At 34.8% G+C, this 72089-nt stretch overlaps 2 protein-coding genes across 2 annotated transcripts; both read left to right on the top strand.

Annotated features, from left to right (window-relative positions):
- The first annotated feature begins 23313 nt into the window (after positions 1–23313).
- LOC133338339 (mucin-2) lies at positions 23314–36586 on the top strand. The gene is made up of 3 exons (XM_061546515.1): positions 23314–23350; positions 33688–33756; positions 33884–36586. The coding sequence occupies exons 1-3, from the start codon at positions 23348–23350 to the stop codon at positions 36584–36586; spliced, it is 2775 nt and encodes a 924-aa protein (XP_061402499.1). The 5' UTR covers positions 23314–23347.
- Positions 36587–50776: 14190 nt separating this feature from the next.
- LOC133338337 (dual specificity protein kinase splA) lies at positions 50777–53404 on the top strand. Its single transcript, XM_061546513.1, has 2 exons — positions 50777–52582; positions 52697–53404. The coding sequence occupies exons 1-2, from the start codon at positions 50777–50779 to the stop codon at positions 53402–53404; spliced, it is 2514 nt and encodes an 837-aa protein (XP_061402497.1).
- The last annotated feature ends 18685 nt before the right edge of the window (positions 53405–72089 follow it).

Raw genomic sequence — 72089 nt, 5'->3', positions numbered from 1 at the left:
AACAAAGCAAAACTAAACAATATCTGAAATATTAAAAAAAATAAATTTTGAAAAAAAGATAACAACAATACCAGTTGATGATATCCACTAAACTTGTAGTCAGTCGTCGACGAAAAACAACTAATATAACTTCAACAGAACCAGTCGTCACTTACCATTACAGACCTATTCAAAGCATCTGCATCTGCTGCCCTGAGAGATGTTAATAACATCATCAACAGAAGAACAAGCAATTCAAGTCTGCAGTTTCTGGCATAGCATAGGAACATACGATTTTATCTGAAACCAAAGACTTGCCCATGTTAGAAACGTTAATAGCAAAGTAACGTTTTTAGGCGTTAAGGGCAGATGAATTTGAATTTGGTTAGCTTTACAAATCTCGTGGGATTACTTGTGCCACACTAATTTCTAGTGTAAATAATCAATACCGGCAAGGTGAACATCTATCTATCATGTTCGATATATTCTGTGTTATTAACAACTTGGCCGTTTTTATTGTTATTATTTTTGATTTTGGAGATTAAATCGTATCAGTAACTTCATTGGTGGGATGACAAAATAAGTTTTCAACTTACAAAAGATGGTAAAAATTCGTATATTTTTGTAGACGTTCGGAAAAGTTATGGACCAATCTTCACGATTTTTTTCATGTAAGATGGGTTCAAGCCAATGAAAATCCCTATTGTTCGGTATCGGTTAATATTTAGGGGATGAAATGCTCCAAATACTTCATTTTTGTCGACTTTTGTAGTCGCTCCAAAGGCCGCAATTATGACCCGAACATCGCAAAATTTTATATGGAGAAGTGGATCGGGCACGAGAATAATCATGCCTGTTTTGATAAAGATCGGTCTTTATTTAGCGGGTCAAATGGACCCTGACTTTTGTGTGAAAAATTACAAAATTTGTATTCTATGGCGTATATATCCTGAAAGATGTAGATCCGAGAAGTTGATAGTATATCCAATCGTAGTGGTAGACCTTTAAATTGATACCAATTATATTGCCGTACACTTAAATATTTGAAGGTGCTTACATATTCATATATTATTTATTATTACCTAATATATTATTACTATTACCACACTAGAGGGCGGAAATATAGCGCTGATTGCTTTGACATTTTCCATGAAGTTCCAGTTCCAGTCAAGGACAACGCCTATCATTTTTGTTGATGATCAGATAAAAATGTTGGGATGAAGTGGACCGAAAACTTAATTTTTTGTGTGTGTGTTTTTTTTGAGTCGATCTACAGATCACAAGCCGAAAATCACAACACAACCCACGGTGAAGGGAATCTGGAAAAGCAATTAGAACGGCTGTACTGAATATTGGGAATATTCGGAAAATATGTCAGTGTAAGGAGGATGTGCTGTTGATCTCTAATCGGTCAAATATAACGAATTATTGCACAGTCTCGAAATGAACATCCGCAGAATGTTAAAGTCCCGTGGTAGTTGTGTAAGGTATCGGCCCAGTCCGACTGTACTGCTCCGCTCGGGGGATATAGAAAAATTAGTCCGGTCGAACTTAATGTCACTTTTACTTATTTTCTAAATATTCCAATTTTTATCAGTGTCGTTCTAAGTCCTTCAACATACGGAAATTACACTTTGTTCGCATGGACAAAAGTTTAAAAGACTCATCAAAGTACCTAAAATTTGGCGGCACCTGAATATGTGGACATGGACCAATATTGAAACTTTTCTGCGTTTTTACTCTCCAATAACACGGAATTCAAGCCTATAAAGTACAAAAATCAGGCTGTACCCTTATATGGGGGCAATACCAAAACGTGGACCCACATCGAAAATTTTCTGCGAAGACTTTCTAGTGGGCATAAAAACTTACTTCACATTCACAGAAATATCGTATTCAATTTTTTTAACCCTACGGTCAATAACCGGGTACATTTGTACCCTTTTTTTAAATAAAAATGCTGTAAAATTTTTAATAATGGAGATATTTGGATCAAATTTTGAGAAATCATTGCTGAGGTATTTTCACCCATAATTGAAAAAACAAAAATTATAAATATTTTCCATATATATAATTTTTAAATTTTTTTAAAGTTATTACCTACGTAGATCAATAACCGTGGTACATTTGTACCCATCCAAAGATAGCTCTGTAACTCATTAAAAAATTGGACTATCGTGAGGTTTTTTGTTTTAAAATTATATATATACATTTAAATCCATGCTTAAATGATAATCTATCTAAAACAATCATAGTAAATTCGTTATGGCTTTCGATTGGGTTAAGCTTTTTTAGTTATTTTTTATTGGGATCTTATTTAGGTGTTCCTCAACCCCTCTGCAAATTTTTGTGGCCATTTAAATGTATATTATTTTAATGTATATACAATTTTTAGTTCCTACATCTAGATCAGAACCGCATTGAGTAATTTAAAACAAAAAACCTCACGATAGTCCAATTTTTTAATGAGTTACAGAGCTATTTTTGGATGGGTACAAATGTACCACGGTTATTGTTCTACGTATACTTTTTTGGTTATTGACCGTAGGGTTAATATAAATAAAATTAACATATTTCTATCTTACATGACTGAAAACCTGAAAATGAAAAAAAGTCGGTATTGGTAATTTCGAAAATATTTGTCAATTTTGAACAAGGAATTCGGCTAATTCTATGCATAGAATCCACACACTCAAAGAAAAAAACAAGTGATTTTTGTAGCCAAGCAAACCGGTTGACCTTTTGCCCACCAATTATTGGTTTATTCTATGTTCAATCAATGGACCTGTCTAGTTATTTTTATGTTTATAGTTATTTAAATTGTTTGTATCAATATTATATCAATAAGTGTCAAAATTTCGACTAGACATAAAATAATTAATCGTTTTAGATGTTAGAGGGTGGTTTGCTAATGAGAAGCTAATTTAAAAATTGGTAATATCGATTTTTTAAAATACACATACACAACTATGTTGTCAGGGTATTACAGCTTTGTGCAGCTCCAAGATCGTCATACATCGACTAGCTGAGTCGATCTAGACATGTGTGTCCGTCCGTCTGTCCATTATAATTTGTAAACACGATACAGGCCACAGTTATGAACCAATATTCATGAAATGTTACATGTAGGTTCTGGCCAATGAAGACCCCTATAGTTTTTGGTAAAGACCGGTTTATATTTAGGGGATGAAATGGATAGGGGATACTTAATTTTTGTCCGTTATTCTAGACACTCCATAGGCCGCAATTATGGCCCGAACTTCGCGATTTTTACATGGAGAACGGGATCGGGCTAAAGAATAAGATTGGTCAAAATTTAGCAGGTCAAATGGACCCTGACTTTTGTGTGAAAAATTACAATATCTGTATTCTATGGCGTATATATTTGCCCCTGAAGGACATAGACCCCAGAAGTTGATAGTATATCCAAGAGGAATGGTTGGCCTTTAAATTGATACAAATTATATGGTCGTATGTTCTCAGATGTGGGGGTTACACTTAAATATTTACAGGTGCTTACGTACTGAGATATTACTTAGTAACCCATTACAATACAAGAGGGCGGAAATATAGCGCTGATCACTTTGAAATTTTCCATGATATTGTAGTTGTGGTCAAGGACAACGCCTATAATTTTCGGTGATGATCAGATAATAATTTTAAGTGAAAGCCGAACATCACAACACAACTCACGGTGAAGGGAATCTGGGTAAGTAATTAGAAGGGCTGTACTGTTACTATTAGTAATATTCGGAATATATGTCAGTGTAAGGAAGAGGTGCGGTTGACCTCTAATCGGGCACGAGGGTGCAAATATCACGAAATATTGCAGAATGTTAGAGTTCCGTGGTAGTTGTGTAGGATATCGTACGGTCGGCCCCGTCCGACTATACTGCTCCGCTCACTGGTTTTAAATTACACATTGCAACAAAATCGCCCATGGTAATTTTTGAGATGACAAGTCTTCTGAAAAATCGAATGAGGAATATTTTTGGTAAAGCATATTCTCCGAATATGACGAAACTTGGCACACCATATTTATATAGATTTAGATTATAGTTTCTTCCGCTTTTTAGTAAATTGTGTACCAAAGCTCCAAAATATGGCTGATTGGCACAAAATTTTGCACAACGTACTGACGTTAGTTTAACCTACTGTGAGAACAGTTTCGCTAAAATATATATAGCTCCCCGGATAGTTTCGTCCGATTTTCTGTAAATAGTGCACCAAAGATCCAAAGTAAAGCCAATTAAGACAGAATTTTACACAACGTACTGAAGATTGTATAACCTTACGTGTGGAAAGTTTCGTTAAAATCGGTTCTGATTTCGATATAGCTCCCATATATATTTTTGTCCGATTTGAAGTAAATAATGCACAAATGACCCAAAATATGACCGATATACTTTATTTTTGTCAGATTAGCACGAAATTTTGTAACCGTAACCGCATTTTGTATCCGATATATATTTTCGACCGACTTCATGTTAATTGAGCTTTAAATAATCAAGACATGTCCGATTGAGATTTTTTAATTCGATTTATATAATTTGCCCCATTGTAAACAAAAGACTCTATATAGGTCCAAATGAAAAATTTACTATGGGCTAGAATGACATGTTTATGAAGTGATCTAAGTTGGTTCACATTTAGATACTCGTAAATATCACATATTTTAGCTCATCCAATTTCATTTTAATGGACCTTCAAAAATGCGACGTCTGTTAGGATGCATATATTGAATATAACCAAAGTGGTGAAGGGAATCTTAAAATCCGCCCGTCCGACTGGTTACTGGTTTTTAGAATGTATACTGGTTTTTAGAATGTATATAGGGTCCACAAAGACCAAAAATCGATATTCGAATTTTTCATGGTCCTTTTCAACTTTTACTCGATATGTGTTCGAAAAACGTATATCTACTTATAATTATAAATTTGGTAAATATTGCACATTTCGAATTTGTCATAAATATTTACCATAAATATAACTCGTGTGTTTAAATATAACTAAAGTTTTTAGTATAACACTTTAATAAAATCTATTCCCGGCTACCTACATTTGTAAACCAGATTTTTAGAGAAAAACACGATTTTTGTACCGATTATAATCAACTGATTAACCGTATAAACATGTCTGTTGAAAGTCAAAATATTCCCAGTCACTTGAATACATTTTCTGTTCAAGAGTGCTACTCTGGTAAAGAAGTAAATGATTTGTTACAATTTTTACGTCTTCAAACGTTAAATGGTTCTAGCACCGAATTCAGTTACCTTTTAATCAAATGGGTTGATGAAAACTGGTTCACAGATTTATGTATCCGAACCTGTCTCTCCGAAAAACTTGATCTATGTCGAATATGTCCTTCGTCCTCATACCTCGATTTTGTTGCATAGTGTTATTTATTAATTTTGACGCATTATTCTACACCTTTCAAACTAATTAATTTTGAATCCACAACACCACCCACATAACTAATCAATCACTTTTATTTGTGTGAGTGTAAACATTTGTCAGGGCATCTCATTCATCCATCTCACACATGATCGACCGCCACCGCCAGTCAGCATCTGAGCATCTTGATTTGATGCGAAAGCCATTGTAAAGGTCACTTGTTTGTGTTAATTTGCCAAAGCCACGTTAATATCTTTTGCGCGCGAGACTACTTAGGTAGTACCCACTTGCTGGTTTTCAAATTGAATTGAATTGAATTTTAATCCATTACTTGCGGATTTGCGTACAATGTTTATACAATTGTTCATTCTTTTTTTGTGTTTGCTGGTTTGTGGTCAATTGTTGTCCCGTTGGTGATTATCAGACACACGTTCAGGCGACCGTCCTTCTTCTTACGTACCTACATAGTAGTAGACCAGCTGGCAACAAACAAACATTCGTTCGATATGCAAAATACTTTTAGAATGCAGAGAAACGAATTGAAACAACTAATCGACGGAGATAATTTCGTTAAGAATTGCACACAAACAGTGTGAATTATTCTGCCAAACAAGAATAACAATAGAACAGTAGTCAGATTATTTCTAAATTATTAAAAAAAGCAAAACTAGTTAGCTAGTTTAATAGACTGAAAGTTGTTTATGGTGTTAATAAAAATTGCAGGGTTGGGCCTATGCATATTGTATGTTAAATGCTAATTATTGTGTTTATGAAGAAAATTATAATTATAATCACAAATATGTATAATTGCATTTTTATTGTCCATATCGGTACATAGTTTATAGATTAGATGTTCTCGTATTATGATATCATATTATATCTTCGTACAATATATTCAAAATATAGTTGAATATTTTGACATACGGAAGTTTTATATTTGAAAGCTACATATATTCTGGCGTAATAGTGAAAATTCGAGTATTTTTTACAACATGCTACAAAATCGAGCTCATGTCTGGGGGATAGAAAGTAAAGCCTAATCACAACTTCGAACAAAATAGCGTACCTAGCAGTGAATTTTTCTGGATGTGTTAATTGGTTTAACAATTGTTTAATTGGTTTACTTGAAGATTGGTTTAACAACTTTGTTGGTTTCAAACCACGAAATGGATAACCCTATATATTAAAAACCCATAACGACATATTTGATCTTTCCATGAACGATTTACGGTTCTGGAAGGATGGAAGGATTATATGTCTTACAATATACTCCTTATTCGATTCAACTGAGTACGTGTTATCTGAAAAATCACCGCAAAGATATGAGGAGTTGAAACACACCTCCACCTTAAGGTTATTTTTTATTTAGTTTCCAATCACTCGGAATATTTACGGTAGACCCCATAAATTTTATATAAAATTCTGTCGATTTATGCATTTCCGTGTGTTTAAATCACAATAGAGATTGCAAAATTTAGGATAGAGCTTATGATGTTTGATCGGTCAATTTTTTGGTATAGCCTCCATATAACGGATTCTCCAAATATTGAATACTTTGCGGTTAGTTAGTAAATCGCCTTTGGATATATCGGTACACTTTTTAGGATGGCCACATCTGAGCGGGTAAGGTTTTGAAACAAATTAGTTGGTTTGGTTATAATTGGTTGTCAAATCATCCTATCAAAAAATTTTCATGGCATACCCGCAATTTATGGCGGGTCCAAACGATTACAGACATTTTAAATGGAATGTATAAAGAGTTCGGACCGCCCGAACTTAATTACATTTTTACTGGTTCATAACTAAAACACATTTTTGTAAAAAAGATGTCAGTTCTAAGTTCTGGTAGGACAGAAAGTCATTGGTTTGAGCCGATGACCAGGCCAGGAAGAAATAGACTACCTCTTGCTTCGAAGATATATTTCCATATCCATGGTTTGGTTTTTTTAAATTTCTTGACACCTTTGTCGATCAATTGTCAAATTTTGTTCCAACGATGAAAAATATGAAATATAGAATGTTTGCTGATAGAAGAAGTATCCACGCATTTCCCTATCTCAATTTTCTGTGGAACAACGACTGCTTTTGGGCAGAGCTTCACCACCTTAGACTTTGAACGAGTATTGACCATGACTGAATTCATTAAACCAAAAAACACTCCCACACCAAGATTTCCGTCTTCGAAGATCAGCATGGTTGGTTAAAATTTCTAGACACAATTTTTGATCAATTGTCAAATTTTTTTCCAAAGATGAAAAATATGAAATATAGAATGTGTGCTGATAGAAGAAGTATCCACGCATATCCCTATCCCAATTTTCTGTGGTACATCGGCCGCTTTTCGGCGACCTTCACCACTTTAGACTTTGAACGAGTATGGGCAATGACTGAATTCATTAAACCAAAAAACATTCACAAACCAATCGATCACACATATTTGACGTGATGAGTGGAACTCATTTAAAAATCCTACCTTTCAAACGATCAGAAACCATATTGCAATGATCCCAAAGTCCATAACAGAACCAGTAAGTAAAGCAGTAAAGTCGGACTAGCCCGACTATATAATACCCTTCACCACTTTAGGTATATTCTAGATATGTCTCCTAACAGACTCCGCCTTTTCGAAAGAACATCTTTATGCCTTTCTGGAACCTATGATAAATTTCATTTAATTGAACCGATTTGAGCGTGAGCACGAAATATATATGGGAGCTATATCTAAATCTGGAATAATTTTTATGAAGGTTATCGCACAACATTCTAGAATCAATGCAAAATTTCGTGCGAATCGAAAGATATATAGGGACTTTGGTGTAGCATTTATATAAAATCGGATGAAAATATATATGGGAGCTATATCTAAATCTGAACCGATTTCCACGGAACATAGCACACATAATTTTAGAACTAACTCAGTACGCTGTGCCAAATTTCGTGAAAATTGTGGAAATTGGATGAAAATATATATGGGAGCTATATCCAAATCTGAACCGATTTTCACTAAACTTTGCACACATCATTCTAGACTCAATTCAGAACGCTATGCCAAATTGCGTGCAAATCGAATGATATATAGGGACATTGGTGCACCATTTACATTAGATCGGACGAAAATATACATCGGAGCTATATCTAAATCTGAACCGATTTTCACGAAATTTTTTCAGTACGTTATGCCAAATTTCGTGCAAATCGAATGGTATATGGGGTCATTGGTTCACCATTTACATAAAATCGGGCGAAAATATATATCACGAAACTTAGCACACATCATTCTGGACATAATTCAGTAAAAATTTCTTGCAAATCGAAAGTAGTATTGGAACTTAGGTGCACCATTTACATTAAATCGGACGAAAATCTATATGGGAGCTATATTTAAATCTGAACTGATTTTTCCCAATTTCAATAGGGTTCGTCCTAGGGCCAAGTAAGTGACCTATGCCAACTTTCATCCAATTCGGGTCATAAATGCGACCTGTACCTTGGTTACAATTTAACATGGACAGACGGACGGACGAACATGCATAAATCGACTTAGAAAGTGATTCTAAGCATATTCTCAAAAGGAACCATGTGTCTATCTCGTTGTATTTTTGCCTGTTACAAACATATGCACAAAGACATAATACCCTGTACCACAGTGTGGTGAAGGTTATACAAATGTTAGATCCGTGGACTTAGGGGTCCCTGACTATTCCCAAAATAACTCCACACAATTAAAATTGAGCGTGATACTCATATGAGGGTTATGTCAAAATATGAACGAATATAAACAATTTTCTTTGAAGATTTGTGTTTGCCCAAAATAACCCGGAAAATAAATGTCCGAATGCGCCTAGTATTATGAAAAAATCAAATAGGGGCCTCTATATAGAATTATATCAGAAGTATTAGTCGAATGAAATTCGGCATAGAATTTTACTTCGATCATTTATTTTATGTAGTCTCGAATGAATATTTCGAGGTGTTGCAAACGGAATGACGAGGTTCCTTCAGTATGGTGTCAGTTGAATTTTACGTTTGAACGGGCTATATACAGTAAAGTACGGTTATAGTGATCTAGTAGGGACCAAGCAAATAATTTTGTTATTGAAGAAGAAGAATATGTAGTTTTTATGTCCTTTTAGGCAAAGCTGAAGCTTGAAAATTAAAACAACAATATTTTTATTTTTAACGTGGGCTATGATCACATTGATTACTTTCGGGAAAGGCAGAGAAGACTATAGTTTCGGATTACTCCACAAATCCTCATCAGTTCTCTTAGTTTTTTGCTTGGGATATTGTCCTAGGTAGTCTTGTATCACTCCACTAAACAAAAAACCCATCTTCCCCAGTTTTGTTACGTCCACAACGTCAAGCCTAAGTACTTCTAGAGAACGCTCTGTTTGAGAATTCTCTAAAAGTCTCAGAAAATGTTGTGGCCGAACATTAATTTATTTGTATGTAGCAAGTCCCTTATAACCAAATCGGGACCAGGAAATGTCATCGCTATAAATAAAGTTCGTTATGAGCGTACTCGACTGTATTCGAATTTAGAGTATTTTGTTCTATTGGACTTTTCAGCTATTCCGGAATTGTAAACATTTGAGGAGATACTCAACGTTAATTTTTGGTACCAAATTTGAATTCGATTAATTTCAAATAAATATTTTTTTTAAATATTTCTATTAAAAATCAAACAAAACTTTTTACATCTTCGTAGAAATTTATTTCAATTGGATTTGGATTTAAAAAAAAAGTAATAGAATTTTATACAATTCACATTATTGAATATCCATTACGAAATATAATATTGGGGTTTTACGTTTTTAACATATAGAGATTTAAAATATATCTCAATGTTATTGCTCGTTTAATGTGATTAACTATGTTTTTCATGCCATTTAAAGAGACCCCAATCGAAGATGATTTTCAGAATGAAAATCCGTCGATTACAACAACGACAGCGACAACAACAACATCTACTTGCAGTTATTAATATTTTAAAATGATATTAAAAAACATAAAAAATAATAAAAACAAACTCTGTAAGCGTTGGCTAGTCACAATAATACGGCGCATTAATGTGCCATGCGGGGACAATTAACATTCAGCATCGGCTTCGACATCAACATCGATCAACTTCGATGAGCCCCCACACGTTCAAAGCCTACTGCGAATGAGAATCGTGTTGAAATTAACTAAAATTTGCAATGCAGACGAAAAACAACGAAAATTCTTAAAAAAAAACATATTCAGCATTTAATCGCATGAAACGTGTAACGCCTGAGGTAATTTATTTTCGGGTGGATTGGTTGACCAAAAAACAAAAATGTAAAAATAAAAACGCTAAAAAAACTCTTCAGAAGAAGATGCGACTGGTAGCACCGGTTGTCGACCACGATAACAACGATGACGACAAAAGTTTACAATCTACCAGTGTGTATTTTCTTTTGGAGGAGAAGATGAAATCTGACCATATATGTATGGTGGTCTTAAATAATGTTGTTGCCGGTCTTAAATTTTGTAGTTTAATGTTAAGGTAGGCTCAAATTTTAATAACGCAACATTTTTTCTTAACTTTAAAGATTTGCAGTGAGTTTGTTTTTTTCATTTTCTTGAATTCCATATGATGTTTATTCTCCATCTGGGGTTATTGCTGATCCACAACACAACGTTTTACATGGTGAATAAACTGGCCGGATGACCTTTGATTAGTATTATCTGTCGTGTATGCATTGACGATACTTATGTACGTATATTTATGTTTCCCGGCGCGATGTCGCAGACGATGTGGTTGTAGACTAAGATGTCTGCAATAGTAGTAGCTGGCTGACTATTTATGACAAATTGTCTGAAGTTGCCAAAGAACTCAATATTTTGGATACAAATTAAAAATATAATGATCATTTGTGAACTTCATGCAATATCAATTGACATGAAGGTATTGGGGAGATTTTATTTAGAAGAAATGCATGGAAAAGTCAGTTCTATGTTTGTACACAGCCCATTTACACCCATTTATGAACTATCATCGATATTTATTTTATTCCCATTTTTCCAATCCCCAAAGAACTTGAAAACTCAGTATAGGGAACAGAAATATGGATTTGGCTTTGTGGTGACAATTCAATTCGCTTGAGCAATGTATTGATATGGAGCATTATTATGATGTAAAACCAAATTTTTCATTCATAGATTTTGGCACTAATGGAATATAGATTTTCGTAGTAGTATTTAATGGCAAGAACTGACGATGGTCGATGCCTATGGAATCGAAGAAAACTGACAGAAAATTGTGCACATCCAACCGATCTTGGATATTTTTGTCATAGCTCATAAGGAAGCCGCGCGTATGTTAGGAAGACATTTTTAGATGCAGATCTCTCTTGGATATACTATCAACTTCTTGGGTCTATGTCCTTCAGGGGTAAATATATACGCTATAGAATACAAATTTTGTAATTTTTCACGCAAAAGTTAGGGTCCATTTGACCCGCTAAATATTGACCGATCTTTATCAAAACAGGCATGCTTATTCTTTGGCCCGATCCCCTTCTCCAAGCAAAAATTCGAGATGTTTGGGCCATAATTGCTGCCTCTGGAGCTACCAGAAAAACCGACAAAAATTAAGTATTTGGTCCATTTCATCCCCTAAATATTAACCGATCTTTACCAAAAACAATAGGGGTCTTCATTGGGCAGAACCCATCCTACATGCAAAATATCGTGAAGAATGGTCCATAACTGTGGCATGTATTGTGTTTACAAATTATAATGGACAGACGGACGGACGGACACACATGTCTAGATCGATTCAGGTAGTCGAGATATGACGATCGGTATAGTTAAAGGTGGGTCTAGGACCAATATTTCGCGTTGTTACAAACTCTTGAGGCTGGGCAAAGCTATAATACCCTTACAACATAGTTGTGTAGGGTATAAAAAACTATATTTATTTAATTTGAACTCCCTCTATTTAATATACAAATCGAGGATCTAACTATGTATTTTCCTTCGTCCATTATACGTTGCAAGTCCATGTTCTGCACTTTTTATACCCTTCACCATGAAGTGTATATTCAAATTGATTAAAAAGATGGGCAATTGCCCCCTAGTAGTTCGTTTAAATTAAATATCAAATAAAAACACCTAGGTTGAAAAACAGGACGCACACTTTCAGAAAGAAGTTTTTTATTCAACCAAAATGCTTAATTACAGTCACTTCGGTGGGAAAATGAAGCTGAAACGTCCAAAGTTCCGAAAAATGGCGGGATTTTCTTTATATAGAGGCTATGAAAAAACATGAACTTACATGGGAAATCTTCTCAAATACTCTATGTTAGAGAAATTCAACTACTTACTTAGCTTATAACAGAACGATTGTTCCATAAGCCGAGCTTAAAAAATATTTCCAGACCCGTCGGTCTTGTGCGCATCTCATCCAATTTGAAATACCATTTTCCGAGATGTTGTCTCCTACTTGATATTAGAATCGGATTTGTGGCCTTCCCCTTCTGCGTGAACCATCACTTGGCTTGCTTTTATATGCCTTTTAAGCTGGGGCATCTTCATCCATTCTCACAAGATGGCGTACCTAAAGTAATCGCTGTAGCTAGATCCGTCTGACTATATCGATGTCAGAGAATACATGGTATATCTCATGGTTCATTCGACGGCGATATTCATCATCGCCGCTAATCGGCCCATAGATATTCCCGAGAATTTTTCTCTCAAACACTCCAAGAGCTGCCTCACCAGCTTGCGCAAGTACTTACGCTTCCATACAACGGCACGAGTAATATCAACGTCGTGTGGTGTTGTTTCTAAGCTGCTTACTTAGACCATAGTAGCATCTGTTGCCCATCACAATCCTTCTCCGAATTTCAAAACTGATGTCATTCCTTTTATTTATGGCGGTACCAAGGTATATAAAATCTCTAACTACTTCGAAGCTGTAGTTCTTAAGTTCCACAGTTGGTCCGAGTCTACTGGACGTCTTGCGCGTTGATACCATCAGCTTGGTCTTTTCGCCATTTACTGCCAGTCCCACTTTGGCAGACTCCTTCTTAATTCGTTCAAAGGTGGCTGTTACCGCTCGCAATGTTCGACCAATTAAGTCGATGTCGTCGGCGTAGGTGAGTAACATATGCGGTTTGGTATACAGATTACCATTTCTGTTCACATTTGCATCTCGTATGACCTTTTCAAGCAGGATGTTGAACAGGTCACACAACAAACTATCACCTTGTCTGAATCCTCGTTCGGTATTAAAGGGCTCCGAGAGGTCCTTTCCTAATTTAACTGCTGACATTGTACCAGTTAAAGTTATCCTGCATCGCCGTATTATTTTTGCTGGAATGCCAAACGCAGACATGGCTTTAAACACCTCTGAAGGGATGGAAATGTCGAATGCGGCTTTATAGTCGACGAATAGGTGGAATGTGTCGATGTGTTTTTCGTGGGGGTTTTCTAGGATTTGGCGCAGAGTGAAAATCTGGTCAATGTTGGATTTGCCAGGTTTGAAGCCACATTTGTATGGTCCAAAAATGTCATTGACCATAGCACACTGATAGCACTTTATATGGGATGGGAAGAAGGCTAATTCCTCTATAGTTGACACATATCATCTTGTCTCCTTTTTTGTGCACTGGACACAGAATGCAGAGGTTCCAATCTTTGGGCATGCATTCCTCTAGGCAAATTGCACACATGAGCTGGTGCATGCTCCTGATAATCCCTCCAGAGAAATTCAACTAAATCTTTCAAAATACCTAAAATTGAGACTCTGTAAAAATTAAACTGTATCGATGTTGTTCTGCAACAATGTTTTCCACACTTCAATAAACCGGAATGTCAAGTTACAGTGTCTTCGTGTCAAGTCAATTTACAGTGTCAATTGTTGTTTGAAAAGTTACAGAAACTTTGGTTGGAGAAATGTGGCTAAACCCTTATAAATATTGAAAATATGGCGAATCCTTTATATTATGGCTATGCCAGCACATGGACCTATATCACATTTGTTCTGCATAGATGTTTTTTTATGCTACGCGAATACGGAATGAGAAATTACCCTTTTTCTAATTTCTAATTTTCATTTTTTAAATATTTTGTAAATCAATGTCGTGAATTAATTAATTCATTCATTAATATGCCATTTAATACAAATAATATTATGACCATCTATGGTAAACAAACCAATTAAATGCTGTCACTCATTGGCAGTTTGTCATTGGAATTATGATGATGATGATGGTGACGATTTTGATGTCAGTCAAGTCAATCCACCAACCTACTCTATGTATCGTCATTTTAAAGTCAATTGTTTGTTGTTGTTCTTTACTAAACAAAACCTTAGTCAAAGCAACTAAATACGAATTTAGTTGTTTTGACTAATGTCTTATTACAGCAACCAAAAAATGAGTAAAACACTTAAAATATTAATGGTGGTTAGTTGGAGGTGAGCTTAAGAACATGACAAAATTATACGCAGTAACAAACTAAAAAGAAAAAATGGAGACCCAATCAGTAGAATATATCGAAACTTAGTGGTTAGTAAGTCACAAATGTACTAAATGGAGACTTCGAATCCAAAAAAATCCCCTTTTCCGCCATTGGCATATAAAATGACTATTTTTTTTAAAATTCGTTCCATTCTATCTCCTTTACCTCCTTACTCCCACCTCCCTTTAAAATTGTCAAATTGTATATAATACGATTGTCTGGCAGACTCGTGTACTCATAAGCGAATATTAACCTATAAATTGCCTATTTGTTGTCACAAAAACATCATACGAGTTTGTCTTCTTTCAAAGATTGCATACAGGAATTCTATAAATTTGTGTCTATCCAGAGAAAAACAATCTGTAATATTTACCTACCGATAATACAAATTCAAATTAAAAAAATAAATGAAACTGGTTGTATAGACCATTAACATTTATTAAATTGATTATAACGGTTAATTTTAAATTATTACTTATTTCAAATTATTTTCGATTGTTGAACAATATTGTTAACATTTTATTATTTGTGACTTCGGTTTTTTGCGTAGTTTGGCTGAAAATAATGCAAATGTAATTTAAATGACAGCTGAGTACCGGATTATAATGGTAAAATTATGAATGATATCCGTGTCAAATATTGTATATTTGTCCAGGTTTATATTTAAATTTGAGGTATATATTTAGAGAAATGCAATAAGAGATTATTAAAGATAGAAGGTGATTTAAAATACTGTTTCGAGCGTTCAAAAATTAAGATACTTTCAAACTGGGAATGGGGAACCTCTTTAAATATGTTGCCGGACAGAAGTTTGTATGTCCTCCGTCATATTTTATGCTTTCAAAATATTAAAGCATGAAACTACACTGCAAATTGTCTAATGATATTTATTTTATAATCATATTTTGTGAACATACAAAGCCCCTATATACTTACATAGAATATAATTTAAAATTAGCCGGAACCTTCAACATACGTAGAATGGTTTGTGAATTGTGTACTAGAGGTTATATCAGAACATTTAGGAACATGGAATACTTCCTGCTTACATTTATTTTGAACCAGCAAGGAAAGTAGTAAAGTCGTACTGGGCCGACTATATGATACCCTTCACCAATTTGGATATATTCTACATATGTATCCTAACAGAGGTCGCCTCTTTGAAAGAACGAACTTACATATGTGATCTTTATCTATATTTAAACCGACTAACACCAATCCCTACACATGCTATTCTGCAACCAATACTAATACTTTTGTTAACATGAATAGGTCTAAATTATATATGGAAGCTATGCTATATCTGAACCGATTTCTAGGAAACATGGCAGAAATTAATTTATATTAACTTCAGTATGTTGTGTCAATCGGCCTAGCAATGGGCACCATTGCACCATTTACTTAAAATCGGACAAAAATATATATATAGGAGGTGTATGTAAATCTGAAGCGATTTTCGCGAAATTTAACACACATCATTCTAAACTTAATTCAGTACGCTATGCCAAAATTCGTACAAATTGAATGATTTTCAATAAATTTGGTGCACCATTTACCTAAAATCGGCCGAAAATATATATGGGAGCTATATCTAAATCTGATACCGATTTTCACGAAACTTAACATACATCATTCTATGCTTAAGTCAGTACGCTATACCAAAAATCGTGCAAATCGAATAATTTTCAGGGACTTTGCTGCACCATTTACCTAAAATCGGGCGAAACTGTATATGGGATCTATATCTAAATCAGAACCGATTTTCACAAAACTTAACACACATCATTCTTGACTTAATTCAGTACGCTGTACCAAAATTCGTACAAATCGAATGATTTTCAGGGACTTTGGTGCACCATTTACCTAAAATCGGACGAAAATATATATGGGAGCTACATCTAAATTTGAACCGATTTGATTTTTCCCAATTTCAATAGGATTCGTCCTTGGGCCAAATGAATGAGGTGTACCAAGTTTCATCCAAATCGGATTATAAATGCGACCTGTGCTTTGTTTACAATTTAACACCAACAGACGGATGGACGGACATGCATAAATCGACTCAGAAAGTGATTCTATGCATATTCTCAAAAGGAACCATGGGTCTGTACCACAGTGTGGTGAAGGGAATAAAAATATAGTTTCGACCCTGAATCATTTTTTTTATTTTCATTTTTGAACAGCATTTTATTCTTTAAAAGATCATGGGTGAATATTTTATGGATATTCACCACTATTTGACATATATTCAACTCTTTTGGCAAATGACATAGATATCCATTACTAACTCTATATGAACTCATCTGTATCATACCATCATTCAATCAAAGCGAATTCCATTCTACATCCCTCGTTCTTTAAACAATTTAATACAATACCACAAACATACAAACTATACCAATTCACCAAAAATTACATAATATTTATTATTATTAGCCCTATAAAGAAAACCATCGAAAAGAAAGAATAGAAGAAAAACAAGATATTCAGAATTTAGCTTTTAATTTACATATATTAATTTGTGAATAATTAAATGTTAACATCTAACTCGTTTTTTTCTTGCTTTTCTTGGTCTTTTTGGAAGGTTTTGCCATAGGCATCATCATCGTCATTCATTGCCTTTGCGTTGATGGTTGTGATAAAAACAAAAGACTTAAGACACAAACACGTTTTTCACACACAACACAAAAAATCCCCCCATCCAACAAATGTTTTTAATTCGCTAAACAAAAACAATACAAAACGATGTCTTATATGTAAATTGGCTATGTTTTTAATTCTTTGGATGAGCGAGATCAAGAGTAAATATTTGTAGATATTTAATTAAGAATTATAACACTTTGAAATGTTCACATGCGAAGTTCACATCAGATGAGGCGGCAGCAACAGCTTCAGACACGAGTCCATTGTTTAATATATGCTGCAACATTTTAATGTGAATTTATTCTCATTTTTTATTTATTTTCATGCGGAAGGTGTTAACATCCTGCAGCAAACAATTTTCTGTTCCACCTTTTGTCTTGATGGCAGTTCGTTAAATGATTTTGTTCAACTAAGACATTTTCACTTTTTTGTTTTGCTTTGGTTTTCCTCTCAATTCACAAAAGTGCTAATTTTCACACAACTAATAACAAATAGCCCATTTGCTTCTGGCATTTCCTAACATGAACAGACAAATTGTGGATTCAAATATATAATAAAATATTTTACTTTAATTATTAATATTATTTTTTAAACCTAGAATGAAATACTCTGAATAACTATAACACTGTCCGACAAGTTTCTGGGGGATGGCAAATTCCTATTGGGGATGAAAGACCTTGTGAGTATATGAAAATCCCAAAAGGAAAAATTGGCCATAGGAGACATGGTGTCATATTTTTTTTGCTGGTGACCCCATTAATTATGCCAAACCCGTAAAAAAATTTTGAAAAAGAAATAACCGGTTTGCTAAATTTTTGAACCGGATCTCAGGGACTATCACTAACATTGCCGTGGATTTTGAGAGAATTATTTCTCAAGGATTATCACTAACATAGGCCTGGTTTTTCAAATAATTACTTTTTAAGGGCTATCACTAACATAGGCGTGGGTTTTTAAGGAGTTATTTCTCAAGGACTTATTTCTCAAAGACTTTCAAAGCCATAGGCGTAGATTTTTAAAGAATTATTTTTCAAAGACTACCAAAGCCATAGGCGTAGATTTTTAAAGAATTATTTTTCAAAGACTATCAAAGCCATAGGCGTAGATTTTTAAAGAATTATTTTTCAAAGACTATCAAAGCCATAGGCGTAGATTTTTAAAGAATTATTTTTCAAAGACTATCAAAGCCATAGGCGTAGATTTTTAAAGAATTATTTTTCAAAGACTATCAAAGCCATAGGCGTAGATTTTTAAAGAATTATTTTTCAAAGACTATCAAAGCCATAGGCGTAGATTTTTAAAGAATCTTCAACTATAATATGGACTCATCAAAAAAATTATAACGTTTATATACTCACCAGGATCCTTTATCACCAATAGAAATTTTGCACCCCAGACCATAACCTCGACTTTGTCGATATTAAATTTGTCATTCCGGCCTCAATATAATCATCGCGCATCCCATAAAGTGTATATATATTGGAATAGAAATCTGCCATGTATCAAAATCATAATATTTAAGATAGAGCTCTGAAATTTTGTCTGAAATACGACAATTTTAATTTACTAACATACATGTACCTGAACAATTATATAAACTCCTCCTAACACCTCCGATGTGGCAGAATTATTTATTTTGAAATAGATTTTGATCATTTTTATGCGTTGTGAGGCAGTTAACGATCCATTTCCGTCAATGTTAGAATTTCAACTGAAAATAAAAGAAATGGTTTAACAAATTAGTTTGACAGTCCAATACTTTTGAAAACAACCAAATAGATCTATATATGGAACTATGGCATTGTAAAATGTCTGCTAGTATGTTACATCAAGTAGAAGGAGAAAAACATATAATAAAATCCAACAATGATTGTAAAGCGGATACGTTTCATAAAAAAATGTTAATTTCACTTTCAGTTCAAATTTTAACCACCGAACAAAAAATGATTCTTTAGCTCGTGTTAATTACAGTACCACCTTTAATCGTTAAAATTTGCAAGGAGAAAGAAATTTAACGCAGAACAAATAATGAAAAAAACATATATTTTCAAAGAACCAGAAATTCAACAATTCATTCATATAAACAGATTTGATTACTTATAAACGATCGAAGGCAATTTCATTAACATTTTTAATGAAGGTTTTTTTATTTAGAATTTTTTTGTGGACGATACTCAGCTAACGACTTCTCAAATAACTTGTCTAACTGCTGTGTTTGTCTTCAGAAAATAATTCCATATTTTTACAAAATACAAAATTCATATAGGTTCTAAAGGCGAACAAAATTATTTTTCTTTCACAATATTAGAAGAAATGCTGGCTGACCTCTATAAAGTAAGTGTTCATGTTTAAAGTAGTATGACAACATTTACAATCCAAATCGTTTATGACGTTTTCGTTTATAGCCATAACATGCTATATCAAATAAAAGGGCAGCAATGTTTGTAGGACTTTTAGATACCGTATTTATATCCGGTGTCACCAAAAATGATGTCGTTTTGAATAATTACGATTACCAAAGAACATCTATAGCAATTAAGAATATCGAAACATTATTGTTGACAACTAAATAACCAATTTGAAACTAAAACTTAAATTTAAAAAGAAATAGTAAAAAAAAACTAAAATATGCTGATTTGATAAATAAAACAATTTAGCATAATTTTATGTGTCGGTTTGTTGTTGTTGGTGGAGTCGGTGTAAAACAGCATACCTACATACATTAGCAATTAACTGCGGAGAGGCTTTGTTGATTTCGATCTGCCGGGGTGTTGCGATAATCGCTGATCTTAACATTAAAACAAACGAAAAGAAGAGAATAGAAATGTTGATAGATGATTTAAGACGAATTTCGGATACTCTACCATAACTATACTATATGGTTTAAATTCGAACAAATAACAATATATGATATGTAGCGGACCTTAACTGATTTTTTATGAAAGGCTTTTGGTCTTATCGAGAATAAACAAAACAACCCCGACATATATATACCCTTAGTCGATAGTTTCCGGAGTTCTGCGGAAATATACACACATTTAATGATTCGTTTTTGTATGAATATATGGTATATATATATATAGGTTGCCTTGTAGATCCCATCTTAGGATTTAATGTAGGTTTGAAAAATATTGCCATTTGCAGAGCAGACATTCCATTATCTTGGTATTTTGATAACAAATTTTCAAAATGTTGGCACATTGTGGGGAAGTTACAAGAAGGAGTGAACCAACGGGACCCATATGTAAGGTAAATATATTAACAAATAAAAAGTTTGGATGAAATTGGATATTCCGTTACAAGTTTTCAAAATGTTGACCCGTTGTGGGGGAGTTACTAGATGTAGTGGACCGATAAGTCCAATCGTCCAACATTGGACATACATGGTTAAAACATTAGGTTGGGCAAAGTTTAATTCAAATCAGATAGACCGTTCGCATGCTATTATAATGTTATTTCCAGAAACATTTTGTGTGGATCGATGAGTCCCACCATCTAGTTTGAATTAAGTTTGAAAGAAGTACTACAATGTGCATTTTTAGAATTAAATCCGACATTACATACCATTGTTATTAGATTAAGAAAGCTTCAAAATCTTAACCAGAAGGAATGAACCGATGAGTCCCATGTTTGAATTCGATCTAAGCCAGGTAACAGTTTTATGATGTGTGAAGTTTGGACGAAATTATGATATTCCGTTTGTTTTATATATATGTTGACCTATTGCGGTCAACAGAGAGGACCGATAAATCCCATCTCCTAATAATATACAGGCATGATTGAAATGTTTGGTTGCGCAAAGTTTAGTTTGAAACTTCAGAGTGGACCAATATTCCCCAACTTAGAAGTTAAATTATGTTTGGAAGAAATATTACGATGTGTAAAGTTTGGATGAAATCGCTTACTCCCTTGGAGATTTGTCGAGTGCACTAGCCAGCTAGATAGACATAAGGATATTTGTAAATCGACTCAAAATTGTCTGAAGTGGATTGAACCTAAAGAAACATGTGGTCTAAAACCAAGTACTGGGGCAATATGAAAACATGGACCTATATTGACTAGTTTATTTGCTAATTTTCAAGTGCTATAAGAAGAGTTTAAAAAACATAGAATTCCGAAAAGTTTATAAAATCATTATCTGGACTGATAAGTACGGTCTATATAATGTAAAGTTTTGAAGATTATTTCATGCAAATGTTGGTCTCGACAGATCCTCAAATGTTCCATCCGCTTAGTCTAATTTTGGCATACACTTTCCAATAATTTGTTCTGTATCGCAGGAGTAAATATTTCTTTGTCGTCTTCCAGTGCGTCAATTGAAGCGGGCTTATCGGTAAAGACAGGATCTTGAACATAGTCCCAAAAAATAGTCTAAAGATCTTAGCGAACGGGCCGAACGTGAAATAAACTTTTTACGAACGCGTGCTGTGGGTTGTGTGGCATGCGACACCTATTGTTGAAACAATACGTTGGAAATCATTTTACGGTACGTTACGATTCGCAGCATATTTGCAGAAGTGTGGTTCAATGTTGCCAACGACGAATGACAAATTTAATAAAAACTCCACCACATAGTGGGGTGATACCCTGATTACAGCGGATCGCTATCATTCCAATATCATTTTGGAAGAATGAACTGTCCTATGTTTAAAAATGTAATCAATTTTGGGCCATGAATTTTGGGCCCTTCATACAAGAGAGCCGATTGAATTTTGATTCATATTCGAATAATTGTGAATTGTTGTGATCAACACGTTTATTTAGAATTGATTCACGAACATTCAAATGAAATTTACAGATTTTTAATGCTTCCGTTGTCAAACAATACTTTCAGGTGCTCACTGCGTTCACGGATTTCGGTGCTCATTTCACATACCGATCCTGCAAAGTTCCTTTATGTTATAGCTTTAATATTTTATATGGATTTAATTTTGGTAGTGTAACTTGATTGACATGTTTCATATTAATGATGGAATATTTTACATTTGGCAAATTGTGTAGATGATCTTAAAAACCCAACGTTTTGATATCGTAAATATGCCCAAATGTCTAGGGAGAAGGGTAATTTATAAAACCAAAACCCACACACACACATCAACTGGTGTGTCCAGACAAGATAATCGAGTTGTCTCGCTATTTAGCTGCTTGGCAAAGACACTCTGCCAAGCCATCAGCCATCTATAGCTGGCTAGGTTGACTGGTTGGCTGCTGTTTTTGCTGCTAGTCAGTCAAAACCAAAATTTCAATATCACTTTTGTTGTTGTACCCAAGAAGCAAACAAAAGAAAACAAAAACAATATATCAAAGTCGACAACAACAGCAACAACGACAAAATATTTAAAGAAGATGCTACTCTCGAACATCGCCAACAAAGAGAGTAACAACAAAAATTTGCGCGCTTTAGCTGCTGCTGGTGATCTTCAATCGGTCAAAGTGTTACTTAGCGCCAACTGTTGTCGCCCAAGCTTATAGCCAAAAACTTACTCGTCTCCGCTGCTAGGGGTATATATAGAAAATCTATAAGTTTCAGATGTTTAGTTGGTAACCCACTGTCGAACCTTTAAAGTGAAACCAACAGAGGTGTTCTTTTCCTCCTTTGCCGTTAATAAAATAGCATCACGGCCGAAGAAGCCGCAAAGCTTGAGTTGAAAGAAAAGATCTTGTGTGGACAAATATATAGAATCGATAATCGATCGAATTCAATTTGCTATATTGAATTCTGATACGATAGTCGTCGGTGTTTGCTACAAAAGGATTATTTTTGCCGTAGATCATCAATACAAAAAGGATTAAAAAATCAAACGACTAGAAAAAATAATAAAACAACAATTTGTGCTCAAAAATGGTAATAATTAAAATAAATAAAACAAATTATGAAAATAATATGCATATTTCAAAAAAGAAGTGACTGTTATGAAATGAACTATTAAAAACTACAAAATAAAATATTTAAAAACTGAACAATATTATGTGCTGTTAAAAAAAAAATATTGGTGATTTTTTTTCTTAAATACCTCAATACCGCTAAAAACAACTGGCCGGCCATCTTACCAGATGATGGTGCTCAACCGTATTTGGACATTTGTGCATTTAAATATTTACAATTTTAATTTCTACCCAACTACGACTACTGACTGTGCAAACACATGCTGACATTTAGCGGTTGAAAAACCAACAACGTGGGGAGTTCAATCCAATAGCGAAACACCCATATAAATGTACTTAAATTGTTGGTGGTGTTGTTGTTTTTGTAGCTGTCGTGCATCTTCAAATCAACGTAAAATCAATCATTTAGCAATTTTCCAAATCAACCGAAAATACAAACAAACATAAAAAAGCGAACTAACCAAACCAAGAAAATATTGCTGACAATGTATTCGAACGTGTATTCAAGTTGATAATTGTGCTAAACTGAAAATTGCCACAAAAGTACAGAGATGTAGTAAATTTTGGAAAATTGTACAAACAAAAAAATTAACAGAAGAAGCAACCGCAAAAAAAACATTTTTTAAAAATACATGCTGATCATGAACTCTGCATTTGTTTTCTATATGGCTAGCCATAAATGTCTGTGTCAAATGTTAGAAGAAAAGAATTCTATAAAAAAAACTATAAACACTAAAAATATTTGGAATATAATTCATAAAAATTTAGAGAAAATTTTAAAAATTACACAGAAGACAAATATTTAAAAATTATTAAAAACTCTGGTGGTTGTTGGAAATAGCTTTTTATTTGCAAAATATTTAAAAATGACGCTATACTATTTCGGCATCAGAAATTTTATTTCCATAAATAAAGATTCCAAAAAGTAAATGACTTGTTATAACCCTAATTTGAAGACCTATATTCTTTTGGGAGTACTCCTAATCCAAACTCATTTGAATACCCTCAGCCTTATGGCTAATAAGGATACACAGAAAGAAATGTTTAATGAATATTTTCATAATGTCATTCATAGTTTATTTTTTTGCATATTATACATGTACCTTGGCTAGAATACAAGTAAAATTTTGTATAATTTATTTCTTTTTTTCATAAATGTAAACATTTCATTAAATGTATTCCTCCCAAGAAAAAAAGCCACCACCATTTATTGTTCGGCTGTAATAGTAGATGTTATAGCCCCGATTTTATGACCAATATTCTTATAAACTACCATGGGATCTAAAAGTGTGAAACCTCTTTAAAAACTGGGCTGTGGAGCCCTTCTCTTTTGGGAGTACTCCGAATCCAATCTCATTTGAATACCCTCAGTCTTATGGCAAATGATGATTCAAAAAAAAAAAAAAAAACAATTTCAATGACTATTTTTTGCTTAGGTTAATTTTCCCACATTTTACATGCACCTCGGTTAGATTACAGACAAAAAACCATTAATTCTTAAAAAAAATTTAACATTTCATTAATATCAAAACTGTCTTTATACTTCGATCTATTTCACAGGTAAAATTCACTCATTTTTTATTCTCTCTCGACAAATCAAATGTATTCCTCCCAAGAAAAAAGCCACCACCATTTATTGTTCGGTTGTGCATTGTTTTATTAGTTTCTCTCCCTTCACTTGGTGGTTGTCAGAAACAGTTTGATTGCCTACTGTTTGGTGTTAGAAAATTCGCATATGTATTTTCCAAATTATTTTGATTTAAATGACAATTACAATATATCAGGCAAGTGTTAATACGAGCAACAAGTTTAGGAGCCGCAACTTTGAAAGATAATGTTCTAATGACGCAAAACAAGAATACGAATACTAGGATTCAGGCCTGACCTATTTATGAAATGTAAAGTAATATCAGAGTCAAACATAATTTTTGACGCCATTCTCCTTTACTCTTTCGCTCCCTCTGGCAAGAAACCTGTATTCAAAGTTTTGTGAATTTGATTCATGAAATGCACTTTCTAAACACTATTCATATAATATGCGATCCTCTGTCATATAATACATCTGCTTTCGTAGCCGAAAAGGCTCTAATTTGACATTTCCGAGCTTTAGAGGTTGGCATACATGTATTCGGAAAATTATCAATACAGGTCCATGTTTTGATATAGATTCCGCACAATTTTCGGTATTTTGAGGGCCAGGTTCTTGGCAAAGAAAACACTTCTTGCCAGAAATGTTTCAATTAAGGTCAATGTATATAAGTACAAACAGAGGTCCTCTTAATTTTTGCTATGATAAAGGGTCTACCTTTTTTGAACAAATGTTAAATATACATAAAATTGGTGGAGAGTACTTCGTCCGGACCGAATTCAACAAAGATTATGATCGTTTAAATATTTGTTGTCCATTTTGGGAAGAGTGTTATCTTCTGCCGGTTCTTAAAAACCGGCTCCAACACCACTTTTCTAAGACCACATCTGTCCGAATGGAGCCAACAGGCAGAAACGTCGTAAAGTTCGTGTGGTTCGTATATTTTAAACATCGATTTCGTTTTAATACAACCACGTTTATCAAATGTATCGAAAAACCAGCAAGGAAAGTAGTAAAGTCGGACAGGGCCGACTATATGATACCTTTCACCACTTTGGGTATATTCAACAGATGAATTCTAATAGACTTCACAAATTTAAAGGACCAGTAAAATTAAATTGAATCAATAAACATGTCATTCTGCAATCGATAATAAATTTTTCATTTGGTCAGATATAGAAGCTATATCTAAATCTGAACCGATTTCAGGAAACTTAACACACATCATTCTAGACCTAATTCATTACGCTGTGCCACATTTCGTGTAAATCGAATGATATATAGGGACTTTGGTGCACCATTTACATAAAATCGGACGAAAATATGTATGGGAGCTATATCTAAATCTGAAACGATTTTCAGGAATCTTAACACACATCATTCTATACCTAATTTATTACGCTGTGCCAAAATTCGTGCAAATCGAGAGATATATAGGGACTTTGCGGCACCATTTACATTAACTCCGACGAAAATATGTATGGGAGCCAGAGACGTACGCAGGGGGGCAGCCCGGGGGGCAGGGGGCGGCCCGGGTGCCCGAAATGAAAATTTTTCACAGTAAATTTATGTTTGCAACAGCGATTTCTTTCATTTTGTACTACCGGGCCCCCCCGAAATGAAATCCTGTGTATGTTGCTGATGGGAGCTATATCTAAATCTGAACCGATTTTCAGGAAACTTAGCACAAATCATTCTAGACCTAATTCATTACGTTGGGCCAAATTTCTTGTAAATCGAAAGATATATAGGGACTTTGATGCACCATTTACATTAAATCGGACGAAAATATATATGGGAGCTATATCTAAATTTGAACCGATTTTCCCAATTTCAATAGGGTTCGTCCTTGGACCAAATAAGTGACCTATGTCAAATTTTATTCAAATCGGATCATAAATGCGACCTGTACTTTGTTCACAAAAATACATGGACGGACGGATAGACGAACATGCGTAAATCGACTCAGAAAGTGATTATATGCATATACTCAAAAGGAACGCTGTGTCTATCTCGTTTCCTTTTGCCTGTTGCAAACATACGCACAAAGACATAATACCCAGTGTGGTGAAGGATATAAACATTCAATTTCTCCCAGTGTAAACACATGTCTATGCAGTTATCAAACCTTTTTTGTGTAGTCAAAGTTCCGAACACTAACATTATAGCGACAACAAGTTCCGCAAAGTACATTTGACACTTGTTTAATATTTTATGACACTTGTCATAAAAATTTTTATTTCTATTAAATGCCTTTCGTTTAATGGCTGCCTGTCTGCCTTCTTCACACTGGCACTGGAAATTGGTGACATTATGTGGTGATTTTATGTTAAAGATTATGCCACATTAAACAATATAATCCCCCACTTATTGTCTCAATTCGCTGAGTTTTTTAAATTATTATTTGTTTAAATAATGCATTTTGTTTTTAATTTTGTCAAATAGTCTTTTCTAACAAAGTTGTTCATAAATATTGTTTTCTTATTATTATCATCTCTTTTAAGTTTTTGTTGTTGTTCTCTACTTAAGTTTGACATTTAATTGACAGATTTAGGCAATTAGTCAAAAGATGTTTTCATAATTACAACAACATATATTGATAATAATTCATTAATACCTGGTTTGCCTTAAGTTTGTGCAAATGGCCGAGAGTGCATCATTGCAAAGTGATGAGAAAGATGACGACGACGATGATGATGTTGATGCCGATTGCATGTAACGACGCAGCAGACAATGTTTGTTTCTTAAGTCTTTCGTTATTTCTTCTGTAGTGAGATTTTGTTTTGTGTTGTGTTTTAGGTGTGGTTTGACATAATTCACTTAATTTTTGTCCTTCGTTTGTAATTGTTGGAATTTTTGGATATATTTATAAATTTGGGTCACATTGTAGCCAAATTGTACATGTCAATATGTACAAGTATTGATGCACAACCGGATTTGTTTGTTGTTATCCTTGGATTTGACCACCATGTGCCACTGCTGTTTGCCGCATAAATGTGTGTCAACTGAAGCAGCTGTTGAAATAAGTTTACATATATTTTTTTTGATATTTTCACGTTGTTCAATATCGAAATTGAATGAAATCTTTGTATATTAAAGATTTATGTGTATATTTATGTGTAACCTCCCACCATGAGTAAAGGGTGATATTAATGTAGCTACTATAGAGAAAACATGAGAGAGGATGATTAATTTCGCAATATAAAGGTGTTTTGTGTTTTCGTAACAAAGTCTGTTATTCTAATAAATATTATCATATACCTGCTTATATGGAATTTCTAAATTTAAAGGACAAACGGCTTGTTGAGCAACTTGTTGGAATAGGACGATGAAAACATAGGAATATCGATTGACTGGTCTTGTTATATTTTATTTTCCAAGAAAAAAATATGAAAAATAAATACAAGAATTTGAGATAAAAAGACGATATATTTTACAAAAATATTCCTCATTCGGTTTGACTGAACAAAAGTCATCTCCAAATTGACATGCAAAAAACGGCATACCGATATATAAAGAGGTTTCTTCGTATACTTTAGAGTTACCAGCAAAAAATTCATACTGCCATAACTCAAAAACTTGACCTATATCGAATTTGTCCTCCTGGATTTTAAATATACTCGCCCAGGGATTTCATCCCATAAGGAATTTTCCAACCTCCCAGACCATAAGCTCGATTTATTTTTATTATCATTTTCCGCTATCAATGTTGACCTATATCGAATTTGTCCTCCTGGATTTTAAATATACTCGCCCAGGAATTTCATCCCATAAGGAATTTTCCAACCTCCCAGACCATAAGCTCGATTTATTTTTATTGTCATTTTCGGCTATCAATGTTCACAATATGTTTTGTTGGTTTATACGTTCCGTCGTCTCCTTATATGCGGTTTGGGATAAAATCAATCAAAAGCTGTCAAAATATTTACTTTTGTGGAAATATTGTCCTAGAATGACCCGAAATATCTATTTATAGCTATTATTCATGGAAAATGAGGCTAGCACCAATAAATTTCTTATAATGGCGAGGAACATTTATCTAAGATGCCTATATCAATAGTTATATCGAAAATTTTCTGCGTAGAAAGTTCTTAACTGGAATGTCAAATAGAGATAGGACCTCTATTGACAATTTTCGGAGAGGAAATATTGCATTCTCTGAGAAATCGAATTTCCATATTGTAGAAACTTCGTTTGGATATTGAGGCTAGGACATACAAAATTACTTTAATGAGACCCGACACAAAACATGGATCTACATTGAAAATTTTCTGGCCCACGGATTTTTATCCTTTACGCATATATGTAAAAATAAGGCAAATATGATGAAAAAAATACCCAAGATGGAGTGGGATCTTCCAATGGTGGCGATTTAATAAAAATGTAACTATATTGAAAAATGTCTGCAGGAGGTGTTATATTCTTTGAAATTACTAAATTACTAATTTTTGCATGCGCTATTCAAAATATTTATCTTCATCCTATGAAAGTTGAGTTCCCGTATGACAAATTTGTCAGTAGCTTTTATATTGGAAGAATCATTAGGTTCTAATGCAATCATTCAGGAATTCTTCAAATTTATCAGAACGACATTCAGTTTTATTGTTTCTATGGGAGGAAAATTGTAATTCTATCCAGGAAAATTGTATAGAGCAATTCTCCTTCAACTTCAATTTGTTTAAAATATCGACATAACGTTATGCGGAGCTATGTGAAAATTGTGAGCCTATATTCAGCATTTATTGATCGAAGGTCTTTTACCCATTTAGAAACCGTATACCTATGTTTAAGATGGTTCATATTTGTATGTAGCTCTCATATGTCAGACTTCATGTAAATGATATACCAAATATTCTACGTATTTTCGATAGACTCGAAATTTCCCACACACAAATTTAATCTAGAAAAAACAATTTTATGTCCAATTGAAACCGGTTTAGACATAGATATATTTTTTATTGATTATATTATTAATCCTAACTCTTAACATATCCAAAATCTGGTGACGAATGTCATATAGACGACAATAATAAGTTTTTTGTCAGAGTCATACTCTGAAGTACTGATCCTAGACCCAATTTTCAGTCATATCTCCATGGCTTGAATAGATTTCAACAATTGGAATGAATATAAGTTCAATACGTAGCCAATGTAGATCTACGTGGAAGCATATTTGCCCACTAATAACCCGACATGTCTAATTACCATTCGACTGCCTGTCATTACCGACAGATATTTTGTCAGGAATTTCAGTACAGAACGGCATTTAGTATTCCAAAATGTTTGAAATTTCAAAAATGAAAAATATCCCTTAAGAATGCATTTCTTAATTCCCTTCATTTACAATTTTTCTCATTACCGTATAATTATTATATTATAAAACCATACAAAATAATAGTAAAAACATTTAATTTGTTTCAAGTGCAAACAGCATACCATTAACAACTTGTTATTGACAATTGTACAACATTTAATACTCGTACATCATCTATACACACGCATATATAAAGAGAGATGTAATGCTGTGTCATTTAAATATCTATCAGCTAACATTTATTTTATTTCATAATTATTTAAGCAGACACGACGCACACACACAGGCATACATAACTACACCTGTTGGTGTCTGCTCTCTCACTAACACATGCCATTATAGATATGTATGTCATGTTATTAGGCAATTATAAATTATTGGTTGATAGGCCAATGGCCCCTCCAGGTTGGCATGTTGAAGTGTTATAGCACAGTGATAAATAGACGTCATAATCATAGCGGTCGCAAGGAAGGTGGGTGGGGTTGATAATATATAATACAGAATGTATTCATTATTATAGCTTTCTTTTCGCAAAAGATGTGTTGCAAATTTGAAAACTATATAACAAAATAGCAAAATTTTACAATTTCTTTAGAAATGCAAATCAAGGAGAAAAAAGAAATGTCACACAATACACATAAATACGTAAATTATTCATTGATGCATATTTTATACCGACAAAAATGGATTTGGTAACACATATGCTACGATTTGATTAGTCGATTATTAACAATTTTTTAAACTTGTTAATGTTAGTGTATGTGTGCTTTCATATGCATTAATGACCTTTGTGGTAGAAAATATATACTCATATATATAATAGGACCATGTAGAATTTTGAAAGGGAAAATGGTATTGTTCAAGAATTAAAAAAAAATTTGAAGGACTGTCGGATTTCCAATCATTATCTTTTTATTAAAGTTATAAATTTAGAATTTTTAATATATTTTTAAAGATTCCCGTAGCTATGAGTTTAGATTTTTTATAAATATATCGTAAAAGGATATTTGAGTCGTAAGTATGGATTTTTAATGCAATAGATTTTAAAGGGCATTAAGATCATAAGGAGTGCATTTTTAAGGGTTACACGTCTACAAATATTACTAATACTCAGTACAGCTCTTCTAATTACTTGTCCAGATCCCCTTCACCGTGGGTTGTGTTGTGATGTCCGGCTTTCAATAGTGGCCTATAAATCGACCTTTAAAAAAACACAAAAAATTAAGTTTTAGCTGAGGTCACTTGTGTCATTCAAATATGTTCATTATAATTTGTATATGTCCATGTCTATACCTGGATCCTCGTGGAAATTTTGCATGTAGGATGGCTTCTGGCCAATATTTCCCCCTCTGTTTGGTAATGCGCTACTAATAATATATGAATACGTAAGGACCTGTAAATATTTAAGTGTAACTCCCACATCCGAGTACACACGACAATGCAATTGGTATCAATGTAAAGGTAAACCACTCCTCTTGGATATACTATAAACTTCTCGGGTATATGTCCTTCAGTTTGTGTGAAATATATACGCAAAATTTGTATTCTATACATATATATTTACCACTGATTTTTCACACAAAAGTATATATTTGACCCAAGAGGAGTGGTTGACCAATCTTTATCAAAATTATATTGTTATTCTGTGCTCGGATGTGGGAGTTACACCTATATATTTACAGGTATCTCCGTATTCGTATATTATTTAGTAACCCATAATCACCCTAGAGAGCGGAAAAACCTGATCAAAAAATGTTTTCATCCCCTAAAGTATTAACCGATCTTTTCCAAAAACAATTTTTTGTGTTATTTTCTTCATTAGCCACAAATGAAAGCCGAGCATCACAACACAAAATTTCGCGAAGATTGGTTTATAACTGTGGCCTGTATCGTGTTTACAAAATATAATTGACAGACGGACGGTTTACACACATGGCAAGGGGATGCTAGTCGAGATATGACGAGGCTTGGATTAAACATAAAAATTTGGTTCCGTGGTAGTTGTGTAGGGTATTTCGCGGCGTTACAAACTTTTGGGGCTGCACTGGTTATATATTTTTTTACAATTTAAATAGTCTCAAATGTGGAATTTAAAAAAAAAAACATTTTTGGAATAACTTTTTTTTGCAATTACAATATAGATCGCATTATTTAAGATAGAGTTCGGTCCACGTTTTGATATAGTCCCCATACAACGGTAACGGTAAAAAGATGTTCAAATATAATTTTAAAACAATTTTTTTTTTCTATTTTTTTAAATGTCTTCAAATAGACCAAATCCTCTATCACGAATACAAATTTCAGATTATACATAAATCGAAAAAGATATTTAGGGCATATAGTAAGAAATATTCACTATATAAAATAATCGCACAATTAAAACAAGCTTCCGCATCTGTTTCCTATGGAATTCACAAATAAATCGCATAACTTGTTTTAAAATTTGACACGGCAACCCATCAAATTGTGGGTCCATTTTGATGTGCAATTTCATTTTTATTATTATTATCATTCTTTATAATCAGATTTAGCTGACATTTGTCCTTGAACTAATTATTGTGACATAATTAATAATATTTCGATTTTGAAGATAAAAAACATAATTTATAGTACTTAACGAATTAAAGATAAAAATCAAAATAAAAAAATATCCACAATAATAGCAGACACAAGCCAACGTTTTTTTTATTAGCCTGTCGAGAGGCAATAACTGCAAACTGGACTTAATACTAAGCAGTCAGGGCTCATCACAGAGTATTTTGATTAATAGTCAAGGTAAAAATCAACTTAATTATAACAAAACGATAAGAGAAACGAAAACACGACAGCAGCTACAACAACGACTACTTAACAAAAGTAACCCGCCAATGGGCTTAGGTCACTAACAAAAAAAAAAAAAAAAAAAGTGGTGTGGCGTGGAAGAAGAAGATTATATGCCAGACAATAATGTCGAAGGCATTTCGAATACCCCCACATAAATGTCTTTTGTTTAAAAATCAAATACCGTTTATTAAACGGCATTGTTTTTAATTCATTTTGAAAAGGACATTTGTATACACATTTTTAATTGTACTTATTCTCTAAATTCAGTCGCATAGTTTTTGAATTTATTTTTGAATTTACAAACTAGTAGTTTCTTCAAAGAAAAATAAAATATATTTGACTTCCGTAATTTTGTTTTGAATAAAAGCTTAATAACATTATGACATTTATATACAAAAACAACAAAAATAAATAAATATTATCACTTGTCACAATCACAACCAAATGAGACTAATTAAAATTTATTTGTTTAATTTTCACATTTATTGTTCAGTTCTGACAATGACCACCCGGTTTCAGCTTGACATTCAACAGTTTTTAATTTTTTCATCTTTTTTCATTTTCTTTTCAGAGGAGCGCAATAATTTTACTGGCCCTATGCGCCATTGGCATTTATGCCGAAAGTGATGATAGTATTGTGGTATGTTTGGTTTTGCATAAATTCTATCTTTAGATCCATAAACTTGTCTACTTATAACTCTTTTTTTTAATATTAATTGTGTTTTTTTTACTTTCAATTTTATTTTGACAACTTTCCCCTTCTTTAGAGAACTGTTCGTGAGACCTTCAATGGCTACGATTATCCACCACCGCAAAATCCTTTTACGTATCCACCACCAACCAATAGGCCACCAACACCAGTCACAACTCGTATTACAACCAAGGCACCAACTCCAACAACCACTAAGGCTACACCAAGAACAACCAGGACCACTATCAGGACTGAAAAACCACCAGTAACATATTTGCCACCCCCAACTACACCTAAAATAACTAAGAAGCCCACAACCCGTCCAGTTGTGATAACTACACCACGTACCACCCGTCCACCAATAATAACAACAAAACGTCCCACACAGAGTACTCCCGGTTCCACCTATTTGCCTCCCACAACTCCACGTGTTGTGATAACCACTAAGCCAACAGTAACAGTTCCACCAACCAATAGGCCACCAACACCAGTCACAACTCGTATTACAACCAAGGCACCAACTCCAACACCCACAACGGCTACACCAAAAGTAACCAGGACCACTATCAGGACTGAAAAACCACCAGTAACATATTTGCCACCCCCAACTACACCTATAACAACTAAGAAGCCCACAACCCGCCCAGTTGTGATAACTACACCACGTACCACCCGTCCACCAATAGTAACAACAAAACGTCCCACACAGAGTACTCCCGGTTCCAAGTATTTGCCTCCCACAACTCCACGTGTTGTGATAACCACTAAGCCACCAGTAACACTTCCACCAACCAATAGGCCACCAACACCAGTCACAACCCGTATTACAACCAAGGCACCAACTCCAACACCCACTACGGCTACACCAAAAACGACCAGGACCACTATCAGGACTGAAAAACCACCAGTAACATATTTGCCACCCCCAACTACACCTAAAATAACAAAGAAGCCCACAACCCGTCCAGTTGTGATAACTACACCACGTACCACCCGTCCACCAATAATAACAACAAAACGTCCCACACAGAGTACTCCCGGTTCCAAGTATTTGCCTCCCACAACTCCACGTGTTGTGATAACCACTAAGCCACCAGTAACATTTCCACCAACCAATAGGCCACCAACACCAGTCACAACCCGTATTACAACCAAGGCGCCAACTCCAACACCCACTACGGCTACACCAAAAACGACCAGGACCACTATCAGGACTGAAAAACCACCAGTAACATATTTGCCACCCCCAACTACACCTAAAATAACTAAGAAGCCCACAACCCGTCCAGTTGTGATAACTACACCACGTATCACCCGTCCACCAATAATAACAACAAAACGTCCCACACAGAGTACTCCCGGTTCCACCTATTTGCCTCCCACATTTACAACTCCACGTGTTGTGATAACCACTAAGCCACCAGTAACACCCCGTACTCCTGTAACCCGTAAGCCTGTGACCACACCCCCACCAACTAATAGACCTCCATCACCTGCTACACCTCGTCGTATCATAACTACACGTGCCCCACCAAAAACACCCAGTACTCCTGGTCCAACCTACTTGCCACCAGAGACTAAAACAACACCCAAGACCACACCCGTTACTACACCTAAACGAATCACAACTCCTAAGATCACAACAAAAACCACACCTAGAACAACACCTGCTACTAAACCAACACCAACACGTACTACTACCCCTGCAACTAAGCCACCAACATCTTACCTTCCTCCAATTACAACAACCAAGGTCACAACAACATATAAGCCTGTAACCACACCACCACCCACGAACAGACCACCATCCCCAGCCACAACACCTGGACCAACCTATTTGCCACCCAAAACTCCAGTTACCACTGTTAGACCACCAACTCCAGTTACAACACGTCCAACTACCGCCAAACCAACAACTAGACCTCCAACTAAACCTATCACTACTACCACAACCCGTGCTACTACCAAGTCAACCACTAAGCCTACTACACCACGTACCCCGGTCACAACACCTGGACCAACCTATCTTCCACCTGAATCAACACCAAAGATTATAACAACTAAGCCCACCCCCCGTGTAATCACCTCCCCGCCCAGTAAACCACCAACACCACGTGTAACACCTCGTGTTACCAATCCACCAACCAAATATCTTCCTCCCTCAACCACCCCTAAACCCACAAACAGACCACCAACCCCAGTCACCACCCCGCCCACTAAACCACCAACACCACGTGTAACACCTCGTGTTACCAATCCACCAACCACATATCTTCCTCCCCCAACCACCCCTAGACCCACAAACAGACCACCATCCCCAGCCACAACACCTGGACCAACCTATCTTCCACCTGAATCAACACCAAAGATTATAACAACTAAGCCCACCCCCCGTGTAATCACCTCCCCGCCCAGTAAACCTCTAACACCACGTGTAACACCTCGTGTTACCAATCCACCAACCAAATATCTTCCTCCCTCAACCACCCCTAAACCCACAAACAGACCACCAACCCCAGTCACCACCCCGCCCACTAAACCACCAACACCACGTGTAACACCTCGTGTTACCAATCCACCAACCAAATATCTTCCTCCCTCAACCACGCCTAAACCCACAAACAGACCACCAACCCCAGTCACCACCCCGCCCACTAAACCACCAACACCACGTGTAACACCTCGTGTTACCAATCCACCAAACAAATATATTCCTCCCGTAACACCTTCATTCAAGGGCTACGATTATCCCAAACCCGGTATTCCCTTCAACTTCTAAATCCATAGACCGGCTATTGGCTTTGTGTCAGAGGTGATATTTCGTTAACTAAGGAACCATCACTGCCCTTTAATTTTTCTTAATTAGCAAAGTTTTTTAATTTTATTTTTTTTTAACAATTGAAACCAACCATTGTCGTTTAAGTAGTTGTCTAGGGCTAGATGTGTCTAGAATCTAGTCAGTTCTTGTACAAGAGACGGAAGTGAACGCGATAGGCGATGAATCGAAACACCGAGTTGTAAATGTAAATCCAGATTATTGTTTATTGCATTTGAAAGGCAAAACAACAAAGAACAAATAATTATTAATTCTATTTTTACGTTTTTTTTTTTAATTTCAAAATCCCCGTTCCAGAATCCTGTTTGACCCCAAATCCTCCAATCCCATGTCCCAAATAAAACTAAATTACATATGTTTTTTTATATGTATATCCGAGCTATGTACGCCTGTAATCTTCTATCTATATGCTTATCTACCTATTTATAGAGAGCCCGTTTGTGTTATACATGTTTATTTTTTATATTGAGAAATGGATCTGAACCCTATACATAGTCCTGTACTTTGTATGAATGACTTCTTTTTTTATAAATAAAAGAAATATTTTGTTGCAAAATTTTTTAAATATATCGAAGAGAAGTGTGTGTTTTTATTTTTATCAAAGGGGGAAAATCGAACGTACAAATAGAAAATACTTCTTATAAGGTTTGCAAAATGTCTTCTATACAAAATGTTATTATGCGAGTTATTCAGAAGACCTTTCAATATGAAATACACTCCATCATGAGGTGGACATTCGATATAGCGCCTGAAATCGATCGGGACTTTTAGATGGGAGCCACAATGATAATTGATAGAAGAAGGAAATGTAATACAAAACCTAAAATATTCTGGTTGGGAATTGAGCGAAGACCTTGAACATAGCGAAAATGGCGGGTGATGGTTAAAATCGAGCCCAAATTCTTAAAAAATGGGGCTACCATATTCGACTCAAGTCGGTCGAAAATGGTGCTAATATGGGAAGCTACCATTGACAAATTTTTAAATTTCCAATAAAATCCGAAATTATGTCGAATAACGTGTCTAACTACCGTTATATGGGACTATACCAAAACGTGGACAGGTATATTAAAATGTCAATAGCAAACATCAAAATATTAAAATTTCAGGTATATTAAAATTTCAATAGCAAACATCAAAATGTTATTTCTAATTGCATTTCTAATATTTGCGAGCTTTATTGCAATATTTCGAGGAATGACAAAAATGTGATTTTGAATGTAGAAGGAAAACAACTAAGCATCGAATTTGTATGCACTCAACCTTAAGGTGTACATAAAGCTGACGGGACGTTTATATGAAGACTATGTTATTGTATTTTGTCTGCAAGTAGCTTGCTGGATTACAGTCGAAATCGTTTATAACGTGAGACCGGCAAAATGGGTGCTATAAGCGATAGTCGCTATAAAGGATATCAAATAAAGGACAGAACTTTTGTAAGGACCTTTGGATACCGTCGTTATATCCGATAATTCATTAAAAAAATTACAGACCTTCAAGTTGGAAAACTTCCACAGCCCAAATATTAAGCGGGAACTTTATATGAGAACTTTGTGGAACCCATATTGAACATTTTCTAGGAAGAATTGTTTTTATACGACCGGAATTCGTTATTTCAAATTACGTTATTCGCCCATAGAGTGCCATATAGACGATCGGACGTAGCAACTTTAAGATTTTCTTATTTCCATTTAAGATTTACATGGATAGGAGAGAGATTGAAGATGTCTTAAATCTCCGGAAGTTTCATATGTCTCAAATCTTATAAATGGATGTATACCCTGTAGGAATGACCAATAGTGAGTCACTACTGGCATTGTTACTAGTACTACTGACTGACTGTTGACAACTCCATGTATTTCCATATAGACATTTTATACGAACGTGTTATTCGAACATCGACCGTCAATTGTCAATAGTGAGTCAATAGCGACATTGGGGTAGTGACAACAAAAGTCATCGACCAGCTGAAAATTTATTATTCTGTTTTTTCACTAATTTTTATATCCTTCACCACACTGTCGTACAGGGTATTATGTCTTTGTGCATATGTTTGTAGCAGGCAAAAGGAAACGACATAGACACATGGTTCCTTTTGAGAATATGCATAGAATCACTTTCTAAGTCGATTTATGCATGTCCATCCGTCCGTCTGTCAATGTTAAATTGTAAAGACGCATTTTTAATCCGAATTGGATGAAATTTGGCACAGGTCACTTATTTGGCCCAAAGACGAACCCTATTGAAATTCGGAAAAATCGGTTCAAATTTAGATATAGCTCACATACATATTTTCGTCCGAATTAATGTGAATGGTGCACCAAAGACCCTATATATTTTTCGATTTACACGAAATTTGGCATATCGTAATGAATTATGTCTTGAATGATGTGTTTTAAATTTCGTGAAAATCGGTCAGATTTAAATATCTTTCGATTTGCACGACATTTTTCACAGCGTACTGAATTAACTCTAGAATGATGTGTGCAAAGTTTTGTGAAAATCGGTTCAGATTTAGATATAGCTCCCATATATATTCTCGTCCGATTTGAGGTAAATGGTGTACCAAAGTCCCTATATATCTATCGATTTGCACGAAATTTTGCCTGGGGTACTGAATTAAGTCTAGAATGATGTGTGCTAAGTTTTGTGAAAATCGGTTCAGATTTAGATATAGCTCCCATATATAGTCTCGTCCGATTTTCTGCATAGCGTACTCGATTAAGTCAAGAATGATGTGTGCTAAGTTTCGTGAAAATCGGTTCAGGTTTCGATATAGCTCTCATATATAGGTTCGTCCGATTTTCTGTAAATGGTGTACCAAAGTCCTTTGTGAAAATCGGTTCAGATTTAGATATAGGTCCCATATATAGTTTCATCCGATTTTCTGAAAATGGTGTACCAAAGTCCTTATATATCTTTCGATTTGCACAAAATTTGGCATAGTGTACTCGATTAAGTCTAGAATGATGTGTGCTAAGTTTCGTGAAAATCGGTTCGGATTTGGATATAGGTCCCATATATAGTTTCGTCCGATTTTCTGTAAATGGTGTACCAAAGTCCTTATATATCCTTGGATTTGCACAAAATTTGGCACAGCGTACAGAATTAAGCCTAGAGTGATGTGTGCTGAGTTTCGTGAAAATCGGTTTAGATTTAGATATAGCTCCCATATATAGTTTCGTCCGATTTTATGTAAATGGTGTACCAAAGTCCTTATATATCTTTCGATTTGCACGAAATTTGGCATAGCGTACTCGATTAAGTCTAGAATGATGTGTGCTAAGTTTCATGAAAATCGGTTCAGGTTTAGATATAGCTCCCATATATAGTCTCGTCCCATTTTCTGTAAGTGGTGTACCAAAGTCCTTATATATCCTTGGATTTGCACAAAATTTGGCACAGCGTACGGAATTAAGTCTAGAGTGATGTGTGCTAAGTTTCGTGAAAATCGGTTTAGATTTAGATATAGCTCCCATATATAGTTTCGTCCGATTTTATGTAAATGGTGCACCAAAGTCCCTATATATCTTTCGATTTGCACGAAATTTCGCCTGGGGTACTGAATTAATTCTAGAATGATGTGTGCTAAGTTTTGTGAAAATCGGTTCAGATTTAGATATAGCTCCCATATATAGTTTCGTCCGATTTTATGTAAATGGTGCACCAAAGTCCCTATGTATCCTTGAATTTGCACGAAATTTGGCATAGCGTACTCGATTAAGTCTAGAATGATGTGTGCTAAGTTTCGTGAAAATCGGTTCAGGTTTAGATATAGCTCCCATATATAGGTTCGTCCGATTTTATGTTATGTGTGCACTAAAGACCCAAAGTTTGTACGATTGTCATATAATTTTGTTGAAATCGATTTAGATTTAGATATAACTCCCATTTGTATGTTCGTTGGAGTTTAGGTAAATGTTGCACCGGTTGACACGAAACGTATCAATGGTCCTGATGAGTACACCCAAAGTGGTGAAAGGTATCATAAACTTATTGTTTTTTTATAATGTAGAAAAGGAAGGAAATTTGCTGTTAGGAAAATAACATAACATTTCCTTCATTTACATATACATACGTAAATACCAGTTACAATTTTCCATAGGAAATAACACATAAACGGAACGTTTCCCTTTCGATATTGATTGTTGTGATTATTATTTTTAGTTTTGTTATAAAGATTTCCTTAACTCAAATATCGACATAGACTTCTTTGTATCCGTTTAGATTTCACGAATTTAAGGCAAAACTTCAGCCATACATATTTCACGCTCAATGAATAGCAAATGCAACGATGATCGAAAAATACAAAAATTAAACAATGAAATTAATTAAGATGTGTTTGTATTGGTGTGTGTGTGCGTGTGTGGATATATGATTGCCGGCTATTGTTTGCCGAGTTTGTGTTGCACTTAACATTCATTTGTATATTTTGGTGTGTTTAGTTATTAACAATTAAGGGAACCCCCCCCATTCTCGATTTTAATTTTTCAAGATTTTCAATCGGCTGGTAAATCAATACCAATGCTTGTTAAGGTTTGTAACTTCACACATATATAATTGAAGATTTAAAATAGAAGAAAAATAATTTACAAAAAATTTTTGTTGTTGTTTTGTTGTTGTTTTTTGTAATAAAAGAAAAGTCCTTATTTTTGATGGCGGGCATGATAACTCCTCACTGGAACATCGGAATCAGAAAATTCCAACGGTGTTAGAAAGAGTACATGTCTGGCTCTCGTATGAACTAGGATTATTGACTTCGCTCTAAAATTAAGAAAATGGTGGACCTTTGAAAAAATATTTTTGGAAAATCGCCGATTTTTTACCAGAAACCAAGTTAAAAAATAAGGAAGATCTTCACCGATTGGCTTTATCCTAGTTCATACGAGAGCTATACACTCACAGAGAAACGTGTAAAAATTTGAAATCGATTGGGTTATTAGTTTTTGAGTTATCGTGCCCGCCATTCGCAAAAAAATGTTTAGAGAAAAACGCGTTTAAAGTTTGAGAAGCCCTTCAGCCGTCACTTGATGCTGACACAATAAATCGGCTATATCTTCAAGAGTTCTTGAGATTTTCATTTGAAATTTTGTAGGGACATTCTTTAATTAGTGTAGATTCGAATTATATCAACAAAATTTTTGACCCCGAGAATGGGGGGGGGGTCCCCTTAAATCTTTACCGCAAACGTCATTAAAAGTAATTTCTCTAATGAAGGCTATATCGAGAGAGTACGCTACACTTGACTCTATACTTTAATAAAGTTATTGGATAGGACATTTTTATATTGAGACGCCATTCAGTTATTTTAACGCTTTCTGACCAAATGTTTCCCACAGGCAATAAAACATTTTAGGGCTTGTATTTAATATGAAGCTATTAAATATATATGTTATACCCTACACAACTATGTTGTCAGGATAAGAAAGCTTTGTGAAGGCCCAAGAGTTTGTAACGCTGCGAAATATTGGTCGTAGACCCATGTTTTAGTATACCTATAGTCATATCTCGACCAGTCGATCCGTATGTCCATTATATATATAATGGCGTATATATTTACACCTAAAGGAAATATATCCGAGAAGTTGATAGTATGTCCAAGAGGAGTGGATGAGGGCGGAAATATAGCGCTGATCGATTTGAAATTTTCCATGAAGTTTCACTTATTGTCAAGACCAACGACCATAATTTTCGGTGATGATCAGATAATAATTTTGAGTTGAAATGGACCGAAACTCATTTTTGTGTTTTTTTTTTTCAAATCGAATATTACATTGGGAAGGGCTTTTGTAATGATCTGTCACTATTCAGCGAATCAAGTCAATCATGATGAAAAAAAAATTGTTTGTTATGGTATAAAACATAATTCGGAATAATAGATGTCGTGGAAAGAAATAGGATCTACTGATCTCTAATCGGTTAAGAGGGTGCAAATGTTGTGAAATATTGCCCATTCTCGGAATATAGATCTGCAGAAAGTTAGAGTTCCGTGGTAGTTGTGGTCGGCCCCGTCCGACTATACTGCTCCGCTCATTGGGTTTGCGAAAAATCGGTTCAGATTTAGATATAGCTCCCATATATATTTTCGTCCGATTTAATGTAAATGTAGCACCAAAGTCCCTATATATCTTTCGATTTGCACGAAATTTGGCACAGCGTAATGAATTAGGCCTAGAATGATGTGTGCTGAGTTTCATAAAAATTGGTCCAGATTTAGATATAGCTCCCATATATAGTTTCGTCCGATTTTATGTAAATAGTCCACCAAAGTCCCTATATATCTTTCGATTTTCACGAAATTTGGCACAGCGTAATATATGAAGTATAGAATGATGTGTGTTGAGTTTCCTGAAAATCGGTTCAGATTTAGATATAGCTCCCATATATATTTTCGTCCGATTTAAGGTAAATAGTCCACCAAAGTCCCTATATACCATTCGATTTGCACGAAATTTGGCACAGCGTTCTGTATTAAATGCAGAATGATGTGTGCTGAGTTTGGTGAAAATCGGTCCAGATTTAGATATAGCTCCCATATATAGTTTCGTCCGATTTTAAGTAAATGGTGCACCAAAGTCCCTGTATATCTTTCGATTTTCACGAAATTTGGCACAGCGTAATGAATGAAGTATAGAATGATGTGTGTTGAGTTTCCTGAAAATCGGTTCAGATTTAGATATAGCTCCCATATATATTTTCGTCCGATTTAAGGTAAATGATCCACCAAAGTCCCTAAATATCATTCGATTTGCACGAAATTTGGCAGAGCGTTCTGTATTAAATGCAGAATGATGTGTGCTGAGTTTCATAAAAATTGGTCCAGATTTAGATATAGCTCCCATATATAGTTTCGTCCGATTTTATGTAAATAGTCCACCAAAGTCCCTATATATCTTTAGATTTTCACGAAATTTGGCACAGCGTAATATATGAAGTATAGAATGATGTGTGTTGAGTTTCCTGAAAATCGGTTCAGATTTAGATATAGCTCCCATATATATTTTCATCCGATTTAAGTTAAATGGTCCACCAAAGTCCCTAAATATCATTCGATTTGCACGAAATTTGGCAGAGCGTTCTGTATTAAGTGCAGAATGATTGAAGTATTAAAAACATGGATCACAACTGAAACATTTCAAAAAATATTCCCCAGAAATGGGACATAACACTTCGGTGGAATGTCTTTAATATAAAGAAACCAGTAAGGAAAGTAGTGAAGTCGGACGGGGCCGACTATAGGATACCCTTCACCGCTTTGGTTATATTCAAAGATGAATCCTAACAGACGTCGCATTTTTTAAGGACCAGAAAAATGAAATTGGATCCATAAACATATCGTTCTGCAACCGATACTAAATTTTTCATTTGGTCGTCCGATTTAAGGTAAATGGTCCACCAAAGTCCCTATATATCATTCGATTTGCACAAAATTTGGCATAGCGTTCTGTATTAAGTGCAGAATGGTGTGTGCTGAGTTTGGTTAAAATCGGTTCAGATTTAAATATAGCTCCCATATATACTTTCGTCCGATTTATGTAAATGGTGCACCAAAGTCCCTATATATTTTCGATTTGTACGAAATTTGGCACAGCGTAATGAATTAGGTCTAGAATGATGTGTTTTAAGTTTCGTGAAAATCGGTTCAGATTTAGATATAGCTCCCATATATATTTTCGTCCAATTTAAGGTAAATGGTGTACCAAAGTCCCTTAATATCTTTCAGTTTGCAAGAAATTTGGTACAGCGTAATGAATTAGGTCTAGAATGACGTGTTTTAAATTTCCTGCAATCGTTGAAATTGGTTCAGATTTAGATATAGCTTCTATATCTAAACATTCATTTTGCTGGTCCTTTAAAAATGCGAAGTATATTAAGATTCATCTGTTGAATATATCCAAAGTGGTGAATAGTATCATATAGTCGGCCCTGTCCGACTTTACTACTTTCCTTACTGGTTAAATATACATTTTTTAAATTATATCTTTACAGGACGACCATGTATTGCGTTGTTTATGGTGACCTGTGAAATCAGTTTGTCAAACAAATTAAATTAAGACGTGAACATTTTCGTGTGAAAATTTCCTATAACTTGAAACACTGGCTTAATAATTCAATAGCATTCCTTCCACCAGCATATATTCTCGCTGCTTTTCAAAAGACGATGAAACATGTATCTATGCGAATAAGAGGAAACTAAACAGTAATCGATAATATGGATTTTCAAACCTGAAGTAAATTTAACAAATGTTGGAGTGATACACCAAAATTTGTTTGTCTGAAGTCTTCGAAAAAGGGACAAAAGCAACCATAACATAAGGTCAAACCAATGGATATTTGATATTTGACTGCTCAAAACGTGGGATTGTCGGGTACTTGATCCACCCAATGACTTAATCTATTCCTGCACATCTATTATTTTCGTTTGGAATTTGTGGAATTGTCGAATTTGGAAAACGTTCGTTATATGAGGTATTTAGTGTAAAAATGCATATAATTTGGTCATTCCCGAATTCGATAAACGGAGTATTTGTCACAATGTGTGTTTGTGTAGACCAAGGACTTTTTGATTGACTTGTTACATAACCTCTTTAAACATTTTTCTGGTAATTCGGGAAATATTTCATTATAGTATTCTTTTTCATCTTCATTACATTCGAAATCTGTGCGTCAGTTTTTTTTTTCTAGCTTTCCACATTTCATACAAATGTACCGACACCTCCCCAGTTGGCAATGCCAATTGTAATTATTTCTGAAAAATTGCTACAATTACTTAATTAATTGGTGGTGCTAATTATTGGCCACATTAATCATGGAAATGTGAATATCAGGGTAACGTTTTCATCTATCTTCAGTTACACACTTTAAAACATAAAAGTGTTTAATTGAATTCCCTCCTTCCCGCCTCTTTCCAATATATTTTCCACTCTATGTGTGTGTGTGTTTGTGTGCCCAAATGCATTTGTGTTGTGTGTTACAATTTTCATGCATTTTTCTTTTCATTATTTCACTTCCACTTGAGTGTAAAGAAAAAATACTTTCTATTCAGTATTGAAATGATTTCTGTTTGTTTCTTTTAGGTTTTAATACAATAATTTTGTGCCGATTTCTTTCAGTCACTAACATAGTCCGCAATGATGCAGACATCGTGTGTGGTTTTATTAAAATTTGGCTAAACTCTAAAGCAAAACCACTTTTGCTGATAAAATTTCAAAGTTCCCCACAAAAATTGGACTATAAAAAAGGAAAACAAAAAAAAGAAATTATCTAAATTTGAATATTTCCTAAAACGGCTAAAGTTCCGTGAAAAAAAAAAATAAATAAATTCCCCTTCGTTATACCTTTGCACTTTTTTTGTGACAAGAAAATGTATTATATAAATCAAAATTCCTCGATACCGTACCGTAAATATCGAACGTATAAAAAACGTCAAATCTCATTGTTGAAACGACGGATTTTAAGTTGTTTTCCAAATTCAATACAAGTATTTATTTTGATTGTAAGTAATGATTATATGGAACAATTTCAAAAAAATAATAATAATAAATAAATATAACAAAAAACTCTGAGACCAATCAGGATAACATGAAATGTGTTATTTTTTTAATATTGAATGTTGTGGAAAAATATAAAAAAGAAGAACATGTAATGTAATTGGAATATTTTGAATAAAATGCAGATGTTCATCCATCAGTACGACATATACTGGTATAATGGTACAATAGTCACGTAATTTCCGAGAACTGACACTTCGTGAATTGTCAAAAAAAAAAAAAACAACTTAAAAGGTCAATGACCGGTAAAGAAGGCACCTAACGCTGAGGACCTAACTCTTCATAATCTCCACCACGTAGCGAGTATTCAAAATTTGGGTCGGAACTCTTATATGGAGATTATGAGATTGCTAATTGTATGCTAGTAGGTTGTCTATGGTCTGAGATAATAAAATATCCAAAAACTCCGTTTGGAAACCGAGGATAAGAACATCAAAACGCCAAACCATTGAATCTATTTGAAGACATGGACCAATATTGAACATTTTCTAACAAATTGTATTTGCAGTAATCCGAAATGTCAAATTACAGACAATTCGATTGAAAAATGTGACTAAATGTTCGTATCGATCGAAGTATTGAAAACATGGATCACAATTGAAACATTTCAAAAAATATTCCCCAAAAATGGGACATACCACTTCGGTGGAATGTCTTTAATATAAAGAAACCAGTAAGGAAAGTAGTAAAGTCGGACGGGGCCGACTATAGGATACCCTTCACCACTTTGGTTATATTCAATAGATGAATCCTAACAGACGTCGCATTTTTTAAGGACCAGAAAAATGAAATTGGATCCATAAACATGTCATTCTCCAACCGATACTAAATTTTTCATTTGGTCAGATATAGAACCTATGACTAAATCTGAACCGATTTCAGGAAACCTAACACACATCATTCTAGCAAACCGAAAGATATTAAAGAACTTTGGTACACCATTTACCTTAAATCGGACGATAATATATATGGGAGCTATATCTAAATCTGAACTGATTTTCAGGAAAAATAACACACATCATTCTACACCTAATTCATTACGCTGTGCCAAATTTCGTGAAAATCGAGATATATAGGGACTTTGATGCACCATTTACATTAAATCGGACGAAAATATATATGGGAGCTATATCTAAATCTGGACCGATTTTCACGAAACTTGGCAGACATCATTCTAGACTCAATTCAGTATGTTATGCCAAATTTCGTGCAAATCGCAAGATATATAGGGACTTTGGGGCACCACTTACATGAAATCGGACGAAACTATATATGGGAGCTATATCTAAATCTGGACCTATTTTCTCGAAACTTCGCTGACATCACTCTAGGTTTAATTCAATACGTTATGCCAAATTTCGTGCAAATCGAGAGATATATAAAGACTTTAGGGACCATTTACATAAAATCGGACGAAACTATGTATGGGAGCTATATCTAAATCTGGACCGATTTTCATTCCAGACCTAAATGATTAGGCTATACCAAGTTTCGTCCAAATCGAGAGATATATAGGGACCGTTTACATTAAATCGGTTAAATATGTATATATATATATATGGGCAATATTGCCAATTTTTTAATATTCCATTTTCAAAAAATTAGCTTTTTTGTTTTTGTGGCACATCAATGATTTTTGGTACACATATAGAGAAAAATGTTCTGACTCCGAAACCGTTCGCGATCAAATTTTTGGTTGATGCGCGCAAAAGTTATCGAGGTTTTAATTTTGGGCATAAGAAAAAATCTTAAAAATACGCCGTTTATTACATTGACCAAAAACGTTGATATATATCTTCCTCCGTAAAATAAGAATATGAATATATTATAATAATCGCGAAAAAGTTGTACATCTTCGCGAAATATGAGAAAAATAATAAAAATATAGGAGATTATGTCAATATTTTCATTATATTAATGACATACACACACCTAAAAATTAATTTAAAAATATCTACATAATTTAAACACGGTGATGAATCAAATGATATCAAAATCACACAAGTCCGTGTAGCGGTTTGTAAATCACACCGACAACAAAACAAGATATTGACGAAAAATATTTGTTTTTGGTTCGAAAAAATAATGTCATCATATTTACATATTTTTTTAATTGTATACAAGAAATTTCAGAAAAAATTGTTGGGGTTATTCTGCTATTTTACCAGAATTTCGCCGAAAAATTGACATATATATTAATAATCACTTTTTGTGTGTAAGTATACGCCTTGCGGATTATATCAAGACCCTTCCGATAAATCTTAGAATTCTATAAATAGGAATAAATCTTAAAATAAAATAATATTATGAAATATACATTTTAAATTGCGTGTAAATCGCGTAATTCTCAAAATCATTTGATGCGCATGCGGTTTCAAGGAAGTACTGAAGTTTATCTTCCAATCCATATATATTTGGCGAAATTTCATTTGACGGCTATGATGTGCCGCACGTTACATTGAAGTACCCAAAAACCGTAAAACGCGAATAATTTCCGAAAACTCCATATGCCATTAACGCGCATCCGATTTCGGTGTGCACCCTAAAAAAATACATCGATCTATACCGATTTCAATGTAGTCCATTAAGAACCATGGATGTGCCAGCTCACACTATTTTTGAGATAAATTGCGTCTAAATCGCGTAATTCTCAAAATCATTTGATGCGCATGCGGTTTCCAGGAAGTACTGAAGTTTATCTTCCAATCCATATATATTTGGCGAAATTTCATTTGACGGCTAAGATGTGCCGCACGTTACATTGAAGTACCCAAAAAACCGTAAAACGCGAATAATTTCCGAAAACTCGATATGCCATTAACGCGCATCCGATTTCGGTGTGCACCCTAAAAAAATACATCGATCTATACCATTTCAATGTGGTCCATTAAGAACCATGGATGTGCCAGAACAATCTATTTTTGAGATAAATTGCGTACATCTCTCTTTCGGCTAAAGTTTTTAAAGTTCTCTTTTCGAAAAAGATCAAAATCCGTATGAGGTCATTTATTGAAGCGGAAATGATACACAGAAAACGCAAATAAATCCGCGATATTTTCAAACACATTTTTTGCCAAATTTCGTGTTTTTGGAAGGTCAGTTCCCGCCGTTCTAGTAGATGGATTTTCACGAAAAAGATTTTATATCATCCGAAACGTAAAAAACCTTATTGATCGCGGGTACCCATATCATTCAGTTGACAGATCTAAAAATTTGGCCCGAAAAATAGGTTTTTTAGAAATTTGATCGCACAAAATTCGCACCTTCGGATGAGTATTACTCTGAAGCTGTGCATACTACATACACAAAATACATATCAAATTACGCAGATTCGCGACTACAATAATCTTATAATCGATTTTTATAAATTCCTGTTGGCGTATTAAAGCTAGAAGTAAAATTAAAAAAACACTCAAAATCGAGCTTCAAAATGTCAGCATCATTTAAAGGTAGATGCAGTTAAAATTTTGAAAAATGATACAAAGGGGGTGTAGTCCCCATTTTGTTGGCTTCTAGTTTTATTTTGACACGAAGGCCGTGCAATGAGTGGCTTAGTCACAAATCGATAGAGAACATAAAAAAACTGGTTTGCCTCAACCTGTTTTTACACATTTTTTTACATTAAAGTAGACACAGCTTCCACCAAAATAAAGTTTGGAGGTCAATATCATGAACAGTTTGCAACGACAGATCAATTAACCCAAAACTATTCTCTTTTTTTCATATACTTAAGTAGTTCCCGAGTTATAAAGGGGTGAAACTCCGCTTCAGCTATGTTAAAAAATTGGCAATATTGCCCATATATATATATATATGGGAGCTATATCTAAATCTGAACCGATTTTTCCCTACCCATATGCCAAATTTCATCCAATTCGGATCATAAATGCGACCTGTAATTTGTTTACAATTTTACATGGACAGACAGACAGACGGACGGACGGACATGCATAAATCGACTTAGAAAGTGATTCTATGCATATTCTCAAAAGGAACCATGTGTCTATCTCGTTTCCTTTTGCCTGTTACAAACATATGCACAAAGACATAATACCCTGTACCGCAGTGTGGTGAAGGGTATAAAAATGGGTCCATCATATGTTCGAAGACCCCGAAATATTGAATTACAGCCACTTCGGCAGGAAAATACGGCAAATATATTTGAAATGTCAAAAATGTTATGGTTACCATTTCATATGTCTATACCCTCCGCTTTCTGCAAATAATGAAGAACATTTTTAGAACTGGTCAATAACATCTAAAACCGGTCCAATGCAAACCTCCTTCAAGTTCGAAAATAAACATTATTAGACTACCCTCATATGGAACCCCACTACCAAGTGATTACAATTTTGTAGGCTGGTAAATAACATATCAAGTTAATTGTCGGTAATGTTTCAACATTTCGGTTCACTACCTTTGCTTTAAAGGTCATCGTTTTTTAAAAGTGGTAAATCTGATTCAATCCAAATTGTTTCAAAAGTCCTAGAAGTCCGAATAAAATAAAATGTATCAAACACCCTTTATATAAATTATTAATTTTTATAATATTTTTCAAAATATCTATCTATTCCCCCTACAGATGTCATTGGTCATTGTTAAAACATCAGCCATCGCGATCTATTCAAATAAGTCATCACCAAACGTATTTCCAATCAACACAAACGGCAACAACAACAAACCACAATTAAGTGATTTATCACATTTTCAAGCAACAACCAGTGAATTCATTACCACTGTACCGCAAACATCGGCACTAAGCGCTACGAACTTCAACTACAATCGAGGAGGATCAGAGCATAAAGCCAATAACACCGTAACCAACCACATCATTCGGACGAATATAATTGTAGGAGGATCACGAGATTTTGAAGAGCCACACGATAAAATGCGTGCTAAATTGCAGCAATTATTGCAGCGTGAAAAATACGATGATGATGAGGAGAAAAGACAATTACAACAAGATCATCATCAGCAGCAACAACAACAGCAACAGCATTTAAGCGTGCAAGAAGAGCTACAACAACAACAATTTCAACATGCAATATCGGCTGGTGAAAATGCATATTTACTGGAGCGTATTGATGCTAATAGTGGTGGTGGCGCTGGTGGTGCTACCCATGAGCAACCCATTTATGGAACATGGAGCACGAAAGCGAAACGACCGCTGCCGCCAACAAAGACTGGTGCGGCCAATTCAACACCCGCTGCTACCTCATCGATGCAAACCCTAATTGGTGAAGTGGAGGAGCATTTCCATGAAAATCATAACTATGGACCGGCTCATCATTACGAACGTTTGCCTAGACGTTCATCGACCATGACACCTGTCAGAAGGGATCTACACGACCAAATACCGCGACCACCAAGGTTAACATCGCGCCAACCATCGTTAGCCAATCGAAGGCAATTCACCGATACACCACAACCGAATGGAAGGGATGAGGCACACACCCAACCAATACCATTCCATTTCCCCTACGATGGACCATTACCGGAGGAATTTAAGAAATCGAAACAAAGTGAGCGAACCAGTGTGGCGCCCTACGATGAGGTCAATAATATTCAGGATATTTTACAAAAGTTAACTCTGGGAGGTTTGGCCAGCACCAAAATGCCAGCACTGATGATGATGCCTTCGGGTTTGCATATTTCTGGTTCGTATAAAAACCTTAAATCCAGTGGTATTGCGAATTTCTTTCGCGGAAAACGCCACAAGAAACAAATTCAATTTCCACAACCCATGCCGATGTTCAATGGCTATCAGGCACCCATGATGGGATTTATGCCACAGGCGGCCTATCAGTCGCGCATAGCTTTGGAGCAAATCTATCCCTTTAAGCCGCGTTCGCCCAACGACATAAATCTCTTGGCCATGCAGCAGCAACAACAACAGCAGCTAAAAGCCCAGGCCCAAATAAAGAACAGCAAGAAGGCGAAGAAAAATAAAAAACCCAAAGACAAGGATAAGAAAAATCTCTTGGCTAGTTCAAATGTATTTATGCAACACTATCCATATGGCACAGGAGCTCCAGAAATGTTTTATCCCACCATGTATCCACCATTAATGGCGATAAATGTAACACAGGCACCACCTGCAATAGGAAAACGTGTACCCTTCAAGCTAAATTTGGATATTTTCCCTATTTTACCACCTTCTAGGAATCCAAAGGCCGTATCGACCTTAGCCATGGAAGAGGCACGTATAGTTTCAACGATGCGACCAGCTTCCATGCTGCGTAATCCTTTTATGGAATACTATTCCACACCGATAACACCAACCGTATCGTCCCTTGGTTTTTATAATCCATATGGGCAACAGAAACCCCATAACCACATACGTTTTCCCGGAGCCGTCCAAAGTGCTCAGAGCAATAATATGCAGTTTGCCTATAATGATCAATGGCAAAAATATATACAACAACAAAAACAGCAACAGCAGCATAATCACCATCAACAACAGCAGCAACAATCTCAACAACATATATATGCCAATTTGCAGAATGGTGGCCATGGTCATCAAACCCCATTCTTACCCATTGATTGTGACCCGTCAATGTTACCAGCAGGTGCGCCTTCGACCAATTCCCTTAGCAGTCCCATAATGTTGCACCTGAATGTCTTCCCCAAAAAGAAAGCAATACCATCGCCTTCCTCCCCGCTAACACCATCATCTACCAATCCTTTCTACAATAATGCCAACGCCAACAGCAACAACAACCTCAATTTACATCGTTCCACAATACACGAAGAAAATGAAGGTGAATCATTGAGTCACGCAATAGAGCCACGCCACCAACCCAAGTCACTGAACATTAGCTCCCAAACGTCGATAGAACGCAGTGATACCACCAACAGTGATCAACAACGTGATCTGGTTGATTTCGAACATCCAATTGTGGCGGCAAATGATATCTCCGAATTACCAACCCCGGCAGCATTGATGGGTGACAACAGTCAACACCAGTCGACTGAAACGTCATCATCCTTTCATGCGATATCGTTCTATGATCACAACAACAGCGCAAATAATACCAATGCTGCAGTTAGTGTGGCAAACAGCAACTACAACCACAACTCCAACACTTACACCAACAGCAATACTAACACAAACAACATGGAGCAAATGGTGTCAGAGGCTAAAACTGCTTCCCTATTTCGTTTTCCAGTTGAGGACCTGATACAGTTTCAGGTCCACGATGCTATGTAGTTGGGGAAAGAGGGCAAATTATATTTTATTTGTTACAAGTTTTAGTTATAGTTTATAATAATAATGATGATTAACCAAATATTAACTTATAGTTCCCATTAAATACTGTAGAATAATTGTTTGTATGTTTTTCGCCCATTTGGGGGACTAAATAAACAAACAATTATTCTGCAGTGTATATTTATAGATATAAGGTATCAAATGCTACATTTTTTCAAAATTTTATTTTTTCAGTTTTATTTATTTTTAATAAACGTTTCTATAATCAATACAAGATAATAAAAAACATTAAAACTTCATGTTATTTGTATTACCTTTTTGCAATGTTTTTTTTAGTTTTTTTTTTCTGGACATAGGTATACCGCCATTATACCGATGTGTCGTTATGAAGGGTAGATTTCGATGGTGTGTGAAATTTTTCGGTGAAAAATGTATATATTCGATCGTTGTTGTTGTTGTAGCAACAGAATACATGTAGTTTTCATTCGCCTGGTTCTGCTTTCTCTAGCTCCAAATTCAAGAATGCTGCAACTTCAGCGGGTTGCGTCCAAAGTGAATTCGGCGATAGATGAGTCGGCTTAGCTGGGAAGTTGAACAGGTACAACGTGTCGTGTGGTCCTGCGCACATGCAGGACATGTGTTAGGTATCGAACCGTCAATTCTTGCCCAATATGAATTGAGGCGGTTGCACCATCCTGATCTTAGTTGAGTTAAGACTACTCGTGTTTGCTTTGGCAGCTGCTTCTCTTTTGCTGCGATGGATGGGGGGTTGTCTCCAATTATGGTATTCACGCGATATTGCTCTACTGCCTGAGCGACTGCTTCCGTGTGAATACCATTCAGACCTGCTTGATAGGCTTCCTGATCTAGGGGTTCACGCTTGTACCTTTGGACCTCTCTCTCTAGATCATGAAGATATTTCTGCTTTCTCTATCTCCAAATTCAAGAATGCTGCAACTTCAGCGGGTTGCGTCCAAAGTGAATTCGGCGATAGATGAGTCAGCTTAGCTGGACAGTTGAACAGGTGCAACGTGTCGTGTGGTCTTAGCGCACATGCAGGACATGTGTTAGGTATCGAACCGTCAATTCTTGCCCAATATGAATTGAGGCGGTTGCACCATCCTGATCTTAGTTGAGTTAAGACTACTCATGTTTGCCTTGGCAGCTGCTTCTCTTCTGCTCCGATGGATGGGGGGTTGTCTCCAATTATGGTACTCACGCGATATTGCTCTACTGCCTGAGCGACTGCTTCCGTGTGAATACCATTCAGACCTGCTTGATAGGCTTCTTGATCTAGGGGTTCACGCTTGTACCTTTGGACCTCTCTCTCTAGATCATGAAGATATTTCTGCTCTCTCTACCTCCAAATTCAAGAATGCTGCAACTTCAGCGGGTTGCGTCCAAAGTGAATTCGGCGATAGATGAGTCAGCTTAGCTGGACACTTGAACAGGTGCAACGTGTCGTGTGGTCTTAGCGCACATGCAGGACATGTGTTAGGTATCGAACCGTCAATTCTTGCCCAATATGAATTGAGGCGGTTGCACCATCCTGATCTTAGTTGAGTTAAGACTACTCGTGTTTGCCTTGGCAGCTGCTTCTCTTCTGCTCCGATGGATGGGGGTTGTCTCCAATTAGGGTATTCACGCGATATTGCTCTACTGCCTGAGCGACTGCTTCCGTGTGAATACCATTCAGACGTGCTTGATAGGCTTCTTGATCTAGGGGTTCACGCTTGTACCTTTGGACCTCTCTCTCTTGCGACTTGAGGACCTTGTTCCAACTTCTCAGCTTATCGTATAAAGCAGTGGCTTGCGCGGACGACTTGAAAAGGCTGTCGAACGTTACTCCCAGTATCTTGGGGTAGTTGGTGGTCGAAATCAATTCCCCATCGACCATTATGTTCAGTAGGATCAGTCCGCAATATTCGATCGTTGCTACGACAAGCATGTGTGCCATCCCAATAGTGGTTTTAGACCCAATTTGGTGTCGATTTACAACTCTTGAAAAACTATTGCGATCTTACAAATCGCAATAGTTTTTCCAAAATTAAATCAAGTTCGAAGATAAGTAATATCAATTTACTTCTTCTGGTATTTCCCCAATAATTGGTCCAGAAGTTGCCGAAAATTCATATTTTATATTATTAACATTTTATATTATTATTAATTAATATTTAAATAAACGAAGTATCCGACCTATTGGCACAAACTAATATTTTTACTAAAACTAACATGGGTTTATCATTCCACTCCCTCTAGTATCTTCCAATATCAAGCGAATGAAGTATTCGTTTTAAACCATTGAAAGGGCATCGTAATTTTTTTTAAACCTAGGTCAAATCCAAAGATCCACTTCTTCTGGTATTTAACCCACGTGTAAATAACATATGAAGTGAATAGAAATTGATTTATATTTAAATGTACTCCGTACTATTTAAGATACTATCCCATATTCCCCTATTTGTAATCAGGCATTCCGTAAACGTTGTAGTATGGAATCCTCAGCTCTATTTTAGGTATTTTGTTAGTTGAAGGGCATTTTCCAACTTATGTGTGGCTGTAGTTTGACATTCCGGCATTTATGGTGATTAATCTGTCAATATAGGTCCTTATTTTCAAATGACCCCATATTTAGGTCCCGTCCCATTTTTGGTATGTTGTTCCTATCAGGGTCCCTACCGACCTTTTTATGTCCACCTCATAGGCCCTGCCGAGCTTATCAATATCTTCACTCTTTTTTATTATCATTTTTGTATTCATACAGATCGTTTGTGCGGAAATTGATATTGGTTGGGTCCATGTGGGCGTATTAGTAGCCTTTGAAACCAATTATAATCTGCAAGGGCAAATAGGTTTAAGCTAAGTTTAAATTTTTTTAATGGGGTCTGCTTGTGTAAGAAACGCGATGAGTTATATACACATCGTTAGAATAACCGACGCCGTTGTGAGGTTTGTATGGGCCTTTTACCAGGCCTATAAAACACATTTCATGTTATACCCTAAAAGTATGCAATACATAACAAATATTTACCATGTAACACATTATATTAAGCACACCATTCACAATAATCTGCTGGGAATCTCAAATAGGTTTGTGTATAGGCTTAATGTGAAATATAGCGCAAATAAACGAATATACATAAATTATCTAGATGGCGCTTTAATCAGGGTTCAGGAATCAACATATTTTGACAAATCACAGACTCAACTAAATGTATTATGAAAAAATAGTTAGTCTTTGTCATCAAATTGTACTAATGAAAAAAAATTTTAGGGTGGAGAAAAAAGACAACCATTTTTATTTCGGCAGATAGCTGTAATGATATCGTAAAGTATCGATTTAACAATTTCAGATTTATGCTTGTTGGAAGGGTGACATTTCGCAGTAAAAAACATGTTTACCTATTTTTTTTTGTGGGTTACAGGATGTTAAAAATGGAAATTAATAAAGGGGAAATTCTGTACATTTTACAGTTTTTCTTTGACAGAGGCGAAAATGCGAAATGGATTTGGCACCAAGCGATGATTATCTTTTTCTTGCATTGCAAAATTTCTTTACTGATAAACCAGTAAGGAAAGTGGTAAAGTCGGACTGGGCCGACTATATGATACCCTTCATCACTTTGGGCATATTGTACATATGTACCCTTACAATTGCATGTCAATTTTCCCTCGAAGGAACAAACTCATTACTTTCTGCAACCTATGCTCAATTTAATTTCATTAGGGCAGATTTAGAGTCGTCTGCGTACCATGGGACAAACTTGTGGAAAAAATGTATAGCAAAATTGATACACGATATTCAGTAACTCGCACGTTTAAAAATTTAATCTCAATCAGACCCCCGTTCGAAATACATATAGAAGCTATGGCTAAATCTGCGCCAATTTCAAAAAACGCAATAACATCATTCAAGTCTCAATTTGATAAGTTGTACAAAATTTCGTGTTAATCGGACAATCATTAGGAGTTTGGTGCACCATTTATGCAAAATGGGACGAAGCGATTTTTTCTCGAATCTTAACTATCATCTTTCTAGACTTAATACAGTACGCTATGCACAATTTCGTGCAAATCGAAAGTTATATAAGGACACCATTTATATAAAATCGGACGAAAAATATATATGGGTGCTATATCTAATTTGAACCGATTTTCACGAAATTCTGCAAACATCGTTCCAGGTTTAATTCTGTACGTTATGCCAAATTTCGTGGAAATCTATGAATATACAGGGACGTTGGTACACCATTTACCTAAAATCGGACGAAAATATATATGGGAACCAGCAACGTACACAGGATTTCATTTCGGGGGGGCCCAGTAGCACAAAATAAAAAAATTCGCTGTTGCAAACATATATTTACTGTGAAAAAAAATTCATTTCGGGGGGGGGACCCGGGCCTCCAGGGTCGCCCCCTGCGTACGTCCCTGATGGGAGCTATATCTAAATCTGAACTGATTTTCACGAAATTTGACACACATCGTTCGAGACTCAATTCAGTACGTTATGCCAAATTTCGTGGAAATCGATGGATATACAGGGACTTTGGTGCACCATTTACATAAAATCGGACGAAAATATATGTGGGAGCTATATCTAAATCTAAACCGATTTTCACGAAATTTAACACACATCTTTCTGGACTCAATTCAATACGCTATACCAAATTTCGTGCAAATCGAAGGATATATAGGGACTTTGGTGCACCATTTATCTAAAATTGGACGAAAATATATGTGGGAGCTATATCTAAATCTGAACCGATTTTTCCCAATTTTCCAATTTCCCAATAGGGTTCGTCCTTGGGCCAAACAAGGGAGCTGTGCCAAATTTCATCCAATTCGAATTAAAAACGCGACCTGTACTTTGTCTACAATTTAACATGGACAGACGGACGGACATGTATAAGTGTACTTAAAAACTGATTCTATGCATATTCTCAAAGGGAACCATGTGTCTATCTCGTTTCCTTTTGCCTGTTTGCCTGAAGGGTATAAACATGCAATAGGACTTCTATGAGAGAGGCACTATGAAGTCACCTTTAAAAAGGTAACAAATCACAAAACCGTGCATATTTGGCTCAAATTGAACATTCCGAAGAATCTTAAAAAAAGTTCATATAAAAATTATGGATTTCTGTTTCTCCAACCTAATATATCACAACTTTAATTTTTTTTTTTTTGTAATTGGGGAAGACGGCATCGGGGTACATTCGGCAATCGCGTGTTCGATATGAAGCTCTCAATGTTCATCGCTAGCTTCGATCCATAGGTATCAAATATCAAAATAAATAACTGTCGCAAAGTTTAAAATCTCTAGCTAAAAATCTTATTTAGATGTACGGTATTTTGTGTTTTTACAGATGTTTTGGTAATATTTCCATTCCATTTCGTAGATATTTCGAGTCTAAAACTTTTCAAATGTTAAGGCAGTAATATTAAAAAGTAGTTAATTACAATGTATATTCTTATAAAAAATAATTTGAAATATAAAGTTTTTAGAAGATTGGTAGAAAAAAATTAAAAAAACTATAAAAGTACCTTCGGGGTAGATTCGGCATTTTAAAGTGGGACCCATTCGGCCATATACAGTTAGTGCTATATTATTTCCTTAAAATGTTTTTGAGTTTGGCTTTAAAAATAATTCTTTTAATATGGTTCGAAATTACTTATATAAAACCAAACGTTCTTGTCTTGTCGAAAATGTGTGGCCTTGAGACGTCAACGTCCGCCGGTAGAAAATATAGCCTTAATAGTCAAACATTGAGTTGCATATTAAAACAAAATGTAAACGTTAGAGGATCTTAATTTCAACCAGACTGATAGCGGTGATATGACCATGTTGCCGAATGTGCCCCATCATATGCCGAAGCTACCCCGGGTAGGGGCACATTCGGCGAATTTAACTTAACTAATTGGAAAAAAATTAAACTAATACTAATTTATTATATGTTTTTTGTACTAGTTTTTATAATTAAGTATCGGAGGACAATAATCAGCCATAAAATTATTATATCTATTGAATAAGTACTGAGATATAGAGCTGTTAATAAAGTGCCGAATGGTTCCCAGTCACCCCTACACTTTTTTTATAAAAGTTCTACCACAATATATGGTATATCATGAATAGAGTTTCCAGTAAGTCTGAATAACTTATTACGTCTCATAAAAAGTTCACCTACAACATACTCTCAAATAACTCGGGTGGTCGAAACCAAATTAACAATATTTGATTAGCTTTTATTAATATTTTAATTATCGTTGTAAACGTGAAGAAATGAACATCTTTCGCTTGAAGTTTTTGTAAATTTTATTAAACTCATATTTCTGCTGGATTACTTGTCGCAGTTTCTACTTCTAACTTAAAATATCGCCATGCAACAGCCGTATTTAATTTAATACCACGCACGATTCCCTACAACAACAACAATAAACATATTTGTCACTCTATCCGGCAGACAAACTAGCCCACAGACGTATTAGCTGTTTCAGCAAAAAAGCACGTAAGCCTAGACGTTACTACCAACTATGCCTTTAAAGTAATTTAACGAGAATAATATTTGTACATAGGTATGTTTGTAACTCGGTATTTGTTTTGATGGAGCACACACTATGTAGTTAAAATATAAGAAATATTTATATCACCATTCATTAATTTATTAACATTCTTAAAATAGTTGTTTTATATAATTTTGGGGATATTTCTAAATTCCATGGCTTATAATTTGTTTGTAACATGCAAAAGGAAACGAAATATACCTATAGTTACTTTTGAGAATATGCATAGAATCACTTTCTGAGTCGATTTATAAATGTCAGTTCGTCTCTTCGTGTTGAATTGTAAAAAAGCACAGAGATGCAATTAGGCACATACCACTTAATAGGCCCAATACCAACCATCCATCTAAACTGTAGAAAATCGTTTACTCTAAAAATCTTAGGATCATATTTTGTATATATCCAATACTTACTGGTTTTAACTTGAACCAAACTTTTAATAATCTCCTCTTCTTCAAAATTCCTTAAACAAATCGGGACTTGCTAGTAGCTTGTTTGGAAAGAGGGCTAGGAACTTAAATATACAAAAAATAAGAGCTTTCTATGTTTGGCGCGATGTAAATATATAGACCTATGGAAGAAGTTTATTGTTAGTCATATATCCGGAATTCCGAATTATCTTTAAAATACCGAAAATGGGGCAAGGACTTGGCTATATGAAAAAAATGTCAAAACATGGATCTATATTTCAAACGTCTATAAGGATATTTATAAGACTGCAAGAACGCGGAATTCTAAATGCCAGGAAATTTAATTGGCAAATACGGCTAAATACCAAAAATTGGGCACAATGGGAACTATACCAAAACGAGGACCGATATATTTTATTTTCAATACCAAATTATGGAGTATTGAATATCTCCAGGTATTGAAAAAGGAATGACAAAATTTATGGTGGGTGGTATACAAATTATAGATTAGAGGCATAATCATGATTTAGAAGTCTTCTATTTTGAAACGAAGATCTTGAAAGCAGTGGTTCAGTCTCAAATCAAGAGAAACTATAAAAAAATCGTAAGTTTCAATGTCTTTGACTGTTTGACCATCGATATCGGTCCACATATATTAGATTGGGGAAAAATAAATCCATTATTTGTATATGATATATATGATCCTGCTCTCAATTTGCAAAAAAAAAACTCTCGTAGACGATTTTCACAATCCACCCTAAATACCAATGCAAGGAAAAAATTATAATCGTTTGGCCAAGTCCGGACTGTATGGCGGATGCATTAAAACTTCCCAACCAAGCTCCCGAAGTTTCTGGCGAGTCACTGTATGTGTGTGTGGCCTAGCGTTGTCCTGGTCGAACACGACACCTCTGCTGTTGGCCCTTTCTGGTCAATTGTAAATGGTTTAAAAAAGTTGTATGATGTTACAATTGCTAACATTCCGGTCAACTTCGATCATTTCTCCGATTTTATCGATATTTTCGACGACCGGTCTAACTGTGCGAGGTGCATCTTTAACATCAAAAATTCCTGAACGAAACCAAAATTGCACATAATTGGCTGTTACAGTATCGGAGTATACTATGGTACCATAAACACCATTCACAATTTAAGCCGCTTGGCTTGCATTTTCGCCTTTGTCAAAGAAAAACTGTAAAATGTACCGAATTTTCTCTTTGTTCACTTCCATTTTTAACACCCTGTAACTCTTAACTGAATGCACCAAAAAAAAAGAAAAAAAACAGCAAAATAATTTTTTTACTGCGAAATTGTTTGATCGAAAATTTTCGTGAAATCTATCAGTACAAGCATCTGCCGAAAAAATAATGGATTTCTTTTTTCCCAAACTAATATATTTTAGTCCGACTTTGTGTAAATGATACACCAAGACCCAACGTTTAGTTAAATTTCATTAAATTGATTCCCATATAGCTTTTCAATCGAATTCATGAAAATTGTGCTATTGGTGCATTGTTACAGATGGGCAGTGGGTAAATACCCGGTAAATTGGGTAAATACCCATTTGCGGGTATTTATTTGGGTATTTACTATATTGACTCGGTAATACAACATCTTACACCCTATTTCCGGGTTTCTGTTATCAAATCAATTTAGAATGGATTGTTTTACGATACTTTAAAGACGTGGGTAAATACTTGGGTAAATACCCGAGTTTTTACCCAAAAATTGGGTATAAACTCATTAACTGCCGAACCACTTGACATAGGCGGCCAAAATTTTGCACACATGTTTCTAATGTCAAAGCAAATATAGAAATCGAACATGGGGTCCTTGGGTCCAAGTTTTGATATAGCCCCCATATAATCGTATCTCTCGATTTGAGGTATTTTTTGTCTATTATACACATTTTACAACCAAATTGGCTGTAATTTGGCACAGAGTGTTCTTTTTGAGTACAAAATGTCCATGCAAAATTGTATGTATGTAGGTCCACGTTTACTGGTAGCCCCCATACAAAAGTACCCCTATTTTGAGTATTTACCCAAAAATTGGGTATAAACTCATTAACCACTTGACATAGGCGGCCAAAATTTTGCACACACGTTTCTAATATAAAGCAAATATAGAAATCCAACATGGGGTCCCTGGGTCCAAGTTTTGATATAGCCCCCATATAATCGTATCTCCCGATTTGATACCAAATGTCCATGCAAAAATTTATGTATGTAGGTCCATCTTTACAAAGGTACAATATTTTGAGTATTTACCCAAAAATTGAGTATAAACTTATTAACTGCCGAACCACTTGACATAGGCGGCCAAATTTTTGCATACGCATTTTTAATGTCAAAGCTAGTATAGAAATCAAAAATGGGGTCCCTGGGTCCAAGTTTTGATATAGCCCCCATATAACCGTACCTCCCGATTTTAGGTAATTTTTATCTATTAGCCAATTTGATTGGCTGGAATTTGGCTCAGAGAGTTCTCTATGAGTACAAATTGTCTACGCTGGTCCATGTTTTCTGTCCTATATAACGATCCTGATTTTGGGTATTTATATATATTTATAAACTATTTAACGGCCGAATCACTTGACGTGAGTTTTGAAGATTTCACTCTCCATACAGGAAATATTGTTGATATTTGAACAATTTGTGTCAAAAAACACATTTCGAGTGAATATTTCGTGCAAAAAGAGATCTCACTATACCAAATTATAACCAATTTGATCGAAAAATGTGTCTGATAGACAAAAAATACCTTAAATTGGGAGATACGATTATATGGGGCTATATCAAAACTTGGACCCAGGGACCCCATTTCGAATTTCTTTATTTGCTTTGACATTAGAAACATGTGTGCAAAATGTTGGCCGCCTATGTCAAGTGGTTCGGCAGTTAATGAATTTATACCCAATTTTTGGGTAAATACTCAAAATAGGGGTACCTTTGTATGGGGGCTACCAGTAAACGTGGACCTACATACATACAATTTTGCATGGACATTTTGTACTCAAAAAGAACACTCTGTGCCAAATTACAGCCAATTTGGTTGTAAAATGTGTCTAATAGATAAAAAATACCTTAAATCGGGAGATATGGTTATATGGTGGCTATATCAAAACTTGGACCAGGGACCCATGTTCGATTTCTATATTTGTTTTGACATTAGAAACATGTGTGCAAAATTTTGGCCGCCTATGTCAAGTGGTTCGGCAGTTAATGAGTTTATACCCAATTTTTGGGTAAAAACTCGGGTATTTACCCAAGTATTTACCCACGTCTTTAAAGTATCGTAAAACAATCCATTCTAAATTGATTTGATAACAGAAATCCGGAAATAGGGTGTAAGATGTTGTATTACCGAGTCAATATAGTAAATACCCAAATAAATACCCGCAAATAGGTATTTACCCACCCCTTGGGTATTTACCCGGTAAATACCATCTCTATGCATTGTCCGATAGACATACAATTTTGCAACATCTGCAGTTCAGATCTGCATATAATTTTATACATATTTTCCGATATCCGTCTATCCGATTGACATGCCATTGTGTTGCCCAAAGATACTAGGTATGTCCGGTCGACACTTTGAAAACAATAAAATCTTTAGAGATAGGTTTACATAGTATAAAGTATAAAGCCAAATTCAAAATACATAACATTAGGAGGACTTTATATTATTGTAAATTGTTTGGCCATAGGAACCTAGATATATCGAATATGCGGCAGGACCTTTACATGGGAGTTATGCCAAAATATTGATCCACCAATAATGACGAATTACAGTCTCTTCGGTTAAAAATATTTCTAAAAATATGAAAACACTAAAAATGAGGTGGGACCAAATAGGGTGCTTTGACAAAACATGGATCTACACTGAGCATTTTCGGCGAATGAGGTTTTTATCCTCCCCCACAAAATTTTGCTAAAAATTACTTTTCTAATGTCATGCGAGTTGAACCAAACTTTGTACAACCTAATATCTTTGGTCCACTCCATCTGGTACTTCCCCCACAAATGGTCAAAATGTTTAATATTTACAATATTAGGCAAATCATCTTTATCAAGACTAAATCATGTCCTCCCACAAAGGGTCAGCATTTTATAAACTTGTAAATTTGAATAGCCGATTTGATTAACATCATTTACGAAACTTCTTTGATAAAAATGTATTCCTTATATAAAGCGAATAATAAAACATATGTGTAATTCCGAAGACCTCCGCAAACCATAGACTGAGGGTATATATCTGTCGGCAACACCGGCTGACACTTTTTTACTTGTTTGTTTGTTTTTTTTTTTTAATGATGACCCTTGGTAGGAATGTAGATCAAATTCAAAAGTGTACGATAACTCTTGATATTCAGATTTTATTGGATATCTTCCAATGACATTTAGGTTCAGAACTGAAGTAAAATAGCCATTACATTACATACATAAAGGAAAATTTCAAAATTTACAGTATCTATAAAATGTATTCTTTATGCGTTGAATAGTTCTACAACTTCTCAAATCGACTTATTTTCATTATCAGTTTTTCTTCTTGTACACAACACTTATGGCATTTCTCCCTAATCACCTTCATAAAATGTAACCATACGGCAGCATTGTGTCGTAGAGAGAGTCTCAGATAATGCTCTTGTATAAATAAAACTATTCAGATCCGAGAGAGACGATTCAGTTATACACCACTAAGCCAAGCTTCAACAGTCGTCAACAGGTATCTTGAAGATACATTTGGCACAAACGAAACATTCGTTGAGAACATTACGAGGCGTTAAGACGTTTAAGCGGTGATTGGCAACGAAAAAGGTTTCGGTTACGACGGGTGCGCGTTACAACACCGCATGTAGAGAGTGGAAATTGTCGGTGTAGTTGTGTTATTGTCCGTGTACAGAACAAAAGAAACAAAACAAACAACAAGTCAACAAACAAAAGTGACCAAAGAAGTAGACGAAGAAGAATAAATAAAAATCGTAAGAAGGTAAAGCAGCATGATGGTCAAGCAAAAAATCCAGTTTTTATCATACAAAAAAAATTTTGTGTGTGTGCTGTGCAAAAAAAAAAAGATCTTTGACATGGAATTTTTTTCTTAAAAAATTACCCTATTTAAATCATGTTTTGTGTGAAGAATAAAGTGTGTGTATAGAGTTTTTAAATCATAATACCAAAATATATTAAAAAATCTATTCAAAGTATTATGTTGTTATTTGAAAAAAATTATAAATAAATAAAAATACAAAAATAGAATTCGTTTCAAGTTCGAAATATTGTGCATTTCCAACGAAACCGCCCGCTTGCGGATGTCAATTTTTGTAATGAAAAGAATTTCAATGAAATTCGTTTATTTTCAAAGAATAAATATGTATGAAACGTGTGAATTGTATAGTGCTCAAAGAATGCAAAAAATAATAAAAATAACAACAAAGCATTGTTACAATGAAATGGCCAAGCGGTCTTGAGTAAATTGTACTAAAAACACGATTTACTACGACAAAAAAGTTAAAAGAAAAATAAAATTATTGAGGAAATATAGCTGAGTTTGCAAGTATTTCAATAAAAATACCATAAACATTCAAGGAATTTATATTCAAAACATCGAATGACCTTGATTTGAATCCTTGAGCATTTTCCGTATCAATTATAAATATAGGAAGAGAATTTAAACTAAAAAACTAAGCCATCCATAATGAGAGTAAATGGAAATATTTCAAGTAAAAATATGTCAGTCGGTTTTGCCGGCAGATATATACCCTCAGTCTACGGTTTGCGAAGTTCTACGAAATAAAACAAAGGTTTTATTTTTCCCTTTATATAAGATATATGTTTTTATCAAAGAGCTGACCATCTTTGGAGTTGTGCCAGACCCCATCTTATAATTGTAGATTTCGAAAAATATTACGGATTGCAAAGTTTGGATCATATCAGACATTCTTTTTTTCTTCATATTAAATTAACAAATTTTCAAAATTATCAATTTTGCGGGGAAGGTAGCTGAATAGTGGACCAACCCCAAGCTTGATCGATGCAAGGTAAACATATTGCCATGTACAAAGTTTCGATGAAATTGGATATTCCGGTTGCTCCATATGAGATAAACAAGTTTTCAAAATGTTGACCCTTTGTGGTCCGATCTTCCAACAGTATAGAAGCATGGTTAAAATATTAGATAGCGCAAAGTTGAATTCAAATCGATGCATGATATTATAAAATGCATTTTCATCTCTTTTTTGGTGGAGGTACCAGAAGGAGAAACCCGATGTGTCCCATTTTCCAAATTGAATTAAATTTGGAAGAAATATTACAATGTACATATTTGGCATCAAATCGGACATTTCATACCGTTTTTATGGGATTAGTACCTCTTGCGGCCATAGTGCGAGAGGTACTAGAAGGAGTGTACCGATAAGACCCATCTCCCAAGAATATGTCAGCATGATTAAATAATTAGGTTGTACAGTTTGGTTTGAGTCGAATGCTATGTTCGCATGAAATTATAAAATGAATTTCAACACAATTTCGACCATTTTATGGGGAGGTACCAGAAGTCTACCGATTTCCTCCATCTTCGAATTTAATATTAGTTTGAAAGAAATTTTACTTGGATCAAATCAGACATTCCCTCATATTATCGGACTTAAGGGGACCCCCCCATTCCCGGGGTCAAAAATGTTGTTGATATAATTCGAATCTACACTAAGTAAAGAATATCCCTACAAAATTTCAAATAAAAATCTCAAGAACTCTTGAAGATATAGCCGATTTATTGTGTCAGCATCATGTGACGGCTGAAGGGCTTCTCAAACTTTAAACGCGTTTTTCTCTAAACATTTTTTTACGAATGGCGGGCACGATAGCTCAAAAACTAATAACCCAATCGATTTAAAATTTTTACACGTTTATCTGTTAGTGTATAGCTATCGTATGAACTAGGATAAAGCCAATCGGTGAAGATCTTAATTATTTTTTAACGTGGGTTTTGGTAAAAAATCGCCGATTTTCCAAAAATATTTTTTCAAAGGTCCACCGTTTTCTTAATTTTGGAGCGAAGTCAATAATCCTAGTTCATGCGAGAGCCAGACATGTACTCTTTCTAAAACCGTTGGAATTTTCGGATTCTGATGTTCCAGTGAGGAGTTATCATGCCCGCCATCTAAAATAAGGTATTTTCTTTAATTACAAAAACAATAACAAAAAATTTTTGTAAATTATTTTTCTTCTATTTTAAATCTTCAATTATATATGTGTAAAGTTACAAACCTTAACAAGCATTGGTATTGATATGCCAGCCCATTGAAAATCTTGAAAAATTAAAATCGTGAATGGGGGGGGGGGGGTTCCCTTAATCTAGGGTAGTGATATTATAACATTAATTTTCAGCAAAACATTGACCATTTTGTGGGGGATTTACCAGTAGGAGTGAACGGATATTCCCCATCTTTGAACTTAAACTAAATTTGGAAGAAATATTATATTTGGAAGAAATATAGTTTGGATGAAATCTGTTACACCCTTCGAGAGTTATCATGCACACCAGCCAGACAGATGGACATTTGTAAAGGGACTCCAAATTATCTAAAAAGTGTCTGGCCCAAAGAAACATGGGGTATAAAATATATTGTATGAGGCACATTTTTGCTGTAGCAAAGGGTATGTATCCTCATTAGCCGAACTTAAACATTCAAGATACCTAAAATAGATCGGAAATGACGCGTGACATTTATATGAGGCTATGTTGAAACATGGACTTATATAAGATGTGCTCAACACTAAGGTCACGAAATACCGAATTACAGACAAATCCAGGATGGAAAAGCATAGGATGATAAAAACACCTATACCTTTATATGGGTGCCAAACGTGAACCTTTATTGAAAATCGGTGACTAAATCTGCGTAATTGAAAAACCTAACAACAATATCCAACAAAACCATAGTCCAAAATGCCTAATTTTGGGTTGGGAATATCTTGACTTGTATCGGTATATCCCATTTGAATATTTGAAATACCAAATATACTAAGAGTAGTGGTAATGTAATAGCAAAAATCGGTTGTATTCAAATAAACCATGGGCCTTCATTTAGGTTACATCATATCAGAGCTTTCCAAATAAATTACATCAAGTGGGTGTATGGGAATTAGCCAAAACATTGATCTGTATTCAAATTGGCAATAGGTCTTTTACTCTCTGAAAAACCGAAATACTTATTACATCCAGTATTTGTTGGAAAATGTGCCTAGAACTTAAACTAATATTTGAACTTATATGGGTGCTAAGCTCTAATGACAAAATTAAAATCAAGCACCAAGGGAGACTTTTACCCTCTAAGAATCTGGATTGTCAAATTGTTGTCACTTTAACTGAAAGATGTGGCTTAAACTCTAAAAGTGTCAAGAACGCCACTATTTGGTATACCTCCCATATAATGGGTCTTGAGGATGTCACACTTTTTGGCCTATAAAATCTTTAATATTCAAACAAATTCAATGAAAATTGACAATTTACATTTAATTAGGCCTCTAAAGCAACTGACCTAAAACTGGGTAGATCGGACCAAGATTTGATATACCTCCCATACAAAGGGTCTTGAAAATTTTACTATTTTGGGCTATATAATCTTTAATATTCAACCAAATTCAATAAAAATTGGCAATTTACATTTACTTATGCATATAAAGCAACGGACCAACAACTGGGTAGATTGGACCAAGATTTGATATACCTCCCATAGGAGGGTCTTGAAAAATCCGCTTTTTTGGACCTATGAATTGTTTATATTCATCCAAATTCCATGAAAATTTTCATGTCGTCCAAATTACATCAAATTTGGGCGAAGACAATAATAGGTGTTGTAATTGAGTTGTTGGTGCATATTTCAGGTACCTACCATACCAAAAGTCCCAAAAAATGTAACTTTCTGTACTATAAAATTGTTATATGCAGCTAAATGAAGTATTAGTAGTTTTTTTATTTTTATTATAATATAATAAATATTTGATATCCTTTAGTAACTAATAAATTACTTTTTTATCATTCAAAAAAATTAAAACACACATCAGAGATATATATATAAAATATTGTCTTATTGTACGATTTAGTATCATTCACGTTATAATCTCGGGCCTTTACTTTATGGCTGTTTAAGGATAATATAAAATACTAAATAAAATCCTTATTTAATTCGGCTTTAACAAAAGTTCGGGCTGCTACTAATTATTTGTTGGCATGACTTGTTAGCATCTTGTCGCTCAAAAGGTATTGTACTGCACTTTGCATATCCCATGCCATGAACTAATATTTTTCTGTATGAACTTTCCACAAAGGTAATTCATGTGCGACCTCTAAATTTAGGTTATAAGATTATGTCTCAAATGATCTGATAAATAAATTTGTTTTAAAAATTTGATGATCTAAGTACTACAAGTGTAGACGACTGTATACACCATATGATATCTATATACATACAAACTAAAGCGAATCGTAGTTTTTACATCCTCAGCAACCAAAATAAACACTTTTATAATAACCATTAATTTGAATATTCAAATATTTGAGCATCAGAAAAACACACCCATTTTTCGAATATATGGCAAAAAATCAGTTTATAAATAATAATCAGATTTGAACCTTTGTAGAGACAAAACTACTCAACATATCGATAATGATCACGATTTCAATAGGGGGACATGGTTAAATCACATAGGATTTTATTCCGATACAGTATGGTATATTTTATAACCAAAAAATTCTGTGAAAAATTACATTTACAGTTTCAGTTTATTAACTCCAAATAAAAAGATTACAACATATTTCCACATACTCAATTTCAGATATAAATTTGGAATGTACCGCTATTCTCGAAGTAATATTTGGAATTATCCTACATTATATAATTTGTGAATTCTATTCCAAATATACCAGTAAACAAATATCACCAGTAATCTATGATATTTTTTTAGTTTTTTTCTTCTTTGTTGACAAAAACCCGAATCAATTCCCATAACCTATTTAAATTTCGATATTTTGTTTCCTTTGAGATATTACCCTCTACGCCTAGAAGAAAAAGGTGTTATTATGTTTCCTATGTACGTGTGTGTTATTGTTTTATACGTTTTCTTTTCATTTTCTTCTAATTGTATTTTTGACCGCAATTTGCGGTATATTTTTTTGTTCTGTGTGTCCGTTATCAATTGCCAGTCAACAGATAACCAGAATCATTAGAAGTAGTTTTCTCCAGCATGTGGAAAAAATAACAACAAACGTGCATACATATGTATATAGAATACGTCAAGAAGATGACGGTAGTGATGATAATCAGTGTTGATGTTCATTATTATTGTTATTAACGCTTATTGGCGCCAATAACATTAACATAGGAACGGTACATAATATATACATACACATGTTTGTAATTGTGTGTGTGTGAATTGATGAACGATGTTGGAAATAATAAATCATATTATACATAACATATGATTTGTATTATTACTATTCTATATAAAAAATATAATATTAACAAATTTAGATATTCCAAAAATTAGCGCATAAAGGTAGTCTATGATTTGGCATATCCCTCGTAAAATGGCCCCCCCTGTTGCATGATCTTAGGAGTATTACGCAAACGTTCGTTACGGGTTTAAATATATATGTCCATATTTTTCCGTAGTGGCATTTTGTCATAGTGTCCCTTCCCATTTCATATAGTTTCTTGTTGGGGTAAACTACTTCTTCGCAGAAAATTTTCATTATAGGTCCATGTTTATACACTTCACCACACTGTGGTACAGGGTATTATGTCTTTGTGCATATGTTTGTAACAGGCAAAAATAATCGATATAGACCCATGGTTCCTTTTGCGAATATGCATAGAATCACTTTCTGAGTCGATTTATGCAAGTCCGTCCGTATGTCCATGTTAAATTGTAAACAAAGTGCAGGTCGCATGTATTATCCGAATTGGATGAAATTTGGCACAGCTCATTTATTTGGGCCAGGGACGAATCCTATTGAAATTGGGAAAAATCGGTTCAGATTTAGATATAGATCCCATATATATTTTCGTCCGATTTTAGGCAATTGGTGCACTAAAGTCCCTGGAAATCTTTTCATTTGCATGAATTTTGGCATAGCGTAATGAATAAGGTCTAGAATGATGTCTGCCAAGTTTCGTGCAAATCGGTCCAGATTTAGATATAGCTTCCATATATAGCTTCGCCCGATTTTAGGTGAATAATCCAATAAAGTCCCTGGAAATCTTTTGATTTGCACGAAATTTGGCACATACAATGAATAAGGTCTAGAACGATGTCTGCCAAGTTTCGTGAAAATCGGTTCAGATTTAGATATAGCTCCCATATATATTTTCATCCGATTGAAGGTAAATGGTGCACCAAAATAGGGTCTTTCGATTTGCACGAAATTTAACACAGCGTACTGAATATCGTCTATAATAATGTTTGCTAAGTTTCGTGAAAATTGGTTCAGATTTAGAACCACGAATTTCGGTATAGGGTACTGAATTAAGTCTAGAATGATGTTGCTAAAAGATCCATAGCTAGGCCGAATGACACAACGTACTGATGTAGTATAAATTAGTCTCTGGCAAGTTTCCCTGAAATCGTTCAGATATAGATACATAACAAAAACGCTGCGTCTGTTAGGATACATATGTAGAATATACCCAAAGTGGTGAAGAGTATCATATA

The sequence above is a fragment of the Musca vetustissima genome, unplaced genomic scaffold (assembly GCF_032173495.1).
Source record: "Musca vetustissima isolate MV318-11 ecotype Yass unplaced genomic scaffold, APGP_CSIRO_Mvet_v1 utg4425, whole genome shotgun sequence".
Taxonomy (NCBI): Eukaryota; Metazoa; Arthropoda; class Insecta; order Diptera; family Muscidae; genus Musca; species Musca vetustissima.
Note: the sequence above shows the minus strand (reverse complement) of the source record. Positions and strands in the feature narration are given on the sequence as shown.

Excerpts from the sequence above, each read along its gene's own strand:
- LOC133338339 (XM_061546515.1), top strand. Across the intron at positions 33,757-33,883 it reads AAAGTGATGATAGTATTGTG|AGAACTGTTCGTGAGACCTT; the intron begins GTATGTTTGGTT and ends CCCCTTCTTTAG.
- LOC133338337 (XM_061546513.1), top strand. The coding sequence starts at position 50,777 with ATGTCATTGGTCATTGTTAAAACATCAGCCATCGCGATCTATTCAAAT. Across the intron at positions 52,583-52,696 it reads AGAGCAATAATATGCAGTTT|AATGGTGGCCATGGTCATCA; the intron begins GCCTATAATGAT and ends GCCAATTTGCAG.